The sequence below is a fragment of the Lampris incognitus genome, chromosome 16 (genome assembly GCF_029633865.1).
Source record: "Lampris incognitus isolate fLamInc1 chromosome 16, fLamInc1.hap2, whole genome shotgun sequence".
In the NCBI taxonomy this organism is placed as follows: domain Eukaryota; kingdom Metazoa; phylum Chordata; class Actinopteri; order Lampriformes; family Lampridae; genus Lampris; species Lampris incognitus.
This window is the reverse complement of record NC_079226.1, coordinates 22109142-22181230: the sequence shown is the minus strand read 5'-3', so window position 1 is coordinate 22181230 and position 72089 is coordinate 22109142. Positions and strand designations below refer to the sequence as shown.

General features: G+C 43.4%; 3 protein-coding genes across 3 annotated transcripts in view; 2 read left to right on the top strand and 1 right to left on the bottom strand.

Annotated features, from left to right (window-relative positions):
- Window positions 1-12335, bottom strand: part of itpka (inositol-trisphosphate 3-kinase A) — a 15234-nt gene extending 2899 nt beyond the window's left edge. Inside the window, exons 1-3 of the mRNA XM_056296449.1 lie at window positions 11712-12335; window positions 6322-6421; window positions 5416-5629 (exon numbers count right to left, since the gene is read on the bottom strand). Coding sequence (XP_056152424.1) covers window positions 5416-5629; window positions 6322-6421; window positions 11712-12113 — 716 coding nt within the window. The 5' untranslated portion in view covers window positions 12114-12335. The remainder of the gene's footprint in view (window positions 1-5415; window positions 5630-6321; window positions 6422-11711) is intronic.
- Window positions 12336-32889: 20554 nt separating this feature from the next.
- ivd (isovaleryl-CoA dehydrogenase) lies at window positions 32890-49240 on the top strand. Its single transcript, XM_056296027.1, has 12 exons — window positions 32890-33129; window positions 33955-34044; window positions 34233-34284; window positions 35130-35299; window positions 35470-35563; window positions 43241-43371; window positions 43576-43672; window positions 43880-43973; window positions 45710-45791; window positions 45992-46096; window positions 46453-46525; window positions 46715-49240. Exons 1-12 carry the CDS (start codon window positions 32998-33000, stop codon window positions 46846-46848), a joined length of 1254 nt encoding a protein of 417 aa, XP_056152002.1. The 5' UTR covers window positions 32890-32997; the 3' UTR covers window positions 46849-49240.
- A 3770-nt stretch (window positions 49241-53010) lies between these two features.
- On the top strand, window positions 53011-71787 carry bahd1 (bromo adjacent homology domain containing 1). The gene is made up of 7 exons (XM_056296028.1): window positions 53011-53110; window positions 65016-66805; window positions 68412-68821; window positions 69093-69252; window positions 69447-69526; window positions 69831-69922; window positions 70061-71787. The coding sequence occupies exons 2-7, from the start codon at window positions 65143-65145 to the stop codon at window positions 70251-70253; spliced, it is 2598 nt and encodes an 865-aa protein (XP_056152003.1). The 5' UTR covers window positions 53011-53110; window positions 65016-65142; the 3' UTR covers window positions 70254-71787.
- Window positions 71788-72089: the final 302 nt, after the last annotated feature.

Here is a 72089-nt window from a genome sequence, read left to right as displayed (position 1 = left end):
GCCACAGCGGCTCATCCATTTCCATCTCTTCCTGTCCTCTGCATCTTCCTCTGTCACATCAGCCACCTGCATGTCCATCCTCACCACATCCATAAACCCCCTCTTTGGTTTCCTCTTTTCCTCTTGCCTGGCAGCTCCATCTTCAGCATCCTTCTCCCAATATACCCAGCATCTCTCCATCACGCATGTCAAAACCATCTCAATCTTGCCTCTTCTTCTTCTGCTCCTCCTCTATTTGGCTGCTGCCGTTAGGGGTCGCTACAGCGGATCATTCGTTTCCACCTCTTCCTGTCCTCTGCATCTTCCTCTGTCACACCAGCTACCTGCATGTCCACCCTCACCACATCCATAAACCTCTTTGGCTTCCTCTTTTCCTCTTCCTTGGTAGCTCCATATTCAGCATCCTTCTCCCTATCAGCATCTCCTCCATGCATGTCAAAACCATCTCAATCTTGCCTCTCTTGCTTTGTCTCCCAACCGTTCAACATGAGTTGTCCCTCTAATATACTTGTTCCTAATCCTGTCCTTCTTTGTCCCTCCCAACGAAAACCTTAGCATCTTCAACTCTGCCACCTCCAGCTCTGCCTCCTGTCTTTTCGTCAGTGCCACCATCTCCAAGACATTATAACATAGCTGGTCTCACTACCATCTTGTAAACCTTCCCTTTAACTCTTTCTGGTACCTCTCTGTTACAAATCACTCCTGACACTCTTCTCCAACCACTCCACCCTGCCTGCAATCTCTTGTTCTCCTCTCTATCGCACTCCCCGTTACGTTGAACAACTGACCCCAAGTATGTAAACTCATCCACCTTCGTCACCTCTACTCCTTGCATCCTCACCATTCCACTGTCCTCCCTTTCGTTCATGCATATGTATTCAATCTTGCTCCTACCGACTTTCATTCCTCTTCTCTCTAGTGCATTTCTCCACCTCTCCAGGATCTCCTCAACCTGCTCCCTACTCTCACAATATCATCTGGGAACACCATAGTCCACAGAGACTCCTGCCTGATCTTATCTGTCAACCTGTCCATCACCATTGCAAACAAGAAAGGGCTCAGAGCCGATCCTTGATGTAATCCCACCTCCACCTTGAACCCATCCATCATTCCAACTGCACATCTCACCACTATGCTTTAGGCTGAATGGGTCAAATGGCCTCGTCTCCAACAAATACCAGCCAGTGCTACTGTTGATCTCAGTGTCATGTGGAGGCATTGAGTACAGAGGTGTAAAAACCATGTCCAGAAAGTAAATGTCCAAACTGTGTATTTGCTCCAACCGTGTTACTAAACCAGCTGATTTCATTAACTAGTTTTCCCTACCTAGTTGAGGAGTGGTGTTGACTAGAATCTGCTGGTGTAGTGCATGAGTAGAGCAAATACATGGTTTGGGCTTTGACTTTCTGGACCTGGTTTTTACACCTCTGATTGAGTAAATGATGGTGGTAGACCTGTACAGTGCACAAATTTATCCAGCTGTTAGTCACCAGTGACCCAGTCATGGTGTTGGTCACACATGACAGACCATCAGAATGTCGATAACCCAGAGTTTTGACCCAGCTTGATTAACCAAACAAATGTGTCATACAAACAACCAAGCACTTTTTATCTCATCTCATCTCATCTCATCATCAGCCACTTCACCAAGGTCGGGTCGCAGTGGCAGCAAGCTAAGTAGGGCACTCCAGACGTCCCTCTCCCCAGCAATGCCCTCCAGCTCCTCCTGTGGGATCCCAAGGCGTTCCCAGACCAGATTGGACATGTAGTCCCTCCAGCGAGTTCTGGGTCTACCCCGGGGTCTCCTCCCAGTTGGACATGACCGGAAAACCTCCAAAGGAAGGCACACAGGAGGCATCCTAATCAGATGCCCGAACCACCTCAACTGGCTCCTTTCGACGCAAAGGAGCAGCAGCTCTACTCTGAGCTCCCTCCGGATGTCCGAGCTCCTCACCCTATCTAAGGTTGAGTCCAGACACCCTACGGAGGAAACTCTTTTCAGCTGCTTGTATCCATGATCTCACCCTTTCGGTCACTACCCAAAGCTCATGACCACAGGTGAGGGTTGGAACGAAGATTGACTGGTAAATTGAGAGCTTTGCCTTCTGGCTCAGCTCCCTCTTCACCACAACGGTCTGGTACAACGTCCGCATTACTGCTGATGCTGCACCAATCCGCCTGTCAATCTCCCGCTCCATCCTACCCTCACTCATGAACAAGACCACGAAATGCTTGAACTCCTTCACTTGAGGCAACAGCTCATCCCCAACTCAGAGGGAGCCATCCACCACGTTCCAGTAGAGAACCATGGCCTCAGACTTGGAGGTGCTGATTCTCATCCTGGTCATTTCACACTCAGTTGCGAACTGCCCCAATGTGCACCGGAGGTCGCGTTCTGATGAAGCCAACAAAACCACATCATCTGTGAAGAGCAGCGATGCAATTCTGAGGTTCCCAAAACGGACTCACTCCTCACCTTGGCTGCGCCTTGAGATTCTGTCCATGAATATCACAAACAGAATTGGAGACTATGGACAACCTTGGCGGAGTCTGACACCCACCGAAAACAAGTTTGACTTTGTGCCGAAAATGCGGACACAGCTCTCACTTTGGTTATACAAGGACCCGATGGCTTGTAGCAACTGCCCTGGTACTCCATACTCCCACAGTACCCCCCACTGGATGGCTTGTAGCAACTGCCGTGGTACTCCATACTCCCACAGTACCCCCCACAGATTGCCCCAGGGTACATGGTCATAAGCCTTCTTCAAGTCCACAAAACAGACGTAGACTGGCTGGTCAAACTCCCATGCCTCTCTCAGCACTTCCAAGCACTTTTAACAGTGTTTTTCAACACGTCAAACAGTCCATGAGGTTTTTTTTAAAAAATCGGAAATCAAATCTAACAGAAAAACATGAACAAAGAGTTCTATTCTCTGTTCCAACAGATGGATTTGTACTCACTAAGATGAAGGTCAGAGAGGTGAGGTATGATAGTGTGCTATGATACAGAGTGAATGATCAATGGACACTGAGGTAACGTTCCTGAACCAGATAACATTAGCCCTACCAGTTAGTAACATTACTGCACTGTTTCACATGATGCTGGCAAACAGTTTATTCATGTTCAAATTTGGTTAAAAAAGAGCGATGAAGTGCAAACGCATGTGAATTTCGGTTTCACTATGCAAGTTTAACTTCCTCTGTTGTGAAGAGGGAAGTTGAGAAGAGACGCCAGAGGACACAATATCTTTGCGCTTGACTGTGTAAAAGCTTTAGTGTGTTACAGCAAATTTGAATGCGGTTTTGTGTGTCGATTTTTTGAAGAGGGAGTTTCCAGGGATACCCTGTGTGAGGCTGTATATGTGTTTATACAATATCCCTGTTTGCATTCACAGACACTGTGTGTGTGTGTGTGTGTGTGTGTGTGTGTGTGTGTGTGTGTGTGTGTGTGTGTGTGTGCGTGCGTGTGTGCCTGTGTCTGATACCCCATGTGTATGTTTGTATAAACCGGAAATTTAGGGTTCAGCCTTATGATTGTCAGTTTGTGTGTATTCCTGTGTGTATTCCTGTGTGCATTAGTCTATCCATCTATCTATCTATGTATCTATCTATGTATCTATCTATCTATCTATCTATCTATCTATCTATCTATCTATCTATCTATCTATCTATCTATCTACATCTGTGTGTGTGTGCGCGCACGTGTGTGTGCGTGTGCGTGCGCACGCGTCTGTTACCCCACGTGTAGGTTTGTATAAACCGGAAATATAGGGTTCAGCCTTGTGATTGTCTTTTTGTGTGTGTAATCCTGTGTGTGCATGCACATTAGTGTATATGAGTATGGATGTGTCTCAATTCATGCGTGTGAGGCAGTGAGGCACTCCACAGACTGTGGCAGGAAGCCAAGCTTACAGCCTGCAGTTACAGCAGGTGTTCCCTTCAAGAAAAGACATTCAAGGCTCAGGCAGTGCATGTCCACAGTACTGCATGCAATTGTCACCATCATCAAAGGACACTGTGAGATAACGCGACATTATCGATCCATGTCAACCTTCATCGCACTAAAAAAAAAGGTTCAAAGTTATCATTGTTTGAGGAGAGAAACAGCTTTTTTTGGTATAAAACCTCAATGCTTTCCTGCCTGATGCTGTCTTAAAAAGTTGATATCCAAGTACAATATTTTGTATATTTTTGTTTTTTTTTTCTATAACAAAGTTTTATTTTAGATTTTTACTGCAAACAACATGGAATCAGGAATAGCAATGCAAACCCATTTCACTTACCTCATTTGTACAACTTCATATTTGGCAGAACATTAAGAATAACACTGTGATAATACAATACCCGGCATCTTGCAATTCACAGGGGTTAAAGGGGTAAAGAACCATCACAGTGGTTCTGGTCTTGTCTGGCATTACTGTACATTTTTATGAAAAGAGAGCCCCCTAAAACAACACCCAAGAATGAACTACTACTACTTTCGGCTGCTCCCGTAAGGGGTCACCACAGTGGATCATCCATTTCCATTTCTTCCTGTCTTCTGCATCCTTCTCTGTTACACCAGCCACCTGTATGTCCTCCCTCACCACATCCATATACCTCCTCTTTGGCCTTCTTCTTTTCCTCTTCCCTGGCAATTCCATATTCAGCATCCTTCTCCCAGTATACCCAGCATCTCTCCTCCATGCATGTCCAAGCCATCTCAATCTTGCCTCTCTTGCTTCGTCTCCAAACCGTCCAACCTGAGCTGTCCCTCTAATATACTTGTTCCTAATCCTGTCCTTCTTCGTCACTCCCAATTAAAATCTTAGCATCTTCAACTCTGCCACCTCCAGCTCTGCCGCCTCTCTTTTTGTCAGTGCCACTGTCACACTTCCTTTATACATGCCCTGCACCACTCCTACATACTTCTTTGCAACTCCTGATTTCCTCATACAATACCACACCTCCTCTCTCGGCACCCTGTCATATGTTTTCTCTAAATCCACAAAGACACAATGTAACTCCTTCTGGCCTTCTCTATAGTTCTCCATCAAAATTCTCAAAGCAAGCATCGCATCTATGGTGCTCTTTCGTGGCATGAAACCATACTGCTGCTCACTAATCATCACCTCTCCTCTTAGCCTAGCTTCTATTACTCTTTCCCATATCTTCATGCTGTGGCTGATCAACTTCATACCTCTGTAGTTGCTACAGTTCTGCGCATTGCCCTTGTTCTTGAAAATCGGTACCAGTATGCTTCTTCTCCACTCCTCAGGCATCCTCTCACTTTCCAAGATTGTGTTAAACAATCTAGTTAAAAACTCCACTGCCACCCAAAAATGAACAGTTCTTGAAAATAGATGATCAGTATGATAACAGATATGTATAATGTCCTGGCAGACACTTTCTTTACAGTGCTCCAGTCTTTACCTTATGCCCATCTTGCAGTCCATGACATTGGGAAGGTCAAAGTTCACTAGCAGGTCTGTCATATGGAGGAAAGACTCTCCTTCTCTTTCCACGACGCCATGGTAACCTGGCACGAATGGTTGTAGGGCATCGCCCTTCAGCTTCTCAAAACACTGCATTTCATTTTCACAGAACTTTTTCAAAATGGTGCCCTCATCTGCCGCTTTGAAATTACCTGGAGTGACAGCAAAGAGATATATGTGTGAGAAACAGCTGTCCACAAACCAGAGGGAAAATATTGTATGTTGGCATACAAGACAGATGAGTGTAGCAAAATTAGTATGGTTGTTACTTCCATTGAATGTGCAACTTTCAGTCAGGGTTGGGCCCAAATTAATGAATGAAAGCCACTTTATTTGACATTGTATGCTTACAATGAAACGTGTTCTCTGCATTTAACCCATCCTATTGTATAGGAGCTGCAGTGCCCGGCAACCAACTCCAGTTCTTCTTTCCATTGCCTTGGTCAGGGGCACAGGCAAGAGTATTAAGCCTACCATGCATGTCTTTTTGATGATGGGAGGAAACTGGAGCACCCGGAGGAAACCCACGCAGACACGGAGAGAACATGCAAACTCCACACAGAAAGGACCTGGGACGGCCTGAGATTCAAATCCAGGACCTTCTTGCTGTGAGGCAACAGTGCTTACCACTGGGCCACAAGCATCCAGTTTGAAGCGAGGCATGGAAGGTCTATCAGCCCCCAGGGTGTGGTGTGTTACAGCTAACCCTAACCCTCTAAACTTACCTGTTGGTATAAGCAACAAATTGCTCCGTGGGGGAGAACTCATCAGAGGTTCACAAAAAAAGCAAAACCAGGGTTGGATTATTATATATGTGTGATTCCATGTGTAAAATAGGCCATACCTTTATGTCCAGCTAATTGAACCCAGTTCAGTCTCCTCCTTTGGGCAGCAACAAAGGGCCATTGGACAATGGTCTTTAATTTCCACCAGGGTTTGGTCTGCTGAGGGCAAGCATGTACAGAATAGAGAAGAGTAGAAACGAGACGTTTGTAAATCACCAGTAAAATAAAAATAAATCGTATATTTGCATGCATTCAAATGGGGTTTAATGAAGTTGAGATCTAACTCCAAACACCTCTGATGTATATTTCTGGATCCGTTTTTAGAAAAACAGTCTATCTTATTAGGAAAGCATGTGTAAAGAAAGGCACGGCTCTGGATTAACTGTTTTATCCTCTTCAGACAACAAAGAATAAATCTGTCTACAAATGCCACAACGGCATTTCTCAGCCTTAAAAATGATGACGTGCCCTGGATCTCCATTTTTTTTTCTAAACCTGTGATCTAGGTCAGTTAAATGCCATTTCTCTACAACCTCATATCTAGTACGATCAACATATCTGCTCAGCATCTTAGGTTAGCATAAGCGTTGGGGTCACAAGACTAATCCACAGTCAGCAGCTTCAGGCACCATAGTCCACAAAACACACTCAAACAAACTTATTAAACCCATACACATCTACAACACACACACACACACACACACACACACACACACACACAAAGTCCACACAGTGACAGCATGTGTGCTTCACAGAGACACACTTACTAGGAGATGATGTAGAAGTGTCTTTTTAATTTCCCCACCAGAGAAAATGACCGTATCGCAAAACCATCCTATTTTCAAATATAGCCTATTCCCAAGTGTTTGGCTTACGTCTTAGCACAGGAGTATAAGCGCTTCCACAGAAAGCCTGGCACTGATCTTGTTGGATCATTAAGGAAGAGGTCATTTTACTCTGCATGCTGTGATTGAAACAGGAAGTAGGTCTTGGTATGATAACACTCAGCTCGTGCTTGACCACACAGATTGCAGAACTGCAGCCAGCCAACTTTCTCTGCAAGTGATATGCTGCACTCACAGGTGCCACAGCCTATCTCCCCTGCAGTGTTTACCAGCAATATCTCGCCATGTAGGAGTTCGACTCCCACACAGCACACACATCATTTGTTCTATGTAATCATTAACTCTATTAGCGTATCGGTTAATATGGGCAGATAACAGTTCATTATTCATAAATATATTCCCCGTGTTATCAAAATTCTATTATTTAAATGTAATTTGAGCAAAGGAGGGTATAACGAGAGTACATGGGTGCGATGATTGATTTTGTTTCAATGTTTCAATTCAGATAGCGCACCCAACCTACCGCACATAATGCATATCTCGCTCTTCTACTATCTTGAAGGTGTGGTATATTTTGTACCACGGAGAGTCTGAGGAAATGGAATGCTGCATTTAAGAACCGACTTCATGTGTTGACATAACAACTACACAACTCCCTAGCACGTACTGTGTTCGAGCCATTATTTTACCTGTCACACATTGGCTTTATAACCCTGCGTATTTGTCCCTCATGACCAGCCTTGAAGACTAAAACCATAACAAGTGAAGAGTTTAGACTGATAACAAAGCAACAATGACCCATTCCAAGCTAGGTTTCTTTAACTCCATGTGCATGCGGTGCAAGCTCTCTTAAAATCAATCAGGTGGACTCACAAAAAAGCCAGGCACAAACCAACAACAGCTCAAACTGACACTGCAAATCTAGGCTGTTGTACACAAACTTTGCCAGTTTCCATTGACACAACAATTCCACTGAGTGAGAAAAGCGACAGAGTCAAAATATAACTCGGCCAAGATCTGATGGACCACCACTGTAAGTGATGCATTCTGCACATTGCACATCAGCGCAAACTGGTGATGGAATATAATCTCTGCAAAATAAGCAAGTTCATTTCATTACCATGATGAAATTTTATCCTGTCTTTTAGCTTGTTTTAAATCTCCTCTTTAGTGTAATTCTTTCATAAAGGTCCTTTATTGTGAATCACATGTATTCAACGAAATTTGACATGTACACTACCGTTCAAAAGTTTGGGATCACCCAAACAATTTTGTGTTTTCCATGAAAAGTCACACTTATTCACCACCATATGTTGTGAAATGAATAGAAAATAGAGTCAAGACATTGACAAGGTTAGAAATAATGATTTGTATTTGAAATAAGATTTTTTTTACATCAAACTTTGCTTTCGTCAAAGAATCCTCCATTTGCAGCAATTACAGCATTGCAGACCTTTGGCATTCTAGCTGTTAATTTGTTGAGGTAATCTGGAGAAATTGCACCCCACGCTTCCAGAAGCAGCTCCCACAAGTTGGATTGGTTGGATGGGCAGTTCTTTGAGCAGATTGAGTTTCTGGAGCATCACATTTGTGGGATCAATTAAACGCTCAAAATGGCCAGAAAAAGAGAACTTTCATCTGAAACTCGACAGTCTATTCTTGTTCTTAGAAATGAAGGCTATTCCAGTAGTACCGGTGTGTACTACTCCCTTCAGAGGACAGCACAAACAGGCTCTAACCAGAGTAGAAAAAGAAGTGGGAGGCCGCGTTGCACAACTGAGCAAGAAGATAAGTACATTAGAGTCTCTAGTTTGAGAAACAGACGCCTCACAGGTCCCCAACTGGCATCTTCATTAAATAGTACCTGTTAGAGCCTGTTTGTGCTGTCCTCTGAAGGGAGTAGTACACACCGGTGTAGGAAATCTTCAATTTCTTAGCAATTTCTCGCATGGAATAGCCTTCATTTCTAAGAACAAGAATAGACTGTCGAGTTTCAGATGAAAGTTCTCTTTTTCTGGCCATTTTGAGCGTTTAATTGACCCCACAAATGTGATGCTCCAGAAACTCAATCTGCTCAAAGAAGTGCCCATCCAACCAATCCAACTTGTGGGAGCTGCTTCTGGAAGCGTGGGGTGCAATTTCTCCAGATTACCTCAACAAATTAACAGCTAGAATGCCAAAGGTCTGCAATGCTGTAATTGCTGCAAATGGAGGATTCTTTGACGAAAGCAAAGTTTGATGTAAAAAAAATCTTATTTCAAATACAAATCATTATTTCTAACCTTGTCAATGTCTTGACTCTATTTTCTATTCATTTCACAACATATGGTGGTGAATAAGTGTGACTTTTCATGGAAAACACGAAATTGTTTGGGTGATCCCAAACTTTTGAACGGTAGTGTATGTATTCAAGTGTGAATTATCTCAGGTTAAGTGGTAGTGCACGAATGCTCTTTACTTCCTGCTGTGGTTATTAGCAAAATGTCAAATGCCAAGACTCAAATTGGCTGCTGACCACAAAATGTGATAGCACAATCAGATATAGACATGTTGTGTATGTGTTTGTGTGTGGGCTAAGGGCACTTATATTTAAACTTTCCAGATTTCACCGGATTTCCATTTAGACATGCTAAATCTAAACGACCGAAATAGTAAATGACAAGGTACACCTAAAAAGGGGCCATAGTTTCATATGGACCCCTGAGTTGTCTGTACTCATAGTGGTAAAACTTGTGAACACTGGTGGCTATTTTACAGTATGCACAAATAAATACACATATCCCTGTTTCTCTATCTGGTTCTCGTTTCTCTTACCATCTACCCCCCCCATCTCTCTCTCTCTCTCTCTCTCTCTCTCTCTCTCTCTCTCTCTCTCTCACTCACTCACTCACTCACTCACTCACTCACTCACACACACACACGCATGGCCTTAAAAGACCTGCAGACAATGTGTATTCTGTCTGTTTAATAGAAGGTGACAGGTTCATACCTTGTATGGAAAAAGGCAAGGAGAAGCAGCAGTATCATAAAGACACACACACCCAATGAATGTCTGAAACCGAGTCAAATCTGGCAACAGCCAGGACAAAAAGCAGATTATGCGGTCATGTTATGTGAACAAGAGTCCGAAACCACTGAGGTGGCCCACGCCGATCAGTCTCCACTTCCCTGAACGGCACATGGCCAGGCAATGTGACAGCCTTGAGGCCGAGCTCTTCTGCTCTGTTCTTTCTCAACTTAAACATGGCCATGGTGAAATTCGGCATGTTTCTTTTTTCTTTTTCCATTAGGAAGTCTGAGTAAAGGTAGTAGCAGCACATTTAGATACACACAGAATGACCATCAAAACATTTTCTTATAAAGTAAAAGACAATCTCAGACCAGCGAGAGACGTCAAAGACGAGGACAGTGGATAGGGAGAGGTAAACCTAGCACAAAGCTGCAAAATAATCAGCTTTTTTTTCTATTCTATTTTACAGTTATATAAATGTCCATATAAACACGTTTGGGCTAGCACTTGTCTGTCACAAGGAGACCTTTTTATGTTGCCAGCGTGTTGAAGGCAAACAAATGTCCGCCCAGCATGTTGAATCAAAGGCTGAGCCTTCAGCGAAATGATCTGTGTGCTGAAGGAGTGGCAGCAGCTTTAAAGGTCAAGTCTTTCATTTCCCCAAAAATTTCTCTACTCCAATCTCCAACTGCATTTGGCTGCAGTACAGCTGAGGAGTCTGAGAATGACTCCAAAAAAAAAAAAAAAAAAAGACTTGTATTTTATGAAACACTGAAGTCATAAATGTAAACAGCCTTTTTCCCCCTTTAAATGATCATGCAGCAATGTTTAGACCCCATAAATTCCCTACAGTAAACAGCCAACTTTCAACAAAACTCCACTACTAACCCCCCCCCCACCACTCCCCGTTTCCCCCAACATGAGGGTGGTGTGAAAGGGCTTTGACCACACATGGAGAAGATTAATGGGATTTCAACGTGGACAACCACATTTCCTCCAGATTAATCTATGTTCTCCGACAGGGCTCTCCAAAGCCTTGTCTGATGATCTCATACAATCTCCAGCCACAAGACGATAGGAACATGTGCCTCCAAATTATATTTCTGCAAAGCGTAATGGCCCTGGATGTGCAGATAATCTATTGATCCATGACCAGTGATCAGATACAAACACCTTCTTTGCAAAATTAGGCTAACTAATTTAAGCGTGCACAAGGTTACAGTGAAGGATACTGACCCCAAGACATGATATGCTTTTGGTGGGAAGAACTTAAAGCCATTATTCAAGGACGTGCAGAGTCCTGTAATGTCTGCATGTGAGCAAAGGTTTTTGGTTTTCTCTCTGTGTTGTGGTCTATCTTTGTTTGGAAGTTTTCTCTCTGTGCTGCGTCTCTGTTCATCTTCTCTTAAAAGTGTTGCGGACGGATGGGGCAAGAGAGTGCTCCCTATGAGGCGCTGTGCCTGTTTCATGTATTAACAAAGTTATTACTCCCTCCCTAATGGCAAGTGATGCACTGTGAACTGCATCCAGAGCTAAAGTCAGAAAGCACAACTTCCCAATTTTGCAAATGCATCCTTGCCCCCGGTTAACTCACCTCCCCGGTGTCCACTAGGTGCTCCAAAGTAATGATGCCCTTGCTTTTTGCCTCGTTGTCACTCAGCAGGTCGTCCTCAGATTCCACCAAAGACGAGCCCGTGGAGGAGATCGAGGAATTGGAGAGTTTCCTCCGCAGGGCTCCGTCCACCACATCGCCCCAGTCCTCCTGCTGCATCGCCCGCGGAGAGCCCTCTCCCTCCGGGGTGATCATCACCTGCGGCACCCGGCGCGCCTCCATCACAGCTGGGGAGGGAGCGACCTGCGTTGCTTTCTGGGCAAGTTCATCGCGTATGTCGGGCGGCTTGCTGGCTGTCTTCCGCTCGAAACGAGACCCCTCATTTATCCCTGCGCCGGAAAGCCCGGCCTCCTTGGAGCCCTTTCTCCGGCTCTCTTTCGGCATTCGGAGCGCCGTACGCAAGTCACATTCGGTTTCCCTGCGCTCCGTCAGATCTGCTCATCTCGCTCGAAAACTTCAGACGACACCTATCCTCGCATGTTAACACTCTGTCACCTGCAGCTGCAATAGATCCCCGATGTCATTTGTTCAAGTTTACACTGCGAAATACAAAAAAAATAATCAGACTTTTCTCTTAACGCTTCCCGCGTTGGTATGGGGAACCCCTCTGCTGTTGCACAGTGGTTTACCATAAGCTAATACACACGTACACAAACACGCGCGCGCATGCATGCACAAACACACTGGCGCGTTGGCAAGATTCAAACCTTCCGCATCACAATTCGCCTTTCTGGTTTCCTGACTGAGTAAACTGACAGGTTGACGTTTTGTTTTTTTCTCTTGAGTTTTACACTTTGGCGCTTCCTCTTTTTTTTTTCTTGCGCCGCCTCTCCGGTTTACCGGGCGCTCAGGGAGCCAGTATAACAGCAGACCTGCCGTCCATCGCTGTATTACACAGGCCTATGATAAAAGAACTACATGTCCAGAAACGACGCCGGAATATTTAATGAAAAACGTTTTGGCGCATTTTCCCCGCACAACTCTGTTGTGTGAAAATGACTAATGTTACAAGGATTCTGACGCAATAGGCTCCATCACAACAGATCTCTGCTCTGAAACACGCTGGTGAAAGAAAGCCTTTCTTATTGCTTGGGAACGAACTTGTTCAGTGGACCACGTCCATCGTGTGTTGTGATGGTAACGTGCTTATTACAGGAAATGCGTTGAAAAAATATTTAAACTTGCGTTCATTTTATTTTTAAAACACAGAAAGAACGTGCAACAGCAATCGCTTGAGTCCTGTTCTTCTCTTTCTTCCTATTTTTTTTTGGGGGGGGGTGAAACAAAGTGAATTTTACGCCAAGAAGAAAACTAAGAGAGCTAAACTCGTGAACTGCCCATACGGGGCTGCGCTGCAGTGGTCGTGGGTTTTTCGGGACCCACTGATCGTGCATCCAAAACTGATTCAGCGATACTAAAATTCAGAAAATTCACAGAAATTCACAACTTCTTCTTGATGGTTGATTGTCAAAACTCAATAGACCTTCAAAATAGAAATTATACCAAAAAAAGGGGCATGTTAGGAATTTCTTAGGACAAAAGGGTTGAACGCATCATTTAAACGTTTGTTGACAGAATGGACTGGAGAGAATTGTGGTTGTTTGTGGTGGCTGGCAAAGTGGACGGATGTAATGCGAATTTATTGAATTGTGTTTTAAGCCATGCAAGGTTTGCTGTCAAGCTAAGGAGTAATATAGCCCATTAAGAAAAGAGGAAAGCTGAGGTGTGGCATATTTTTAGGGGTGTAATGGAAAGAGTTGTTAATATGTTGTATGGAGAAGAAGGGTTTGTTGGTGGATTTGTAGAGGGGAGCACTTTTGTTGTGGTTGAGGAAAGATGGAGGGTAACGTTGGATTTTCGTTAAACAGTATACTGTGTGTGGCATATGTGTATTTTTTTGTTTGATTTCTTTGATTTGGTGGGGGGAAAGGGGGTGGTCTGTAGCCAGGAAGCCATGCCAAGGCCTACAGGTTACCTCACTATTTTGTTTTGTCGACCTGGGTTGTAATCTTTGATTCTGTAGAGCTCGATGGGTTTGTGAAATGTTTTATTTCCCTATTTGTTTGGTATGTGTGTATTGTATTTTTAATGTTTTTTCTATAGAATAAAAGAGGGGGGATAAAATGCCTTCCCCGAAGCGCCCCCTGCTGACGAACCACACGACTGACAACGAGGCTTTTCATTCACTTGATACTCTTCACACTAAATCTATAACATTCAAAAGACCCGTTAGATTACAGGAAAGACTTCTCAACCGGCGTCAAACGGCTGATGGGTTGTTTCATTCGGGATTTAAAGTCCCCCTCCAGTCTTGTTTTAAGACATATAAAATGCTCTGCTTGATATAATACTTTGTCTGATGTGTGTTCTTTCTGTAAAATAAGTCCAATTATCTTGCTTAAAATCCTGAAAGTCGCATCTAGCTACTTCTCCCTCATTAAAAATATTCAGAATTGTGAATATGGTAACCTGACTAATAAAGGGGACTTTTGGAAATTTCTCCAATTACAGAGCTGTGTACAGTCTATGGGTCACAATACAGGACAGGATGAAAATACATATATTACAGAGGTTCCTTAAACTTCCCAATATTGTACAATCATCCTCTGAATTTTATAAAACGGCAGCCAGTGCTCTGTATGGTGAAAGTGAGAGTGAGGATAATATGGCAAAGGGACCTGCACACTGAGCTTGATAAAGAGGTCTGGCAGAATATTGTCCAGAACGTGGGCTGGTCAGTAAAGGATGGTACGAGCAAATTTATACATTATAAAATAATTCATAGGTATTATTGGACTCCAGTCAGACTTAAAGAGCTTGGTCTAATTCAAAGCAATGAATGCTGGAAATGTAAAAGTTCTATGGGTACTTTTGTACACCTCATGTGGGACTGTCCGCTGGTTTCCCCATTTTGGACACGAGTGGTTGGGGCAATTGAGGAGTGGTTGGGCCAGCCCTTGCCAAGCTCGCCACGTCTCTGCCTTCTTGGAGACAAATCTGCTGTACCAGCTGGACTCACAAAGGCAACAGTCTGGGTTAGCCCTTGCAGGCTTCCTTAATGCAGCCAGGGTTATAGGAACTGGAAAAATACAAGCACACTGCGCTATAAGGACTGGATCAAACTCATGACGGCTACAGCCTCATACGAGTTGATGATAACTACAATGAGAGATTCTGTGTCTAAATTCACTGAAATGTGGGGTAGCTTTCTCAGATTTATTAGTGGTACGGATCATTAGATGGCAATATGTAAAAGAGAGCCTTGATGTATATTATATGGGGTGTTATGTGTTGTGGGGGGGGGTGTTGTGGCCCATCATGCTGTGCTGTTAAGCTTGCTTCTGTTTTTTTGTTTTGTCAGTATGTTTGGTGTGTTGGGGAAAAAATCAGAATCAGAATATTTTATTCATCCCCAAGGGGAAATATATCTTTTAATGAGGGGAAAAAAGAATTATGAATATGGAAATTATCCCCACCCTCATTTCAAATCTTCCCCACTCTTCTACAGCTCCTCGAAATGAGATGAGTGAAATGAGTTTCAGGGTAGAGCTCTGTTTGCGCGCGACTGTTTGCCTAATCCCGCTCCCGCGAGATTTGGATCCCGCGAGACCCGCGAGAACCCTGTCCCAATGCAGTCCGCTAATTCAAGGGCGTTGTCTTACCTCCTGACTGGCATCCTTCCCCGTGAGAACATTTTGAGAAAATAATCTCTAAAATGAATAATTTTCATGTATTTTTTCTTTAATATGAGGACGTACACACCAACAAAACTTGTACAAATTCGTCACACGTGACTCACAGGTCCCGACTGGGAGGTCTTATTAGGAAATAAGCAACAAATGGTACAATTAGAAAAACAAAATCGAGAAAACACCGCCAGTATTAGAAAAGGACTTGTCACATAAGGACAATGTAAACAAGTGCTCATGCTATGCCCACAGCACAGAGACCTAAGCTTTAAGCCATTTCAAAGGAAGGGAAACACACAATGTCAACCCGGTCATGGCCCCATAATGATGACATGTTTTAATAAACCTCATAAGGTAACAGTTTTCATTCTGTCTATCAATTGATTCCCAAATTCTGGTCACATCTTCTTTTACTTACTGAAGCTGGATTTAGAAAGGAACAGAAAGCATTATTAATCCTGCAAGGCCAGAACAAGATGAGTATACTCATGAGTGTGTTTATGAATATTTCACTATCTGTGTTATCGATGTTATGAGCTTTGGTTTTCCATCGCCCTTATTCTCACATTTGTCCCTGTTATTCTCTTTTCTCTTTCCCAACCTCTCCCCTTCAGTCCCCTCTACCTCTCTTTTCCCCTCTATGCATCTCGTCTCTCCCCAGTTGTCTTGGTAACAAATCGTCACGTTCTTAAAATAATGGCCTACGTCATATTTTCAAGTTTTTCAAAAAAACAGAATAAACTGACAAATTTTGTTTCAGTTTCAGTTTATTCTGTTTTTTGAAAAACTTGAAAATATGACTTAGGCCATTATTTTAAGAAGGTGACGAAATGCTAACAGTTTATCTTTGATCAGCTTTGTCTATATATCTTTCGCAGACACACTCACTCCTATCTGACACATCCCAAGACACCCATAACACCTCTCTCACTTGCTGGCTTCAAATCTGTAATAAAGTCAGTAATGATAAATGTCGTGTATGAAACACTAATAATGTTCTAAGCTGTTTAAGCAGATAACTGGAAAGTGCACACGGCAGACTTACGACAGTAACGTAGTATATTTATTATTACACTGTAACAACTTAGCTATCCGAGTAGAGCGGAGTACCAAGAGAATGCCCTGGTGGCGATTCTGCCTTATATACTATTGAGGAACAACCAATAGATGACCTCCACCTTATTCAGTACCAATCACATTGCTCTGTGTATATTCAAAACTAATAAAACCACACTGGTTAATATTCTGTGTTGGGAACACCACAGCTCCTCCCCTGTAAATTCAAACTTCATTTTTTTCTAGGATTCTAACATATCCTTTTTGCGCTTAAGCTCATAACCATGTACAGTATTTCTTCAACAGTAACCATACATTACATTACAGATTTCTTTTCTTTTTTTTATAACCAATCTGCATGTCAGTCACAAGTTCAGTCTATCAGGAGGACGTCTGTCTCTCACAGGACGAGTGTTCCTTTCCACAACTGGCGGTGGTGGTTCTACAGGTCGTTCTTCCACAACCTGTGGTTCAGGATGTTCTGACACATCAGTGTCTGCATTGAAATCATCCATCTCCCAAGAAGCTCTATCACAAGAGTCCATTTGAGTCTGATTTGGATTTCCCTTGACACCCAACATCTGGTTCACATGTCTTTTCACACAATTTCCATTTACTTCAACACTGTATGTGACAGGACCCAACACTTCACTTATAACTCCATTCAACCATTTCTCCCCTCCCCTGTAATTTTTTACCAACACATGTTGACCAACCTTAAAAGACCTAACATGGGGAAGATTTGGTTCAGACTCGGTCTGCAGTCTCTGAGAGAACTCTGTTTTGATAAGACACAACCTGGTTCGCACCTGTCTTCTCAGAAATAGCTCAGCTGGGGTCTTTCCTGTCTTAGTATGAGGTGTGTTTCTGTACCCAATCAGAAAATTTGCTACACAGCGCTCAAGCGTCATACCACCAATGGCTCTATTCTTTGCAAGGGATTTCTTAAGATTTTGGACCAATCTTTCAGCTAAACCATTACTTGCAGGATGGTATGCAGGTGACTTGATGTGTTTTACTCCATTTTTAGTCAAAAATGACTCAAACTCTTGCGATACGAACTGAGGTCCGTTATCAGTTACAACCTCTTTAGGCAACCCATAAGCTGCAAATAAATTTCTCATTGCTCCAATTGTCTTAGATGAAGTAGTAGTGGTCATGGGAACTATCTCTGGCCATCTAGCATAGGCATCCATCACTACTAAAAACATCTGCTTGTGGTCCTCAACAAAATCAAGATGTACTCTTTCCCATGGACTCGAAGACCATTTCCATGTATGTGTCGGTGCGGTAGCAGGCATACTACGCTGCTGCTGACAAATAGTACACTGATTCACTTCACGTTCAATACTGTCATCTAATGTAGGCCACCAGAATAAACTTCTGGCGAGGGACTTCATTTTAACTATTCCCCAGTGGTGCTCATGTAATAGCCTGTCTCTTAGTTTATCAGGCACTACCACACGGTAACCCCATAATAAACAATCATCCTCAATGCTAAGCTCTAATTTTCTCTGAAAATAAGGCTTCAGTGACTCATCCTGTACATGTTTAGGCCATCCAGTTAACACCAACTATTTAACCACTCTTAACACAGGATCTCTGTCTGTTTCTTTGGCTATTTCTCTAGCAGTAAGAGGTAAGTCTTCCAGGTAAGACACTCTGTAAATTGGGTTTGACACCACATCTACATCAAGCTTCACAGGTAATCTTGATAAAGCATCAGCATTGCTATGCTGCTCTGACTTCTTGTACTGGATTTCGTATGTATACGCTGCCAAAATTAGAGCCCACCTTTGTAATCTAGTGGTGGCCAGTGTTGGCACACCTGTTTTAGGCCCCAGAATTTTCAACAGTGGCTTGTGGTCTGTCAATAACAATAATTTCCTTCCATAAAGATACTCATGGAATTTCATAACTCCAAAAACAAGACCCAGTGCCTCTTTTTCCAGCTGAGAGTAATTCTGTTCTGTTTTAGTTAACATTCTGGATGCAAATGCGATAGGTCTCTCACTTCCATCTTTCATTTTGTGGCTGATTACAGCACCAACTCCATAAGGAGAAGCATCACATGCTAGTATGATATGTAACTCTGCATCAAAATGTACTAACAATTTATCTGACTGAAGAGATTTCTTTGCACTATCAAATGCACTTTGACATTTCTCTGACCATTCCCAGGTTGCATCTTTATGCAGCAATGCTGTCATTGGTTGAATCAGAGTAGATAGATTAGAGATAAACTTCCCATAGTAGTTTAACAGAGCTAAGAATGACCTGAGTTCAGTTACATTTTTCGAAACTGGAGCCCTCTGAATAGCATCTGTCTTTTCCTTCATTAGATGTATGCCCATGGCATCCATGACATGCCCTAAGTATGAAACGCTGTTCTGCATGAATGCACACTTCTCTCTTTTAACCCTGAGATTGTAAGTTTCAAGTCTGCTAAGCACCTCTTCCAAGTTAGTCCAGTGCCTTTCTGTATCTTTTCCAGTAATTAAGATGTCATCTAAATAACAGATGACCCCTTCCATGCCCTGAAGAACCTGATCCATAATCTTTTGAAAAATAGCAGGGGTGCTAGCAACACCGTCGGGTAACCTATTGTAGTGATACAACCCTCTGTGTGTGTTGATAGTTAGGTAATGTCTTGAATTGTCCTCTAACAGAACTTGCTGATAAGCCTGCGACAAGTCTAATTTGGTAAACTGCTGACCTCCTGCTAGTTTAGCAAATAAATCTTGGGTTTTGGGTAGTAGATACTGTTCCACATTCAACCATGGATTGATGGTGACCTTGTAGTCTCCACTTATTCTCACACTATCATCCTTTTTAGGCACACAAACTATTGGAGCTGCCCACTCACTGTAATTAATGGGTGAGATGACACCTTCAGCTTCCAATTTTGCCAGTTCTCTCTCTACGGCTTCTCTTATTGCATAAGGCACGTTTCTAGGCTTACAGAACTTGGGCACAGCATCTGGAACTACATGTAGTCTAGCTTCAATACCTTTTAACTTGCCTAGCTCAGGTTTGAACACTGATGCATGTCTGGCACAAAATCATCCACTGTATCAGGAGCCACTCTGTTGACTCTTGACCAGTCTAGCTTTAATTGACTTATCTAGTCTCTGTCCATTAATGCAGGACCTCTTCCTTTCACGACTAGTAGTTCTAGCTTTTCTGAGCGTTCCTTGCATTTCACCTTTGCTGTGAATTTTCCTATCAATGGCAATGATTCCTCACTGTAGGTTTTCAGCACACAATTTGCAGGACTAAGTTTCACATCTTTAGACCTGCGTTTAAGTAGAGTTTCAGATATCACTGACATGGCTGCGCCAGTGTCTACCTCCATTTTCACCCTTGTACCATTTATACTGACATACACATAGTAGAGTTTCACAATGTCACCTTTACCCGTGTCCATTGCAATAAGTTCGGCCCCTCCACTGTCCAATGTCTGACCAGTGTCAATGTTCTGTACAGCATCCACCATGCACCTTGTCGGCACACAGCAGTCGTCGCTGGCACTGCAGAGCTGAGGCTGGATAGGATCTCCATCTGCCCGAAGACTGTGAGCGTTGCTCTGGTCCACGTGCTGGGGAGCGTTGCAAACAAGTCTTCCCTGCTGCTTGATAGTGCTGGAATTTGCACATGTCTCGTGCTTGAGAGCGTGGCAACATTCCAAATGCCTGGTCCCTTTCGATGCCTTGCCATAGCTTCCTTCTTTAGGTGAACGGCATGCTTTTGCGATGTGTCCCTTTTTCTTGCACTGGTGACACTCTGCGTCCTTGAACCTGCGTTCATCCGGTCTGTGGCCTTTTCCATTGCAGCGATAGCAGGGCTTTCCGTTAACTGTAGACTTTACCGTAGCCTCTCTATGCTTTATGTTAGCCTTCTTTTCCACCACATTAGCTTTATAGCCTTTCTGTGCAAACTGTTGCGCACTGTTGCCTTTTGTTACCTCAAAAGAAAGCGCCATTTCAACTGCGAGCTGTAACGTTAAGTCGTTTGTGTGAGCCGCATTGAGCAGCTCACTGCTCTTAACTCCACAGACAAACCTATCACGCAGTGCTTCATCTAAAAATGTTCCAAATTTGCATGTGGCTGCTAACTTTCTCAAACTTGCAATGTACTCACTTATTGTTTCATTTTCCTTTTGGTTTCTTCTGTGAAACTTGCATCTCTCGGCAATAAAGTTGGTTTTCGGAATGTAGTGCTTTTCTAGCATTCCCACCAGTACTTCATATGTTTTACCCGATGGCTTATATGGCGCGCACAAATCCATCAGCAAGCTATGCGCCCTTTTTCCTACCACTGTAAGAAATACCACTTTGGTTTTCTCATCTCGAGTGTCCAATCCATTTGCTGCGAAGTACTGCTCAAACCGCTGGCGATAACTATCAAAACTTTCCTCACTTTCCTCGAAGTGGAAACCTTCTGGCTTACCAAATGCCATCTTCTGTTCGACGGTCCTTTCACTCACCGAACGTCTCTCTCTGGTTGTTTGTCATCCACCTTCGTCACCTCTAGTCCTTGCATTAGAGCAGTAGTTTTCAATGTATGGGCCGCGGTCCCGTAGGGGGCCGCTAGGGGACGCCAAGGGGGCCTCAGCAAATTGGAGGGAAAATGAGGGAAAATGCTAAAAAAAATTTTGAAAAATAAATTGAATTATTATGTATATTATGATCAAATATATTGTATAACAAAAAATGCTTATAATGGAAAACAGAAATATTCAGTATAATGGAAGGATTAAAATTTGAAGTATAAATGTCATTATTATTGCATTAACAAAAGTAAGGAAATATATTCAGGAGTTTTTTTTTCTTCGTCTTTTTAACATTTGCTGTAGTATTGTCAATGGGTTTTTAAAGACATCTTGCAAAAAGGGGGGCCCGGCCAGAAGCTAATGCTATTTGGGGGGCCTTGGCATGGAAAAGTTTGGGAACCCCTTGCTGTGTTGCTAAGGGACCACAGACACACGTCTGTTAGCATACGCTTCTTTACTTCAACAACCACGTCACACTCCTTCTCCCCTCTTAAAGTCACTTACATCCTATCTTGTCCTCTAGCTCCTCCTACTGTCCTCCAACTGCATCAACTCAAGACATCACACCCCTGCATTAGAGCAGTGGTTCTCAACCTTTTTGGGGTCCTGGACCCCCTGCGTATTTTTGATCTACCCTGAGGACCCCTCCACCTGATCTTGGGGGAGGGGGGTTGCGATTTGATAGAAACAGTAGAAACTGCATTTTAAATTGCATTATAGCATTTATTCACTCTTTGGGGCAAAAATAAGAGCTTTCAGTTGTAACTTAGATATAGTTAACAAAACAAAATTCTTATGCAGTAACTTTCAGATATATGTAACAAAACAGAATATATATTCAGTAACTTTCAGATATATTTAACAACAGAATTTTTATGCAGTAACTTTTAACAATGCAAACGGGAGCGAGATCTCTTATTCAAATACAATAAATTACACTTGTGAAACAGATGTAATTAGAGAAAAAAGTCCTGTTACCCTTTATAGTTTAGGTAGATAAAGGTCTCAGTCACATTTGAGTAAAATAATCCTATTTCTATAAATGTCATAGGATCTTTTTTTTAAGATATTTTATTTTCACTGACCCCTTGCAATTACACCACGGACCACTAGGGGTCCGCGGACCCCCCGGTTGAGAAAGACTGCATTAGAGGACTGCATTGGGACCCGCCCAATCGCGGGAGAGGGCGGGTTTAACCTTGGAGCGGGCGGTCATAAATAAACTGCAGGTCCCGCTATTTAGCTAGCGCTAACAAGAATGATGGACTCAACAAGTGAAGTTGAAAAGAAACTCAAAGTTGGTCATTACAACACACAAAAAAGCAAGGGAAATCTGATATTTGGAAAAATTTCTCAGCTGTGACAGACAAAGATGGAAAAGAATTGGACTTTGTTAGCTGCGACAAATGTGCAAAAGTGTTGGTGTATAACGGGCACAAGAGTGGCACCTCTGGGTTGAGGTGACGTACCTGCTCCATTCTCCCCGGTCAGAGATATAGATATAATCACGAAATGTGTATGACGCTTTACCTGTGCCCCCGTCCATATGGTTAGTGGTTGTGTCAGGAAGGGTATCCGATGTAACATTTTGCCAAATCATTATGAGGATCGACAAGACCGCCATCGATGCTGTGCCCTGGAAATGATCAAATCCACTGTGGCGATCCCTGCACTCTAAAAAATGCTGGGTTGTATTCTTAACCCAAACGCTGGATTTAGGCTGCTTGACCATATTTTGGGTTATTTTAACTCATTCTGGGTTGTTTTCTGTAACCCAGCTGGTGGGTAACAGAAAATAACCCAGAATTAGTGGTTGAAGATAGTGTCCCTCCTCCGCTCCTCCACCGAATGTGACGTAATCTACCCAGCGACTGAGTCACTTTAACTCAGTTGTTTCGTTGAACTAAACAACTTAAAAAAAATAGTCATTCTTCCGACCGTACTGGCCAGTAGTTTTCAAAATGCATCGGAAAACGGAGTGAAATAAACAAACTGGTTTCGGCGGATCAACAGAGTGGCCATACTAGCAGCAGCGGGGCAGTTGCGTTGTTTGTTGGTGCAGCGCTGTGATGGTACCGACACGAAGCGGAGGAGCTTGACAGACAGACAGGCAGAACACGTCGGTTTCACACTGCTTGCTTTTCGTTTTTAAATACAACATTTCGGCCCGAATTCCCTGCCCCCCCCCCCCCTGTCATGTACCGGTTTGGCATGTAAGGGCACCCGTATGTATGTGACGTCACCTGTTGATGTGGGGAGAAGCGCGAGGAATATTGTTCGGGCAGTCTTGCAATACGGTGGAATAAAGCAAGCCACGTTAGGCATTGTGTAATAACGGTGTGCCTAATAATTTATTATTAATGACACCTAAATAAGCATATAGGTGGGAATAACGGATCAGAACAATGGCGACGAGTGATGTACCGAGCCTAAGCTAAGTGATGAGCTAAAGTTCGTAATGTTTAGTTAGATCTGAAGTGTAGCTAACAGTTGTAGCTAGCTAGCGCGGCAGCATGGAAAAGACAGCATGCGTACCGGCGTTTGATTGCTACTCTGACCCGGCGACTTTGGGGCCGCGGTGGACAAGATGGCTAATGTCATTTGAACTGTTTGCTGATGGGAAAGGTCTGATCATCGATGATAACACCGAGGATGCAGTGAAGCAGCGCCGGAGAGCACTTCTTTTGCATCACGCAGGTCCAGACACACAGGACATCTTTTCAACTTTGGACGCCACCGGAGAGGTGACTGATTATGATGCCGCTGTTGCAGCTTTGAACAGATATTTCGTGCCTCAAGTAAATGCTACATTCGCCCGCCAGACATTTCAGAAAATCTCCCAGAATCAGGGGGAGATAGTACAACAATTCGCTACACGCTTGAGACGTGCGGCAAAAGACTGCGGTTTTGGTGGAGACACAGACGATCAGATTAGAGATGCAATTGTAAGCAAATGCACGTCAATTTATACTCGCCGTAGACTCCTTGAGGAGCGTGGTTTGGTGCTTGCTCGTGCTCTCGAGTTGGCGGCACAGTGTGAACAAATTGAAGAACAAATGGCGGAGATGTCTGTGAGGGAGGGGAAAGCAGAGGCGACTGTGAGTCGTGTCTCACAGAAAGGAGGGAAATATCAGAAAAGAGGACAAGGGAGACCGGGCGCGGATAGAGGAAAAACGGACAAAATGGAAAAAACGTGTTTTAGATGTGGACGTTCAGACCACTTTGGGAAAGACCTCAATTGTCCCGCGCGCGGCAAAACGTGTCACAAATGCAATGGTAGAGACCATTTCGCAAAGCAATGCAAAACAAAAGGTGCAACAGGAAAGGAAAACGTGCATAAAATAGAGATAGAAGAACATGATTATGCCTTTGTATTGAGTGATACAAACAAGTCAGATAGGCTCAACATAAATGTGGGAGGAGTTAGCTTGAAGATGCTTGTCGACTCCGGGGCTACTTGCAATGTGATAGACGAAAAGACCTGGGAGGGTTTAAAGTCAGATAAAATTAGGTGCCACTCATATGTCCCAAAGCCGGAAAGGAAACTATTTTCCTATTCATCTAACCAACCTCTACCCATTAAAGGGGCGTTCACATGCAAAGTAAAAATAGGAGAATGCTGTGAACAAGCAGAATTCATAGTAATCAGAGGTGATGGAGAACCACTACTAGGAAAAGAGTTGGCCATGAAACTAGGTGTACTGAAAATAGGTGCCAACATATCAGCCGTCAGAGACATGAACCAATCACTTCAGCAGCAGTACCCGACTGTATTTCAGGGGGTAGGGAAGCTGAAAACAAAACAGATAAAGCTACACATAGACCCAGAGGTGACACCAGTAGCACAGCCACTCAGGCGTATACCCTTCAACCTACGGGCGCCTGTGGAGGCCAAGATAAAAGAGCTCCTAGATCTAGACATAATAGAACCGGTCGATGGACCAACACCATGGTAAATCCAGTGGTCATCGTGCCCAAGGCAAACTCAGAAATAAGACTGTGTTTAGACATACGACAGGCAAACCTTGCCATCATCAGAGAGAGGTATCCAATACCCACTGTGGATGAGCTACTACAAGGGATGAATGGATCGGTGGTGTTTAGTAAACTGGACTTAAAGTGAGGCTACCACCAACTTGAAATGACCCCAGAATCACGCGGAATCACCACATTCGCCATCCACGACAGAGTCTACAGATACAAGAGACTCATCTTCGGCGTGTCTTCCGCCAGCGAACAGTACCAGCATGAAATCGCCGCTGCACTGGCTGGTATAGAAGGTGTGGAGAACATCTCAGATGATGTCATAGTCCACGCTAAGGATGAGGAGATACACAACGAGCGACTACACACAGTCATGAGGAGACTGGAGGAGTGCGGACTGACGCTAAACCCTGCCAAGTGTCAGTTCAACATGGATCGACTGATTTTCATGGGAATCCTGCTGTCTGAAAAAGGAATCGGTCCTACAGAGGAGAGAGTGAGAGCCGTGAGCGAGGCGAGAGAGCCGGAAAACGCATCGGAGGTGAGAAGCTTCCTCGGGCTCGTAAGTTACAGCAGCAGATTCATTCCACAGTTTGCAACAGTGTCAGAGCCGCTGCGACGCCTGACAAGAAAGGACACTATTGTATTTTTTAAATCACGTCAGGACACAGCGCTGTCGCTCGACACAACCTCTCCGTGACATTCTTTATTTAGACTGACACAACATCAAAGGCAGACCCGATCAAACAACCCAGAGCCCGCATGCATCACCAATCGATCCCAGCACAATAGAACAGCACCAAATCAAATGCAGCACTGTCGATGTGTGCATACATAACATTCCCCCCCCCCCCCGGCAGGATTTCAAACATGAAAGGTTGACACAAAGTCCTCTAGGTGGCCAGGGCGTAAACGTGTGCGAACAGGTCGCGGGGCGGCCTGTGGCTGGGCAGGCCGAGGTGGGGAGGGAGATGGCAGGGGAAGCTGAGGCCCAGAAATGTCTGGGGCCCGTGTAGGAGCTGCATGAAGCCCCGGGGCGTCTCGCCATGCTGAGGGAATGGCTATGGTTGTGTCACCAGCTGTGTGTGGCGGAGCTGACACCTTCCGTAGACGACTCGAGTGCCACCGAGTGCCATCGCTGAGAAGGTAAGTGGCTGGGCCCAGCTGACGGGTGACTTGGAGAGGAGAGGACCAGTATGAAGCCATTTTATTGTCCCTGTGGGGCCTGCGGACCCTGACCCAGTCTGACACATTGATGTCTGGCACCCTGGTTCGTTTTGACTGGTCAAACCGTTGCTTCATCCGCGTCTGCTGACGAGTGACTGAGGCTCTGACCCCAGAGGGAGGTGCCTGAGGTGTGGAGGGGCGGAGCCTGTCAAGGGGCATGCACAGTTCCCGGCCTAGCATGAGAGAGGCTGGGGAGACGCCTGTGGTCGAGTGCTGTGTGGCCCGATAGTGCAGCAGAGTGTGACGGATGGCCTGCGTGAAAGAGCACCCTTGGGCCATGTGTGCTCTGAGGCCGTTCTTCAGTGACTGGTGAAAACGTTCAACGCCGCCATTGGCCTGGGGGTGGTAGTACGCAGTGCGTATATGACGGATGCCCTTGCTTTCGAGATAAGCAGTGAAGTCAGCAGAGACCAGCTGAGGGCCGTTGTCAGTGGTGATGGCCTTTGGGAGGCCCCAGCGAGAGAAAAGAGAGTCCAGGAAGTCGATGATGATCTGTGAGGTCACAGTGCCGGAAGTGGTGAGTTCAGGCCATTTTGAGTGTAGATCGTAGGCGACCACCATGAAGCGTTGGTGGTGGGGAACTCCATGGATCTCACCACAAATGTCCAACTGCAGGTGTTCCCAGGGCTGAGGGGGCCAGGCGAGAGGTTGCAGGGGTGGGGGAGCCTGGTGGCCAGTCTTGCCACTCACAAGGCAGGCAGAACAGTCCTTCACCAGAGCCTCAATATCTCTGTCTATCCCCGGCCACCACACCAGGTCTCGGCAGCGCTGTTTCAGTTTCACAATGCCCAGGTGGCCTTCATGCGCCGTATTCAAAACACGTGCACGGAGAGCAGCTGGGACCACTGTGCAAAACCCACGTGCCACGCAGGTGTCGTTCCAGCAGGAGAGCTCCTGTCTGACTCGGGCGAACGCAGCCAGCTCCTCTGGGACCTTGTGAGGCCAGCCGTTCTGGATGTAGGTGCGGAGCTGGGAGAGGACAGGGTCCTGTTCGGAGGCTGCCCTCAGCTCCTGCAGAGAGACAGTGGCCTGGAGGGGTGTGTGTAGCATTTGGACAATGTCCTTTTCCACACAGTCAGTGTCCGTCTGTGGAGCTGGGGTGGAGACAGAGCGAGAGAGCAGGTCGGCGACAACATTGTCTCTGCCTGGGGTGAACTGCAGGCTGAAGTTGTACTGGCGGAGGCGGTCAGACCAGCGGTGCAGCCTCAGGGGTTTGTGGCCTGTCCCAGATGTGGACAGCAGCGCTGTCAGGGCCTGGTGATCTGTCCTGAGGGTGAAGGAGCGGCCATAGAGGTAGAGGTGCCACCTTTCACAAGCCCAGATACAGGCTAACGCCTCACGCTCACCCACGGAGTACCGCTGCTCGGTCAGGTTGAGGGCACGGGAGGCGAAGGCAATGGGCTTCTCCACACCGTTCTGGGTTTGAGACAGCACGGCCCCTATCGCTGTGGCTGATGCGTCACAGGTCACAAAGGTGGAGCTGGAGATGTTGAAGTGAGCCAACACTGGTGGTGAAGTCAGTTGAGTCTTGAGATCACGCACAGCGTCACTGCATGCCTTTGACCACACCCATGGCTCGTCCTTACGCAGCAGCTGGCGCAGGGGGGCTGTGGTCGCAGAGTACTGGGGAAGAAACCTCAGGTAGTAACTTGTCATACCCAGGAAGGAGGCGACCTGGGCGGCCGAGCTGGGCTCAGGGATGGCCTGAATGGCGTCCACGTTGGATTGTAGTGGAGTTGCACCGCTCGCTGACAGCCGGAACCCCACGAAGTCGATGGCTGGCACAGAGAGGACACATTTCTCAGCATTGAGAGTTAGCTTGTGCTTGGACAGGGCTGCGAAGACCATGTTAAGGCGCTTGTCGTGGATTTCACTGGTGGGCCCGTGTACCACTATATCGTCCAGATAAATGGCCACGCCCAGTATGCCAGCCAGCACGGAGACCATGATTTTCTGGAAGCAGCTAGGGGCGGAGCTGAGACCGAAAGGCATCCTGGTGTAGCGAAACACTCCTGCATGTGTCACAAAGGCTGTGAGGTTTCGGCTGCTGGGGTGGAGGGGCACCTGTAAGTACCCCTGTCTGAGGTCGAGCTTGGAGAACACCTCAGAGCCATAGAACTGAGCAGTGAGTTCTTCTGAGGTGGGCAGTGGATACTTATCAGGGACCACTGCCTTATTTACTGCACGTAGATCGACGCAGACACGCAGGCCCCCCGACTTCTTCTTAGCCACCACGAGGTTTGAGACCCAAGGTGACGCGTCCACCGGTTCAATGATGCCAGCTTCCAGCAGTTGTTGCAGCTCGGCGGAGACCCCATCACGGAGAGCCAACGGGATGCGGCGCAGTGGTTGGATGACAGATTTCACAGCAGGGTTGAGGAGAGGTTGATGGGTGAAGGCGGAGAGGCAGCCAAGCCCCATAAACAGCGATGGCCACTTCTGCTGCCAAGGTGTGGCGACAGTCAGGATTGCTGCCCCCCTTGTGTCTAAGAGGGAGAACCCCAGAGCGGAGAACAGGTCCAGGCCCATCAGGTTGGCCCCACGGCGTGCCACATGAAAAACTGCATTAGGCACCAGCTTGGTTCCATAGCGGACAGTCAGTTGGAGAGAGCCAACCAGATCGATTTTGGAGTCACCATACCCACAGAGGACAGCTGAGGGTGCGGACAGTGGCAGTGAACCGAAAAATTGACTGTAGGTATCAACATTCAGGAGAGACACACTTGCACCGGTGTCCAACAGCAGGGGAATGCACACATCATTAATGTTGACTGTGCATGATTTGAATGACACTGGCTCAGAGCTCACCTTGTGAATGACGGCGGTTGAAGACTGGGGGGTGTGGCCCTCTGACCCAGCCGGGGAAGATCGACAGACGTTGGCAAAGTGATTGTGCTTACCGCAGCTACGGCATGTCTGGCCACGGGCAGGGCAGTTCTGAGCCCTTGAAACATGAGACCGAGACCCACAGTTACCACAGGACTGTTGAGGGCGGGGCCGAGAACGCCGTCGTTGCAGTTGCAAGACGTCCCCAATGGAGTCGGCGCCCGCCTCGCTCTGGCTGGGTTGCGTCCCGAGGGGCAGCCGTGAGTAGAGGGAGGAGTCGTTGGCAGCTTGACTGGAGGTGGCCACTTGCTGTGTATTTAGCATAGCAGCACACTCAGCTGCTCCCTCAACCTGTAGTGCGATGGTAATTGCTCTGGACAGCAGCAGATCATCTTTTTCCAGCAGGAGAGTCTCACGCACCTTTGCGTTGTTGGTGTGTTCGATTAGCTGGTCGCGAACCATCTCGTCCTGAAGCGGGCCAAACTTGCATGAGCTAGCTAGCCCTCGCAAATTAGCTACGTACTGCCGCACAGACTCACCAGGCAGTTGGTGTCGCTGACGGAATATAAATCGCCGAAGGAGGGCACTCTGTGGAGCAGTGAAATGGGTGCTCATAAGTCCCACAGCTTCGGCAAAGCTTGTGACGTTCCCCAGAGTCCCGAGCACACGATGACCCTCTGCTCCCAAGCAGTGAAGCAACAGAGCCGTCTTCCTAGCCTGGCTCACGTCGTCGAGCCCTGAGGCGATGATGTAATTTTCAAAACTATGTAGCCAGCGAGTCCATGGTACCGGAGGCTCGCCAGGTAATGCCAGGAAGGGGGCAGGTGGTGGGAGAGAGATATCAGCCATCCTCGTCGCCAATATTGTATTTAGAAATCACGTCAGGACACAGCGCTGTCGCTCGACACAACCTCTCCGTGGCATTCTTTATTTAGACTGACACAGCATCAAAGGCAGACCCGATCAAACAACCCAGAGCCCGCAGGCATCACCAATCGATCCCAGCACAATAGAACAGCACCAAATCAAATGCAGCACTGTCGATGTGTGCATACATAACAATCACAGCAGCACACGCTGATCTGGAGGTAAGAGACAGAGATGCAGAACAGAAAGGACAATCAAAGATCTATGCAGACGAACGGCGTCACGCCAGGTACTCGGATGTCAATGTCGGTGACACGGTCCTGGTGAGACAAGAAAAGACTGATAAACTGACAACACTATTCAACACAACGCCACACAAGGTGGTGAGCAAATCAGGAAACCAAGTTGTCGTCGAATCTCCAACCGGAGCCAGATACACACGGAACACAACATTCGTGAAGCGATACACCAGTACTCAGGAGACACCTGCCGGAGCAGAAGCATCACAGGATGCCGAGGACTGCACATCAAACAGAGAGACACTGGGTGCTCAAAACGCAGAGCGGAGCAACACCAGCAATGACACCCCGGGGGCAGACAGGCCTCCAAGAGAGAGACGCTTGCCATCGAGGCTGGCAGATTATGATTTGACATAGACTGGAGAAATGTAAAAAAAAAAACTGTTGGGTCAAGTTCAGTGACGATTTTTGTTTGATGATGCAAATGTGAAATTAACATGTTAAAATGTTTTATATGTTTACAGACTGTTCATAAGTGAATATGTGTTAATGGAGAATTAATACATGGTTCTAATTAAGGTGAAAGCATACAGAATATGTGGTATTTGTTTTGGTTAGGAAAGTTTTGATACTGTTATTATATGGGTTCATATTTTTGAATTGAAAATAACCTGAAGTTTATTTCCCAGAAAAGGAGGGATGTCATGTACCCGTATGTATGTGACGTCACCTGTTGATGTGGGGAGAAGCGCGAGGAATATTGTTCGGGCAGTCTTGCAATACGGTGGAATAAAGCAAGCCACGTTAGGCATTGTGTAATAACGGTGTGCCTAATAATTTATTATTAATGACACCTAAATAAGCATATAGGTGGGAATAACGGATCAGAACACCCCCCACTGTAGCCACCCACACATTAGGAAAACGACAGGGAAGTAAGGGACCGTCAAAGAGAGAGCGCTGGATGAGATGGCGTAAACAGCTGTTTCTACACGTCCTGATTTTGAGTGATTGTGAATGCTCTGATTATCAAATGCAAATAAATAATGCTTTGTTTGTGATGACTGTTTTGTTAAACTTTGTTTAGCTTTAACAGCTAGCACCTTGTAATTGCAAGTGTGTTAAGCCACTCTGGTTTCTTAGCTCACCCTGCAGCTGGGTTGTTTTTACCCAGCCGCTGGGTAGTTTTTGGGATGAAACAACCCGGCCTTTGTGTCGCACTACATTTAAAAGCACTGTTTTTTCAATAAACAGTCTTTGTGCTTTGTGCAACCCAAATTGGTTTGTTTTAACCCAGGTGCTGGTTAACTATTGGACAGAGCACACGTTGGGTGAAAACAACCCAGCGGCTGGGGAAAAACAATGCAGGGTGATTATTATAGAGTATAGATTATGACTAATTGATGATTTAATTGATTATGACTAATGACTATTGCAAACTGTTCTCCTCTCTCACACGTCTTTTCTCTCTCTCTGAATGATGTATTCTTTCTCTTTTTTCTGTGTGTGAATGGTGTCATGCGAGTCTCCCTTGTGTGCACGTGCAGTCGGTCCTCCTCCCAGGTCTCCGTGGTGATGGTAGTCGCCACCTGGACAGTGTTGGCATTCCCCTCATCACATTTTCTTTTTATATATCTTATAAAGCCATATAATTTTTGTTATCCTGGGTTTTTTTTTAACATGGTGATGCTGGTCGCATGGCTTGGGTCCTGGGCTGTGCTTGGCATCCTGTGCATCATATTCCTCATACATTTTATAATTCCATTATAATTCTGTTATCCTCTTTCAATATTGTATTCTGTAAATTGTGTAAACACACCATCCATTGCACGTTGTCCGTCTTGGGAGAGAGATCCCTCCTCTGTTGCTCTCTCTGAGGTTTCTTCCTATTAAAAAAAACATATTAAAGGTTGTTTTTTGGGTTTCTTTTTTTTAAGGGAGTTGTTCCTTATCCGATGCGAGCGTCTAAGGACAGGGTGTTGTGTTGCTGTAAAGCCCCTTGAGGCAAACTTGTAATTTGTGGCATTGGGCTACACAAATAAAATTGACTTGACTTGACTCTATAGTGTTGTTGTTGAGCACTTGCTTTAAAACAATGTATATAGTGTCGTTGCTCTAACTTGGTATCTCAGATGTTATGTAGCTGTTGCTGTAGTGTGAACTATAGATGGGTATACTATATTTGTTAGCCCACCCACCCAATATCACCACCAGCCGTCACTGATCTTTATTCTATTCCATTTCATAAGCACCAAGTACTTCAATTTAGTGTAGTTCTTTGTATATTCCCTGAAGTTTTTTTGCTTTATATTCTCACTGTTGTGTTTGTTTTTGATATTATGTGCCTTTAGATTATGCGAGTTGTAATGTTATAATTTTTTGTTATAATTAAAGTATCTTTTATTGGTATATTTGTATTTATTGGGATATAACTTCTGCATACTCCCCGGATATTTAACTTTTTTAAATTGTATTGTATATTTATTGTATTTTTTACTCTCACTTTTTTATTGTTGTTCGTTTCTCTTGTTGCACAGTTTGAGTTGCCAAAAAATATTTCACTTCTTGTTGTACTTGTACATGAAGTATGTGACAAATCAACCTTTGATTGTTGAATCGAGGTATCCAAGTTTCCAGTTGACATTCCAGACCAGTGGGGGCGGTAATGTGCCCTTAAGGTGATCGACAACCGTCATTTAAAAGCACGTACAGACGAGGAAGAAGAGTTGCGACTGTTCGCTACTCCGCTGTTGTGTAATTATATTTTGCTGTCGGCGCTATTTACCAGTCTATGAGCTCCAGTGGTAACCTGTAGATAAACCAACATAATGTTTGTCGTCAGAAACGCGCTGCGTCTCGCCTCAAGAATCTCCACACCAGCGCTTGCCAGAAGAGGATGCGCCGGCGCTGCGATACCAGTGGACGACGTTGTGAACGGGCTGACCGAGGATCAGATACAGGTTAGCCACGCTGGCTAGCAAAGCCAGAAATAATTCACTTTTAAGTGACTGAGCGCTTGTCAGCCAACGAGTCCGTGTCCTCTTTAATACACGCTTTAGATTGTCACGAATGATCGGTGTACACAAGGCGCTGCACACGACGGTGAAGACATAACTGCTGCAGGGCTGGCTAATTTGCAAGTGCTTATTCAGTCAATTTAACGCCTTGCAACCTAACGACGTGCAAGCTGGACAGACAGGTTCCGTTTGATCCCAAGTTGTCATCGTACTCGACATTTACTATAGTGATTTATCCAATCGGACTCAAAGCCAGTCACTTTGACGCCAGATGACATTTTCTGAGGGTTTGCAATACCTGGAGACGTTAGCTGGCGTTGCTAAGCTTTGATGGGACCCTCGGTGTAGTTAATTTGTTGCACGGGTTTGTGATAAAAGATGACACAAGACAATTACTTGCGACGCGCTATGAATAGAAAAACATAAATGATGGACATTTTCTCGAGGCAAGGTGATAGGAGGTTAATGCGACCCCACAGAGTGGAAATATTGGGAGGAGTGGGAGGAGTTCCAGATAGTATTTTTAATTGGCTGAACGATAGTGACGTTTGTTGTAACGCTGTAATATATGGAAATAAATGATACGTCTGAATTAGAAATTTCGAGTGATTGCCGATATTTTAATTAATAGTAATACAGCATACGTTTGCAGTTAATAAACTGTCCCCTTTGTTATCAGGAAAAGCTGTTTATGTTTGATTTTTCAGCTGAAGAAAGAATGAATTGATATTGAAACGAGTCCAATGAAAATATGGTTTATTTCCACAGCTGAGGCAGACGGTTCGGAGGTTTTGTGCAGAAAAGCTTGCTCCTTATGCAGATGAGATCGACAAGCAAAATGAATTCCCTGGAATGCGGGTAAGTTAAAATGTTACTATGATACCTTTATTATACCTAGCTAGTAGTGGGATATAAAATTAGCATATCTTTATCACATGTCAGCATTAGATGAGACGTGCTTTGGGATACTTGTTCCATGTGTAATTTTACCATCAAGCCAAGTGGAACAAACATGTTTATTAACAATTTTGTGGATCTTTTCCCAGGATTTCTGGAAAGACATGGGGGAGATGGGACTTCTGGGGATTACTGCTCCAGGTATGAAAAGGACAGTTTGTTGATCTGTAATTTATGACCCCAACGGTATCCTAGAGAGAATTGATGAAACCAAAAAATAAAAAAAAGGCTGCTTGATCATTTACAAAATGTACAAAACGTCTTTTTAGTGTCTCTTTTCAGAGTAGTGTAGACATTTTTTGGGGCCTTTGCATATTCAAATCATTTTTAGAGACCCAATTCAGAACTGCAGTCTTGGATTCTACTCCTCTTAGACGTTCATCAAGAAATTCATAATGATGATTCGTGAAAGCATTGTATGACTGAATTTATTTATCATTTCAGCCATTATATCTTTAGTTATCTTCTTTAGAGAAGCCTACATTAATAGAATCTCTCACCGATTTTTTTACCCTATTCCTATGCCTACCCACAATTAGTCCACTGACAATTGAGGAGGTTGGCTGTTGTATTACTGTGCATTTTTAAAGAGTAAAGTGACAATGTAACCTTACTTCACAAATGTAATGCACACCCAATTTTTGAATCCACTGAGCTCAGGGCGGCAGTAGCTCAGGAGATAGAGCAAGTCATCTGATAACTGGAGGGTTGCCAGTTCCTCACCCCTCTGGCAAAAATATCTTGCAAGACACTTAACCCCAAACTGGTCCTGATGAGCTGGTTGTTACCTTGCACGGTTGACACTGCCATTGGTGTATAAGTGTGTGTGTTTTCATGGGTGAATGTGAGTCATTAATTAATTGTAAAGTACTTTGAGTGGCTGTTGCAGCTCGACAAGCGCTATATAAATGCAGTCCATTTAACATAGCTCTGAATTCTCTTCAATGTAGTCTTTAAAGATAGTTGACTCACTCTGTGTCTTTTAGTGGAATATGGTGGCACAGGATTGGGCTACCTAGAACATGTCATTGTGATGGAGGAAATGTCGCGGGTTTCTGCAGCCATTGCCCTTAGTTACGGAGCTCACTCCAACCTCTGTGTCAATCAGATGGTGCGCCATGCCTCTCAGAAACAGAAGGAGAAGTATATGCCTAAGGTCAGTGCCAAATATGTTTTGTATAATGCACATTTTAAAAAGTGGTATCAAAGTTCAGAATTCTTGATTTTTTAAATTTTTTTGTTACACCATGCTTGGTTTGCGGGGAGATGCAAATGAGAAGGATGAAGAGCAACTTAATTCTCACTATATTTTTTTTCTGTTATTAGTTGATGACCGGGGAGCATGTGGGAGCCCTGGCTATGAGCGAACCAAATGCTGGCTCTGATGTTGTGGCCATGAAACTGAGAGCTAAGAAAGAAGGTGAGATATCAAAGAATATCATTTGTTGAACTATATCATGTACAGAAATAATCTAATACACATTTGTGCATGTATACAGAGCTTTATTTTTGGTCCAACATATATTTTGCTTCCTCTTATTGTCACCAAATAGGCTGCATTTCTGGAGCTGCTTGTCAAAATAATCAGATTTCATTTTGGATTATTGTATAAATGTTCTACTGGTTGTCTGGTCAAAGGACCCAGACCTATGCCATAAAAAGCAATCACTCAGATTTTCGGGCACCAAGAAAAAAAATGTAGAATTGTTTGTACGTTTTTCCATGTCAGTTGATGTCCCGGCAGTTACTCTTTACTTTCTGGGGGGTAGGAATGAACTCGCTGTTCTCTTGCAGTGATCATGTGCACTGAATTACTGCAAAGTGAGCTAGTTGCTTCTCCTCTGCCATCTGCATTGTTTCACCAGATAGAAGATTATTGACTGAGGAGTCATTGAATTGCTTTTACATAAATATCACTGGCAGATTACTTCTTTCCTGACACACATTTTTGGCCCATGTGGTTCAGCTCCAATAGGGAATCGCAGTCATATGGCATGGCTGGACTTTAGCTGAGCAGTTGCACAAGGTAGCAGAAATATAAAGACTTGAAATGTAACTATTTAATTGGAACCAGTACATGGGAAGTAGCAAGAATTAAAAGTTAATCACTGACAGGACGTGGCAATGTAAGCTATTCTTGATTGATTCAACTATTCTTGTTAGCCGATAGCTGAAGTCAAAATATGTACATAGGAGGAACTGTTGTTTTTGCTTTGTTAGGGCTCAAGGTTGTTTCATAGATTTAGACAATGATGTTAATTAGGATGTAGGAATACTTTGCAAGACAGTAAGTTCTCAATACAAATATGTGATGATTCAGATTGGTGAGATGAAAAATGAATCACGATGTGCTTTTTTAACAATGGGGGGCGCTGTCTACTTTTGATGTTGCTTGTTCGATGTCCTACGTCGTCATCACATCAGTAGCTGTGTCAAGGCGCAAAGACATGGCGGCCGCAGGTATAGACATACATCCATAGACATCCGTTGGCTGCTTCGGCCCATTGCTGTGATTCGTCAGTGTTTTATCATATTAGACCAGGCAAGACTGACCTGTAAACAAATACAAATAAACAGGGGAGCTGCGGTTTTTTTCTGGATTAAAAAGCACTGTAATGTTTACATTTCTCAATGAGATTTCAATGAGTTGTTTTTGACATACAGCAAATGCTATGTCTATGGGTGCAGGTGGGACATTGTGAATGTCCAGAGATCTCAGCTTCTGCCTGAAAATGTAGACAAGTTGATATTCCTCAAAAAAACAAAAAAAAATTCCAAGCTAGGAACACAGGCCAAGCCTTGGTTTGTTTATTTGAAGTGATTATCTTTATTTATATTATTCATTTATTTATTTGATTTGGGGTTTGTTTTAAAATTCAGTGTAGTATTTATTTTTTTCGTTATTTAAGACAAACGATAGTTTCAGTTTCACTTTTACGATGAAAGGGAAATTATGCAGTTTTGCATAGTTTATACTCTACCTCAGAGATATTAGAATGATTTAATTTAATAAAGAAAAGAGAATATTTGTGGATTTTCATCTGAGAATTAAAGAAATCTTTTTGGGTTGTTTGTCTTCAATCTCATTTTGTAAAAAAAAAAATTGTGAGAAATCGTATCGTGAACCCAGTATCGTAAATCGTATTGAATCGTGAGTTGAGTGTATCGTTACATCCCTAATGTTGATATTAAAAGCAAGCTGTAGGTGAAGATTTTAGCTGCCACAGATTACATAGTAAGAAATGAAAAGCCATAACCTCAGTGAGTGCCCCCCCACCTTCCTCCATATCTCCCTGTTAAAGGAAGGACATTGAAAATACAGTGATGTTCTAGGGCTGAGTCCCTTATCAGCTGTCCAAAAAGGAACCTAAAGTCACTCTATATAAATACTGATGTTCAGACTCATTGTTTTGAATGCTGGTGATAATGTGGTAAGGCTGCAGAATAAATTAATAATTGTTGTCTATTTAGAAGTTTAGTATTATTCTGAACAAGCAGATGGGGTTTCAGATCAAGAGCTCCTAATAACATCCCCTCAATTTTAAGATAAGATGTACTTTTATTAATCAGCATGGCTCTTCTGCATTTAAACCATCCCAACACACACTGGAAGCAGTGGGCAGCTGTGTGGCTAGGAGCAGTGGGCGCCCGCCGTGCAGCACCCGGGGACCAACTCCTGGTCTTGTTCGGTTAGGGGCACTGACAATATAACCTAACGTGCATGTCTTTGATGGTGGGAGGAAGCCGGAGGAAACCCATGCAGACACAGAATATGCAAATTCCACATAGAAAGGACTTGGGACGGCCTGGAGTTTGAACCCAGGAACCTTGCTGTGAGGCAAAAGTGCTAACCACTGGGCCACCGTGCCGCCCATTTTTAAGATGAGTGCTGTGGCCAGTGATAGCCTTTCACCATTTAGGAGCAATGCATAGCTCTGCACAGCTGTAGGGAGCAGGCGGCAAGCAGTAAAGACAAATATCAGCAGACTGATTGATTTGACATTTCATCTGACCAAACTTGGCATAAAATGCATGGAACCCCTGAAGACAAAGTACATGTTCTCAATCCAATCACAAAAATATTGCATTAGTCAGATCATTTTCTCTTATTATCTTTGCCAGGCAGTAGCCTGGAGGAGATTGTTTGTGTGTGTGTGTGTGTGTGTGTGTGTGTGTGTGTGTGTGTGTGTGTGTGTGTGTGTGTGTGTGTGTGTGTGTGTGTGTGTGTGTGTGTGTGTGTGTGTGTGTGTGTGTGTGTGTGGGGCTAATCTCGCAAACTACTGGACCTACTTCTACTTTCGGCTGCTCCAGCGGATCATCCATTTCCATCTCTTCCTGTCCTCTGCATCTTCCTCTGTTAGGCCAGTCACCTGCATGTCCTCCCTCACCACATCCATAAACCTCCGCTTTGGCCTTCCTCTTTTCCTCTTGACTGGAAGCTCCATATTGAGCGTCCTTCTGCCATCCTTCTCCTCTTGCTTTGTCTCCAAACTGTCCAACCTGAGCTGTCCCTCAAATATACTCATTCCTAATCCTATCCTTCTTCATCACCCCCAATAAAAACCTTAGCATCTTCAACACTGCCACCTCCAGCTCAGCTTCCTGTCTTTTTGTCAGTACCATTGTCTCCAAACCATACAACATAGCTGGTCTCACTACCATCTTGTAAACCTTCTCTTTCGCTTTTGCTGATACCCTTCTGTTGCAAATCACTCCTGACACTCTTCTCCACCCACTCCACCATTCCTGCACTCTCTTCACCTCCTTCTGCACTCCCCATTACTTTGAACAGTTGACCCCAAGTATTTAAACTCATCCACCTTCGTCACCACTACTTGCATCCTCACTATTCCACTGTCCTCCCTCTTGTATTCAATCTTGCTCCTACCGACTTTCATTCCTCTTCTCTCCAGTGCATACCGTCACTTCTCCAGGATCTCCTCAACCTGCTCCCTACTCTCACTAAAGTACACAATGTCATCCACGAACATCAAAGTCGACGGAGACTCCTACCTGATCTTGTCCGTCAACCTGTCCATCACCATTGCAAACAAGAAAGGGCTTGGGGTCCGCGGTGGTGTAGCGGTCTAAGCATCGGCTTTGTGTCGATGCAATTGCCCACTGGGGACCGGTGTTCACGCCCCGGTCTCGTCAGATCCGACTATGGCTGGACTCGATGAAGAAGCAATAATTGGCAATGCTGTCTTCGGAAGGGGGGCGGAGTCGGCTTGTGTTCGTCACATGAATGCGTCTCTGTGTGTGTCGGAAAAAGCAGTGGTTCGGCCTGGATTCGCCTTGTCACGAAAGTGGCGAGGTGTCTCCTTCGAGACTGCCGGCCGGAGAGATGCAGTTGGCAAGCGCATGCAGTACGAGGGTGGGTGTTTGAACTAAAATAGAGATCGATTGGCCACTAAATTGGGAGAAAAAAGGGAAAAATCAGAAATAATTTTAGAGAAAAAACAAGAAAGGGCTCAGAGCCGATCCTTGATGTAATCCCACCTCCACCTTGAACCCATCCGTCATTCCAACCGCACGCCTCACCACTGTCATCCTGCACCAGTCTTAAATACGTCAATGCCACTCCCGACTCCCTCATACAATACCACACCTCCTCTCTCGGCACCCTGTCATATGCTTTCTCTAAATCCACAAAGACACAATGTAGCTCCTGACCTTCTCCATCAACATTCTCAAAGCAAACATCATATCTGTAGTGCTCTTTCGTGGCATGAAACCATACTACTGCTCGCTGATTGTCCCCTCTTCTCTTAACCTTGCTTCCACTGCTGTTTCCCATATGGCCATGCTTTGGCTGATCAACTTTTTACCTCTGTAGTTGCTACACCTCTGCACATCACCCTTATTCTTGAAAATCAGTACCAATATGCTTCTTCTCCACTCCTCAAGCATCCTCTCGCTTTCCAAGGTTGTGTTAAACAATCTAGTTAAAAAATCCACTGCCATCTCTCCTAAACATCGCCATGCCTCCACAGGTATGTCATCTGGACCAACCGGCTTTTTCCTCTTCATAACTGCCCTCACTTACTCCTTGCTAATCAATCACACTTCATGATTCAATATTCCCACATCATCCAACTCTCTTGCTCTTTCTCTCTCGCTCTCTCTCTCATTTTCTTCATTTATCAGCCCCTCAAAGTACTCCTTTCACCTTCTCAACACATTGTCCTCCCTTGTCAGCATATTTCCATCTCCATCCTTGATCGCCCTAACCTGTTGCACATCCTTCCTAGCTCAGTCCCTCTGTCTAGCCAATTGGTACAAGGCCTTTTCTCTTTCCTTATGTCCAACCTCTCATACAACTCACCATACGCCTTTTCCTTTGCTTTCGCCACCTCTCTCTTCACTTTACGCTGCATCTCCTTGTACTCCTGTCTACTTTCTTCATCTCTGTGACTATCTCACAGATTCTTTGCCAACCTCTTTCTCTGTATACTTTGCTGTACTTCCTCATTCCACCACAAAGTCTCCTTTTCTTCCTTCCCCTGTCCTGATGACACACCAAGTACCTTCCTAGCTGTCCCCCTCACTATTTCTACAGAGGTTGCCCAGCCATCCGGCAACTCTTCACTACCACCCAGTGCCTGTCTGAACTCCTCCCTGAACTCCACACAACAGCCTTCTTCTTTAACTTCCACCGTTTGATCCTTGGCTCTGCCTTCACTCTGTTCCTCTTCTTGGTCTCCAAAGTCATCCTACAGACCACCATCCGATGCTGCCTAGCTACGTTCTCTCTTGTCACCACCTTGCAGTCTCCAATCCCTTTCAGATCGCGCTTCCTACATAAGATATTGTCCACCTGTGTAAACTTTCCTCCACTCTTATACATCACCCTGTGTTCCTCCCTCTTCTTGAAATATGTATTCACCACAGTCATGTCTGTCCTTTTTGCAAAATCCACCACCATCTGTCCTTCCACATTCCCCTCCTTGACACCATACCTGCCCATCACCTCTGTTCCCTTTACCAACATGCCCATTGGAGTCCACTCCAATCACCACTCTCTCCTCCTTGGGTGCAATCTCCACCACTTCATCCAACTCATTCCAGAAATCTTCTCTCTTTTCCATCTCACACCCAGCTTGGGGGGCATATGTGCTGGTAACATTCATCAACACACCTTTGATTTCAAGCTTCATACTCATCACTATGTCTGACGCCATCTTCACCTCCAACACACTCTTGATATACTCTTCCTTCAGGATTACCCCTACCCTGTTTCTCCTCCCATTCGCACTATGCTAGAAGAGTTTGAACCCACCTACAATGCTCCTGACCTTACTCCCCTTCCACCTGGTCTCTTGCACACACAGTATATCTACCTTTCTTCTTTCCATCATATCAGCCAGCTCTCTCCCTGTACCGCTCTCTCGCTTTCCCTTTACCTTTTTCCCCCCCTTACCGTTACTTTTTTTTATTCACCTTCATTCATTTTATATCATGAAAACCGTGACGGTTAAACACATTTGAAGTATTTTAATAAGGTCTTTAAAATTATGATAGCCTGATCTCTGTCATTAGACTTGGTCACTTTCGTGCGAGGGTCCGCCAAGGAGGCTGCACATCCACGGACTGACAGACAATGTTTTTATGAGGAAGGTTTTTTTTTTTTAGCTTGAGTGCTGCGTATTAAAAACTTTTTTTCCCCACATTTCCTGTTCAGTCGACTTGGGCACTGCGCAAAAGTCCTATAATGGCAGGAAAAACACTGTTTTTTCTGTCTGTGTACACAGGGGTGCAACGAGGGGGGGGAGGGGGTGCAGAGGGCGCAATGCACACAGGCGCCGCATCAGCAGGGGCGCCAAAAGACCATATGCAAAAAAAATTATAATTAAAAAATATAACTTGTAACTATATATTCTAATCCAAAATTCTCATCTAAGTAATAATATTTATAAATATTAAAAAACAAATGGGCCTCTAACCAGAAGTTGTTTACTGTAGTGTTTTGCCGCCCCCGCTGATGCGGCACTTGTGTGCATTGCACCCTCTGCACCCCCACCCCACCCCCCCCCACCCCCGTTGCGCCCCTGTGTGTACGGAGAAAGGGAGATACGTATGCCTGGCATAGATTTGCACTCTTACTGAATGCACTCTAGTTTGGAAATGCAATACTTTGGTTATAAAGCAACTCACCTGAAAACCAGTACAAACACCAAAGAAACTTTGCCTTCAGGTTTTTAATGCACTTAAAAGTAATACGGGCAGTTTATTCAGTCACCTCAACTTGCTTCACAAAATCCAATAAAATTAGTCAAGACTGGAGCAGCAGTCTGTCCCTGCACAAATGCCTATAACATGGAACAGTGGAAGTCCCCTTATGTCACGCTTCCCCAGGTGCCATGAAATGACAGAGACCATCACATGGGCTTACTAGTCAGCAAAATATATGATCCAATTAACACCATTGGCAACAAAGGCTTTCAAAAGATGAGCAACACACTGACCAAAAGATATCCAGTCCCCTCATGCAATTATTTTGATAGCTTAACTGCCAGCTATGTATGCTGAGCATCTCAAAGAAATTAAATCAAATTGCTGAGCTGTTGAATATTTTGCAGCCATCACTTGTTTTTGAAGGACCAAAGGAAAAAGGGGAAAATGCATTGTTGTTCAACTGAGCAGTCATTTTCCAAGTGCAATGAAAAAAAAATGTTCCAAAAATTGAGACTAATGATTAAACATCATTACACATTGTCATATATAGTATATATAAGTCATCTGTCCATATTGTTGTATTAAGTTTTTATAAACATTATGCCGCCCTGAAGTGTAATATGCCTAGTTTGGTCAATGTCAAAAGCTCGTATAGTATAAATGGATAATGCCATGATGCAAAAACTTGTTGAGTCTACTGCAGGTGTCTTTAGCTAAACAAAACAGTTGTACTGATTTAATAAGTTCAGTGATATAGCTAGCAGTCATACCCTGTCTCTTTTTACTTGTAAGCAAATTATGGCATTAAATTATGGAGATTTTGCCTTTAATCCACTGTTTGTGAAGCCCTTATTCAACTGTTTAATACTGTTTGGGACTTGGCATTCATGGGAATTTTCATTTTGTCCCTGTTGTGCTTCAGGTGACTTCTACATTCTGAATGGTAACAAATTCTGGATTACCAATGGGCCAGATGCTGATCTGCTCATTGTTTATGCCAAGACGAATCCAGAGGCCCATCAAAGAGGCATCACAGCTTTCATTATTGAAAGGGTAAAAACTTTAATCCATCCCAGAAGATGAAGTGATTAAGAACCTCCTGCCTCAGGAGTCACAGATGCTTCTGTGGGCTGGCTTGTTTTAGATGCAGTTATGGTCTGTTTCTTGACTTGAGCTCACCTGTGCGTTTTCCCTGTGATTTTAATCTCTGAATAAATTCAACAAGAAGTTTAAAAATGAGGTGTATTTGTACTGTAGGGCATGCCAGGATTTTCTACAGCACAGAAGCTGGACAAGCTTGGCATGAGGGGATCCAACACCTGTGAATTGATATTTGAAGACTGCAAGGTCCCAGGTGTGTGTTTGTATGCATATGAGCCCATGCAATCTGCAATATGTACACTTGTGTATGAGAGGCGGTTGTACAAAGAAAACTTTTATTTAATTTTTTTATTCATCAACATGTGTCTCCATGTGATAACTTATATTCCCTCAGTTATGTTGTTGGTATTAACATTTACTACATTTGATTTTAATGTGAAATGTTTCTTGTTTGTTGTAGCGGAGAATATCCTTGGTCCTCTGAACAAAGGTGTGTATGTGATGATGAGTGGACTGGACCTGGAGAGACTGGTACTTTCATCAGGACCTATTGGGTAAGGTCATACTAAAACTATGCAGAGGCTGGCTTTGAACTATCTGATGTGTTATGTTTGTCTGGATATTTTCAAGTCACTAAATCTAGCGCAACTATTTTTTCCTTTGAATGTTTGTCACACATAAAGATATTGTTTAGAAAATACTGCTATTCCAAGGCAGCCTAAATCCAGCCTCTTTGATTGATTATTTTTGTTCATACTTGCTCCTATAGAGCATCTGCAGTCAGAATCTTGATTTCCACAGCTTTGATTTTGTATTTCTGCAATATCTTAAAACAATAAACACGATGAAGTGTTCACAATTTGCTAGCTGTTACTCTGCAGCGGTTTTAGATCTACTACTCTTACTCGAAAATCAAAACGTCTCAAAGACGTCTTTTACTTAGTAGCATACAGATAACACGACTTGAAAATGTTGTGCAATGCATGCATGAAAGTCAATTTTTACACAGTTGCGATGGCAACTAGAGTCACAGTGGTTAAGTTTAGGGTTAAGGGTGGATAATGGTTAGTGAGGCTGATGCTAGGGTGAGTCGGGTAGCAGAGGAAAGGATACGTGGGCTGGGACATATTGGTTGCATGCTGTGTGTGCCATGTCTCACAAAGTTGCATTTCACCGTAGATGCTGGCGGGTGAGTCATGAAAGCCATGACTGTCAGCCAGTCATTGAATTAACACTAATATGCCCATGGCAACAGACTGAGCATTTCACCGAGAAGTTGAGGCTGCTTGGAAATAAGGATTCTAAATATTTATTTATGCTTTTTTGAGAAAAAAAATATCACATATATTGACTTTGTAGACATCAGGGGTGCTTTAGAAATGAATTTGTGATGACTGTAGGTGCTCTTTAAATTATGCCTTTTATTTTTGATTTTATGTCATTTAAATGTGGCTACAATTTATACGGACAGGGGTGTCCGGGTAGCGTGACGGTCTATTCCGTTCCCTACCAACACGGGGCTCATCGGTTCGAATCCCCATGTTACCTCCGGCTTGGTCGGGCATCCCTACAGACTCAATTGGCTGTGTCTGCGGGTGGGAAGCCGGATGTGGGTGTGTCCTGGTTGCTGCACTAGCACCTCCTCTGGTCAGTCGGGGCGCCTGTTCGGGGGGCAGGGGGAACTGGGGGGAATAGCATGATCCTCCCACACACTACATACCCCTGGTGAAACTCCTCACTGTCAGGTGAAAAGAAGCGGCTGGTGACTCCACATGTATTAGAGGAGGCATGTGGTAGTCTGCAGCCCTCCCCGGATCGGCAGAGGGTGTGGAGCAGCGACCGGGACGGCTCAGAAGAGTGGGGTAATTGGCCAAGTACAATTGGGGAAGGAGAAAAAAAGCGGGAAATAGAAAACAAAAAAAACAATTATACAGACAGGAGTCTCAACCCCTTAATTATGTGTAGTAGAACTGACCAGTGAGTCAGTAATTTTGTTACTGTGAAATTAAAGAAAATGCCTCATTTTTCTAGAGCATGAACTAGTCGCTGATGTATTCCTTACATATAAAACAACCAACATTTGGCAAGAAGATGGTCAATTTGGTGGAACTTACCTGTGTTTCATTTTCCATGTACCTTTGTACAGCTTTGAGTTTTACATTTTCAAAGTGTTGTTAACTTCTTGATAATGCTCAGTGTTGCTAACTGATCTTAAACTATTGTTAACCATTGAACTATCGACATTTAAACCGCACAGCAGCGCTCACTAACATGTGAATCCCTTCCTCAGCATCATGCAGGCGGTCGTGGACTTTGCTGTTCCCTACCTACATGTCAGAGAAGCTTTTGGACAGAAGATTGGACATTTTCAGGTTGAACTTCAGTCCCCACTATATAAATTGCAGCCAAGTAGGGTTATTTGTCAAGTCCAATACATTTATGTTTATGTTATAGGTAATAGTACAGGTGCAGGGATAAGAGAGACGCAGTGCTTCAAAGTTTTAATTTGGTTTGAGAAAATTCTCCCTTTTTCTAATGTGGTTGCTCCTGCATGTGTTAATCATTTTCACAGCTGATGCAAGGAAAGATGGCCGACATGTACACCAGGTTAAGCTCCTGTCGGCAATACGTCTACAATGTTGCCAGAGCATGTGACAAAGGACATTTTAGTGCCATGGTAAAAGGACTTCTCAACCATCAGTATTTATTGTCAAATCTTATGTAATCTTGTAAATTAGTAATTGGATCTAATTTTAAACTCATCGACTAACCCACTTTCTTTATGAGTCACCCTGCTTGGGATTTAATCTTTGTCATATATCTCAACTTCTGTCCTTTTATTTATTTATTTATTAAAGTCTGTATAATCCAGAAAAGTTGATAAATAACAACTCTATTTCTCTGAGACAAATAGAGTTACATATGTGTGCAGGGGCCTCTTCTGCCTTACAGAGACAAAATCCCATGCTGTGATTTATTTTTTCACTTTTTGCCATGCTCCACAGTAACTATTGATTTGTGTTGTCATTGCAGGACTGTGCTGGAGTGATCCTTTATTGTGCTGAGAATGCCACTCAGGTTGCTCTGGATGGCATTCAGTGTCTGGGTAAGTGCCAAGCTGACTGTCACAAGTTGCGTCAGTGTAAAAGAGGCACCTTTGTGGATGTTATATTGCACACATTAACGTTTTTATATTGTGCATGATCATTTGATTGTAAACTCTGACTACTGAAACCACTGGATGTTTATGCGCTAGCTCATTATCTCAACCACCACTACGTTACTTTGTCAACAGGTGGGAATGGCTACATCAATGACTACCCCATGGGCCGTTTCCTGCGAGATGCCAAACTGTATGAAATTGGTGCGGGTACAAGTGAGGTACGCAGGCTCATTATTGGACGAGCCTTCAACAGTATGTACAAGTAGACGAACTAAAGCATGGATTTTTGGGTACTCACTACAAACTGACTGACGTGATTGTAATGGATAAACACACACACACACCGAGAGCCTTAAATGATGCTGTATTAGCCATAATGTTGCCGAGTTCTTCAACATTTCATTGTGATTGTCACCTGTTATTGAGTTAGGGGTCAGACTGAGTATGTTTTGAATGCCACAACCTTTTCCATGAAATAAGCCTTTCGGTAATTGAACATGACTGAAAGGTGAATCTATTTGCAATTGATTTGGATTGCTCCAATTTACTGTCTTGTCAGCTTAATGATTAACGGGTAATATTTTCATTTTCATTACTTTCTATTCAGCCAGTAAAACACGACTTACAGTTTACTGCTGTAATATAAAGTGAAAAGATAGAACAGAAAATAAGTGTATTCAAAGAATGTATGTGTATTCATACAGTCATATCTAATGCCTCACGCTCCAACAGCAAAAATATGAAGGGACAACATGCAGAAACCATTTTCATCCTAGTGTTTGTCAACGTCTGACCTTCAACAGTTGGCCTGCATTTTTATCTCAAGCTGTGCAAATGTTAAGCATCCTTAATTACATGATTTGGATATATATTTCGCAAATTAACTCTAGTTTTAATTGTCAATCACTGAAGTTCCATCTGCTATCCGTCTGATACTGGAAAATTGACTGTAAAAGAGCTACACAAACAGATTTGCAATCAAAACCATGATGACCGGCAATAATGTTGGCCAAGCGGGAATGTCAGACATCGAAGAACTAATTAATTCTTTTAACACGCTGTACCATTGTTTTAGAACAAGACACAATGAAATGATGGAGGCCACCTTATGCATTAATGACAATACAGTAGAGGTATGATAAGGGTTTGTCTGTTTTGGAGGGGTTCTTGCTGTTTTTGGCAGAGATGAGTAAATTGCAAATACTGTCCTTGTTTTCTTTCTCTTGTTGCCGACAGAGACCTTTGTTGAACCATTGCCTGGTACTTACTATTTTGAGGTTTTATACGATAAAATATATGTTGATGGTCACTTGATGTTGTGATGTTAATATGTGAGAGCAGTCGATGACTTCAAAAAGGGTTTCAGTAAGTAGCCACATTTCAGTCCAAATATCTTTATGCGTGCTCAATAATCCAGGTAAGAAAATCAAAGAAAGTTGAATCAGTTCATCTGGATGCAACGTTTATTGACAGATATGTTTTCATCACACATCTAAGTGACCTAAACTGACTGCAGGTATCCCCACCCTTATAAACAATACAGTGGCATAATGACCAAAAACAACAATCAGTTTTGTATGCAAATCGCTGTGAGCATTAACTAGCGTTTCAGTGGCCATGTGTACTTTTCACAGAGGATTTGAGAATGGTTGCAGTCACAGCATTGTAAGATGATGATCACGACCGAAATGAAGGGGGAACTAAGAGTACATCTGTCACCATGTTACAATGCTATGATTGCAACTTATTCCCAAATCCTCTGTGAATAGTACACATGGCCATTGAAACTCTAGTTAATTGTTCATCGGTTTAATTATCCATGGAAATTAACATATGAAACCGATCTTTGTTTAGCGTCGTTATGCCACTGTATTGTTTTTTGTTTTTGTTTCTTTTTTCCCCCCGGATTTTTTCCCTCTTTTTCTCCCCAATTGTATCCGGCCAATTACCCCACTCTTCCAAGCTGTCCCAGTCACTGCTCCACCCCCCTCTGCTGATCCGAGGAGGGCTGCAGACTACCATATGCCTGCCCTGATACATATGGAGTCACCAGCCGCTTCTTTTCACCTGACAGTGAGGAGTTTCACCACATCCCCACCTAAGGGTGGGGATACCTGCAGTCAGTTGAGACTGAAGAGGTCACTTATTAGGTGAGTGATGAAACGTTTCTCTCAATAAATGCTGTGGCCAGATGAACTGATTGAACTTTCTTTGACATTTCAGTCCACTTATAATTGTGCGACATGCATAAATAGCCCTCATGATCAACACACAAACAGCCTTGAGATCAATATTCCTGTTTCCTGTTACGGAGCTTTGGTCTGTTTTTAGCGGGGGATCCTGGATATATCAAGATTGCAGTTTGCTATGCACATATTAGAATAATAAAAACACAATTTACTTTGTCCTCATTGTACGGTAAATGTGAGTGTGTTTTTCTGTACATAACTGATAGATGAATATAGTTTTTTTTGGTGTTGATCTTTGTTCAAAATTTCATGAGTGACTACAGTAGGAAGTGGAAGGTTTGGGATTAGCAAAGCAAGGCCGCTAATATCAGTGACTAATTTGAAAAACTGGTTTGTTCGTTTTTGAGAGCAAAACCATAAAGCTGTTGTAAAACAAATAAAACTGCCTCAGAGGGAAGGAGGAACTTAACATTTGCTTGTCTCTTGGGAGTTTGATTCCTAGCTCTTTATCAACTGTGATTATTTTGTTTCAACTGAATAAAACTGGATTTTGCACCTGGACTTGAATATTTGTTAATTTTACATAGTCATGGTGTTATTGCTTTAATAGCATCACCATCTCATATCCTTAAATTAATTTGTAATAACTATATTTATTTGACTCCAGCAACATAACAACTAAGAATTTGAGTCGATGTGGGGTTTTTTCAGCCCCCCCCTTTTTCTCCCCAATTGTATCCGGCCAATTACCCCACTCTTCCAAGCCGTCCTGGTTGCTGCTCCACCCCCTCTGCCGATCTGGGGAGAGCTGCAGACTACCGCATGCCTCCTTCGATACATGTGGAGTCGCCAGCTGCTTCTTCTCACCTGACAGTGACGAGTTTCGCCAACGTAGCGTGTGGGAGGATCACGCTATCCCCCCCCCCTCACCCCCACCCAAACAGGCACCCCACCAGAGGAGGCGCTATTGCAGCGACCAGGACACATACCCACATCTGGCTTCCCACTTGCAGACATGGCCAATTGTGTCTATAGGGATGCCGGACCAAGCCGGAGGTAACACTGGGATTCGAACCGGTGTTTTTTTTTTTTATAGTATTTAATCTGATAATTGACGTTCAACATACTTACCAAAATGACATGTTGAACATCAGCTCCTCATGAAGAAAACGGCTCCAGATTTGTGATATTCATGTCCAACATATCCAGTGACAAAACACATGACAGACTACGCGGCCGATTTAATGTCATGGAAACACAATATGTTCACGCATACACTATGCTGTGTGCTGCTGGGGAAATATATTACAGGACATCACTTGGTCAAATGGGAACAACAGTGGAAAGTAGTATTGTATTATCTGAGTACTAAAGTACATTATGAATGAGCTACTGCAGCCGTTGGTCATCACTTACAATGCTACAGTTGCACATGCATGTTGTTTAACAGCAGCACTGGAGAGACTCAGGCAAATGGTGGACAATTAACATCAAAACATATATTTCCACATAACAATATGACCTCAAATAGGACAGATGTCAAAGTCCTTATACAGCTCTGTAAGAGCTAAAACTTCTCAAATTCTGCAGCCTGTTTTCACAAGTGTCAGGTTTGCTGATCGTCAGCATCCTGCACAAAGCTCACAGCGCTTCAGTTTGCACAGCATCTTTTCAATGTGTGCCTCATCAACAACTAAATTCCTCTCCATCCTAGTGTAAATGTCCCACATCAACAAAGCAAAACTAAAACTATGGTTATGCATTGTAAAATACCGAGAACAGAACGTGGAAATTTACTTTTTTCATTGTTCCTTGAAAGTTTACCGGAAGCACAGATTGTTTAAGCCACTGACAAAGTGCTACACTAAAGTCAAATAAAAATTGATTCATTACCAACTCATTTAGTGTATTTATCTCAGTAAGAGCAGGGATGCTACCAGGAAATTATATCTTAGCTTAAAATGAGTGCATTATTCATTACCCACTTGTCATGATTGGTGAACTTGTATCGTTCATGAATTATAATTCCTAATTCATCTTTCCAGAGTAATCATCGTCCAGTTTGTTCTCTCCCTCTGCAGTTCACTCATTTCAAACTCTTCTATTGAAAATTTCCAATAGCTCTCTCAGTCATCTGCAAGAGTAAAAGAGCTCATCATTACCAGAGAGCGGCAACTGTCACCTGTTAACAAGACTGATCTTCAGTTCTTTGCCTCCAAGTCACCTTCTACTGTTTTACTTTTCTCAGCTGCTTTGACTTACAGATGGGGGGTCTGGGCAGCTGTTTGGCTGGACTTTGATTGCCCCTTGATATGTCATGTTCAGCTGTCTGTGATAAAACACTTGCTACATGGCCGATGACACACACACACAAACACACACTACTATTTGCTGATGCATACACTATATAATTTGCTCCTTCCCTGAACCCTGATGCTAACCATGACACTCAAAACGGCATCTTGAGGTCTATGTGTGCAACCCAATGTACTGAAGACAATGCCAGATCTCACTGCAGGGTCAATATCAGCAAATAACACGCGATTCCCATATTTTGCGTAGGCAAACCAGACAGCACTGTTCTTTAAAGTCCCAGAAACTGCCTGTGCTAAATGGATGTTGAATGATATATTGACTGTTTGATGCAGAATGGTTTTCTTTGAAAGCCTCTATTTTCCTACAGCTATAAGCTATTCTACAGGCTATGTCTCTTCTTTGTGGACAGAGTCACATATTTTGAAAAATCTCAGAGAGGACTTTAGTTGTTAGTAAACACTGTTAACAGTAGTTGATTGGAATAGTAATCTATATGAGAGTAAACTTTTAGGGTTGGATTTTTTTCCTCCTTTGGGGGGGGTGATTTCTGACAGGTTTAAGCATTAATATAGTCTCCTACACAGTGAATGCACTTCAACGTGGATCTCTATTGTAAGTTTAGGTGAAACAAATTGAATTTATATTCTAATGTCATACATGGAAATGCTACTATCAACACCCATAAAGATCAAACTTATTAGGGAAAAATCTGCCCTTAAACCTTATGGAATGGGTGTCTGTTCATTAACCACGATGAACTGTGACACCCATGTGCAAAATGAAGCAAAGAGAGGAAACTGGGCATATATTTACATTAATCAAGTGAAGCTCGTTCCTTCAACCCCATTTCATTGCCTTTGGAGACCTCCGCTGACCCGAGGAAACCCAAACAAACCATTTCTACCAGTTGCTCACCATCATGATAGCCTGAGTAGACCTACAGATGGCCCACATTGATATTCATAACTGACAGCAACTGGTAGTGCAAAAGCAACCTCAGGCTTAGTTTATACACAGCCAGCCAAATGTTAATGTATGCAAACATGTATTGGAACACCTGCGTTTTGCATTTATGTCGCCTGCGTGACATTCATTTCTGCAGAAGAGTAGATGGAGAAGGGAAACGGCGTTAAACCCGTGACACTCATTTTACATTATGTAAAATTTTACATAGTGTAAAATGAGGTTGCGGTGGCCTACAGCGTGCCGTAGTGCGAATTGATGAGTACACTTAGATACTATAGTATATACTATAGTCATATGGACGAAGGCTACATCGCGGCCAATGTCAACTTGATAAAACTGGTATTGAAAGACACGCCGTGAGAACCCCGCGTGTCACCGCGGGGGGTGGGGGGGAGAGCAGTGACATGCGGACGGGGCGTCGATGGCCCTTTAAGAAACTCCATGTTTTCGCAACATGATGCGTCAACATAAAAAGCGGATGATGTTGTTATGTAAAAAAACAAAACGCTGAAGTGATTCGTAGTTAGTTTGAGCGCCGGTGAACGACATTACTTACTGGGTCCAGTTCAGTGACTTGTGTATATTCAGCTGTTACCGACGAGTAGTTTTTTTAATTTCTTTTCTTTTTTTCTTTTTTTTTCTTTTTTTAAACGCGTGGCGGACAGTTGCGCAGTTTCGAGAAAAAGCTTCGGCGGATCAACGCAACTCAACAGAGTCGCCCGACTGTGTTTTGCCCCCCTTCACGATACACCTGACCCATCTCTCTTTTCTTCCCCTCTCTGGAAATGCGCTGCCCCCTTTCACGCCGAACTTTTCTCGATGCCTTTTTCGGGGTCTACAGAGCCGGGGGTTAAACCGGCCCCCACCTCTGTCATACACAGGTAGACAATTAAGAAACCTCAAAGTGTGATCGAACGAGGTCCACCCACTGGGCTGAGACCCCTTCGGACCGGAATGAGAAAGGATCGGCGGTAACGTTTCACTCAGTTTTGAACAGTTTTTTGTTTCTGCTTTTAACTTCTGTTAGTGGACGCGATCGACTTCCCTCGCCTGCATCGTAAGTACACAGCTCGGCTACGGCTGGCGTTTCGTACCCGCAGATAATGGAGCAAATGTAGTTTTATGCCGATAGTTGTTGGCGAGTTTGCTGGTTTCAGAGAGTACATCAGACTACAGGGATTATATTAGGCCTGTATTAGAGCTCATACTGGGGATATCAATGCGTGTTACTCGACAAGAGGCTGCTGAAAACAATGTATCATGTGAAAAGGAATGATGGAATTGGGACGTTTATGAAGGAGGCAACGGCGTCTCTGTTATTAGGCATCAGAGTTTGGAGAGGTTGTTATCACTTTGACATGGAAGATGGTATGAGGTCCATGACTTGCAACTTTGCCGCAGTATGGTTTGCGTGGTGCTTTTTCATTAGTGTAGTTAAGAAACATGCGTGGCAGTAGAGCTACAGGTTTTGATTAAGCCTCTTCAGTTTTGTTTGATTGATTGATTTTTGAACATGTACAAAAACAATGGCTAAGAAACAAAACTAAAAATCAAAATTATCTATAGTATAGGGTGCACACACACACACACACACATTTATTCTTTGTTCTGTAACACAACATAACATCTTGATGTCAGAGCATAGCAGTATCTTTCAAAAGAAGTATGTCACCAGACTTGAAGTGTAACCCTTATATAAATCCTGGACATAATCCCATTATTTCTGAAGAAGTATCCCGCTGTGCCCACAGGATGGAGGTAATAGGGATGAAGAAACTGAGAACAGATGTTCTCAGATCAACATTTAACATGATGTCCCTGGGCTGTCATATCATTGATCCAGTCAGGTTGAAGTAAGCAGTAGGGCAGGGTTGGGTTAGGGTTGGACCAGTGTCAGCATATCAGGTATTGATCTGAGAACATCTCTCACTTGCAAAAATGAGGACATGCATGGAGGAACGTCTCAGCCGTGTCACGCCTACACCTTTGCCTCCTCATTCTTTCGGCTGTCTCTGTAATATAGGCCAACTTCTCAACAATACTCCCCACTCAGGCAACGAGAATGTGTGGTTTGATGACACAATATAATGGAATATCGCATTTGCGAAGTTGCCGCAAGTCCCTTTCTCCTTAGTTACTGTTGCTTTGTCCGACAAGCCTTCGAGCTGAATCTAGGTACCATCCGCCTTCTGCAAAGTATCACAAAGGGTAGCTGATCACGAGAGAGTGGGATGGGGTGAATCTGTATTACACGTTCCCCAACATCACCTTTTTACCATTTTCCTTTGCCTGAACTACTAACATCACATTAGTGTACACTAGTGTGAGTGTTTGCCTAAAACCTGCTCCCCTCTAAATATTGGAGGATTTAGTGCAGTTGTTGAGCCCTTATTGGTGGATTGTTGCATCAGTCATGTTGAAAATGGTGAAGTGACTAGAAATTCACTGCTTCATCCACACATCTGCGATATTACCATCAGAGCAGTTTGCAAATTTTATTTTCCAGCACGGTTTTCTAAAATTGACATTTCTGGGTATTGTACAATATCCTATTCTGCTCAGTTGGGAGTGATAAGAAGAAGTGATAACTGAGGTTGTATTTGTTTGCATGTGTCATTCTACACCAGCCCCTCACACTGCCACTTAAAGCTGAAATCTGCAACTTTTCTTTCTCAGTAAATCATCATTTCATCCATCTGGATCACAGAGTCAGGTTACATAACACTAACTGGCCTACTTATAATGGATGGAGATGCTCTCCAATCTCCATATAATGCTATGGAAATTTTTTGGCCAGGTCATACCAACCGGTGCAGCATTAAACATGCACACGTTGGAGACAAAGCCAAGGAGAGAGAAAAAAGTTGAAACGTGATGCTGATACGGCGATGTTTCTGTTGGACAAACAATTAGGATTACTCTAGAATAGTGTTACGATATATTTTTGACAACGTATGTAATACATTAGACTGCCTGCGTTAGCGTTGGTCTGAGGATGCCGATTTTACAAGGGTGCAGACTACTAACCGGTGAGCTGATAGCACATGCGCAACATAAACTGCCACACCTTGTTTGTAGTCCAAGTAAATCAATAGCAACAGGTCTATTTCTCTCTGCCCCCTACATTGAAACACTGGGGCATTGTTCTTTTGTAATATTGATTATCTGTCCAGCTGAATCGCCACATCATAATCACGTTTCCAATGTATACCAAGAAAAGTCACGGATTGCAGCTTTAAACACTTTTTTTATAGTTGTCCGTTGTCAATATATAGATTTTAATTTCTTTCTTTTAAGAAAGGCACAAAAAGGAAATGTAGAAGAAGAAACCATTACCCACGTTTAGATCATATTAAGCATTCATATTAGAATAGAACTTGACATGCATTCAGCATCTCAGATCTTCTATTGCCTGAACTTGAAGAACAAAAACATGCTGTAAAGCAGATATGTATTGTACGATGTGCATATTCTTTTGAATGCCCATGCTTGTGATTGACAGCTTTTAATAACAAAATGACATGACTTTGGAATTTGTCTGTGCACATTTCATTCTATGAAAAGCCTTGCTCTGATATCGCAGTCTTCAGATGTTAAAATATTTTAGTTGTAATGACCAGTGAATCCCGAGAGGCTCAGGATTAGCAAGGATCTACTCTAGTCCATTTCTCTAAAACCCATTAGCACCAACCATTGTTTCTCTCTCTCTCTCTCTCTCTCTCTTTCTCTCTCTCTCTCTCTCTCTCTCTCTCTCTCTCTCTCTCTCTCTCTCTCTCTCTCTCTCCTTCCCCTCCCTGCCACTCTGCTTTCACTTTCTCTTGCCCCCCTTTACTCTTTTTCACTCATCTTGGCACAATGCCGGAGACACAGCTGCAAAAATCGCAGATCTGTTTCATGGAAACACGGCCGGAGAGGAGGTAAAGTTGGTGGGAAGGAGGGAGTGAAAGAATAGAGACCCAAAGGCCGGTGTCAGCTGTTGGCTGACCCACAGCTGCAGAAGATGTGAAGTTAGGAGTCTGGGGATTGGGGCTGTTATCACACACATGGATTGTTTACATGGGAGCAGGGGGATTAAATCCTGTTTGGCTGAGACCGAACAGAACAGAAGTGCTCTCTGTGACGGCCAAACGTCGGGCTTCTATGCAGGAAAGCACATGGCACCAAGTGTCCTTCAGTCTGGCAGATGCTAAAAGCATGACTGAGGCCCTGGCAGGCAGGCAAGCGGGCAGGCACCACCTCCGCCCGCAGCTGTGTTGGAAATATAGCGACAGGCCTCTCCCATCAGAGAGTCATTGTTCACGATGATAATGACAATCTCTCCCTGTCGCTCTATTGCTCTTTATCACTCTCTCTCCCTTCTCTGTGCCGTCTCCATTCATCACTCTCAAGCTTCTCCCTCCGCCTGTCTGTGTTGCTCACGCGTTCTGTTCCCTCTCTTAATTTTTCTTTCACCTCATTCTCCCTTGCTCGCTATGAAAGGCAGTGTCGGATGTCTGTATTTCAGAGGACCTGTCAGGCAAAGGAACCAGGAGGTTGAAAGTGAAAAATTGCCCCTGTGATTTCTGCACAGTTTTACTTCTTTCTACTCAGAGATGTGAGATGTAAGACACCCTCTCTCTCTCTGCCTGCCTTTGCCTGGCCTGTGCTTTTGCACTTTCTTTGAATTTAAGTCATCTTCATCTCTTTCTTGTTCTTGTTCTCTTTTTTTTTTTCCCCTCCCTCATTGTCAGTCTGAATTATTGGAGTCTTACTCTGCCTCTTTGAAGGGGAACAGTATAGGCAGATAATGACACTTTCTGCCCTGTGTCTTGACAGATCTTAGGTGCTCATCTGTCACCTCTAGATCTGCAGGCTACAGTGCTCATCTGTCACCTCTAGATCTGCAGGCTACACTCTAAAGTTGAAAAATAACATTAGTTTACTACCTGTTTCTCATGCACCAATCTTGCCTTTTGATGCTTTTTTTTTCATCAGCATGCACTTGTTCGTTGCAGTTACTTCCTGTTTGGATCCTTTGTTTGCTTCAATGAGTGTATCTTTTATCTACAGCTACATTGACTGACCCATCACTTTGCATCTCACAACAGTACATAGAGACCCCTCTGTATTGAGTGAATATTGGGGCTGTTATATCCCCTTTTTTCCATAATCCTTGCCGTTTTCTCAAGACTAAAAAGTCATTCAGATAGGCTCTCTTGTTGCCTCCATTTACATCTCCCCTCAGAATAAGAAATCATGGCTTTCACATGGTCAGCGTCTTTTGTGTAAAGAGTCATTAATTCAAATAATTTCTACTAGTAGTTCTTTGTACTTATCAGGCTTGGCAGCAGAAAATCTATATGAAGCCTAATTGCCATTGTGTTACAAAATAGTTACACTTGAATAGTGTCCAGAACAACCACACAGAATGGGTCGACATAGACTGATACTAATATAATCATACTCAACAATTTACTTGGATTTACTCAGTGGTGGGCTGTAAGGGCCATCAGGGCCCTCTCTGCTGCCCCTGCCAAAATCAAAATCATAATTTGTTTTTCATAGTTAAATTGAAGTGTGCCTGAAGTGTGTCTGAATTCAATTACTTGTTTTCTCTTGGGGTTGAGCAGGGATTTCCTATGTCATCTAAATGCATCACAGCTCCTTGGACCAGCACTAGTTGTATTGCTAGCCTTTTGCTGAAGCCCGAACCTGCAAACTGATTACAACTTTGAGTGACCAAATCGTCAGCCAATCAAAATTTGATGTGCAGTAATGGAACACCCCAGGGGCCTGTGACGTATTGATGCTGGCCCCAGTGTCATCATCAACTTGCAGCTTGAGCCTTTGGTGGTTTGTGAGCGAACTAAGTGCAATGGCGCCACATTCACAGCTTCTGTCGATCTTGCTGCTGCTCTACTGTGTGTTTTTTGCGACTCTGGGAGGATTATCTGCATTTTTTTCCACATTCTCACAAGTCTATCAAGTGGGGTGGAACATCAACTCCAGGTTGGTGTGCACATTTTTCTTACCAAATTGAAGGAGGTGCACTGATAATATTGTGGCTATACTTTATTGAATTTGTTGAAGTTGTGCGAGTGACTGGTGAACACTACATCAACTGTGGAAACTTATTTGTTGCCATGTGGTGTGCTTGTGCAATCTGGTTGCTGAATAACATATAGGAAGATCTGATGGTGATGCTGCAATAGCTGCTACAGTGCACAGTGGTGTGTGTTGTGGTTGTTGAAGATCAGCTGTCTTGTTGGTGTTGATCCTGTAGTGCATATAGTGCGGGATAGTGTATTTTGTATGTGGCTGTGATGGCTGTATCGGCACCCATATGAGAAATTTGTATGTGTGTGTGTGTGTGGGGGGGTGCAATTCATTACTGAGGGCCCTGATTGAAACCCCACGGTACGCTACTGGATTTACTTAGGATTGATAACAGTGCTGTGACGATCTGTAAAATGCATGCACCTATAACACACTTGCGTATTAAAGATACATAAGTTATCATTCTTTTGATCGGGTTGAAGTGTGTTAAATATTAGCTGTTGCATGAGCGTTTGCATGTGTCCAACTTTCATCATTAAAGAAATGTCCCCCAAGTCTGCAACAGTGGCTGCGTTTCATCTGCATCTAAATAGTGTAATGTCATAAAATGACATGAATTCATATCTTTTCAGTGCATATTCATGTATGGTATAACTTATCAACTACAGTACTCTCATAACGATGCTTTGATTCAGACTTTAGGTATGTGTTTTTATAAATGTGTCAAAATATAGTTACAGTGGTTTCTATCAGAAAAAGAAATTGAATTTGGAGCAAAAGTGTATGTTTAGAGTTGTGTTGCTTTTTTTTTACGGAGGTGGTGGTGGGTGGGTGGGGGGATGACTTTGAGAGAGTGTTGTGCCAGAGACCTCCATCTGAGGAGACTTAAATGATGAATAGGGTTTGCTGCTGAACTGGACAGCTGTTGTTATGGGGAAACAATAGGAAAAATGAAATCATAATAACAGTATGACACCTTATTGATCCCCATAAGGAAATTCCACCCCCACCTTCCTTCCCTTCCCCTATATACTAGGAGGTCAGAACCGGGGTCCAAACAGGAGGAGCCTCACTGGAGCTTGATATATTTTAACTATATTGCTTGAAGTGAAAGGACTTCAGCAGGGCATATTCTAGCCAACACCAGGGCTTTAATATGTCTTCCAGTAGAGGGACAGTCTCTCTGTATTCACTACACCACACTGCTTGCTGCCTGTAAGGCACTCATCAGAACGGCGCCTCCATCCCCCTCTGTGGAGGGGACTAGATTCATTTATGGAAGTCGCATCAACTGTTGGGGCGCTGGATTTGTTTTCTGTTTTTTGTTTTTTCTCAAATACAAAGAAACGTACAGATTCTAAATCAGTGCAATTATACGGTCTGATTACTATTAATAGACTTAGGCTATTAATAGGTTAAACTGCAGTCTCTTTGTGACAATATTTCCTTTTCCTGTTTCTATGGCTGTCATGATGTGGCATGGTCATATCACCACGTGTAAGCCTATCTGTGGCAGCAGCTATTCATCCTCTTTAGAAAAAAAACCTTAATACCCTGATGAGAGAGAGAGAGAAGAGATGGTGTTGTGTATTTTACTGTGGTAGTACTTCCTTTTGAGCCCATTGTCCTGTTGTGTATCGGTGTGTATTGCAGAGTAGGCCTCATTGAGTCACACATTCAGCTTGTTTCCAGCTGTTAATTACACACTGTAAAGCTGATATTGATGAGGTCAATTAGCATTTATCCCAGTTAAGCCTCATTTTTGACTAAATGCCAAATTGATAACATAATGTCTTTCAAAATATTTTGTTGTTTAACCATGAGCTTGATGAAGCACAATGTTAAAGCCGCCCACTTAAATCGACTGATCTAACTGTTGCCTACTCCAACACCACCCATCAAATCTTAAGAGCAGCTTAGCATGGTTTGAAAATGTTTGTTTGCAGTCAAGAGAATCTCTCCTCGGTGATGTGTGGGCTTTTTTTGGGTATGATTTTGCAAACTGTGGATTAATGAATGAAACACATATTAACCAATACGCACACACAATGTTATATTGTTAGAGGAGGGGCAAACGCTAAATAGGCCCTGATAAGTTGGCTGCATGCTTCTCATTTGTGCTATTATCACATTTGGGCAATTGGGGGGAAAATAACCACCCATCACCCCCTTCTCCCCTATTAAGATTCGCCACTAAGTGGATCACTAGGTTATCGATTGGTGGCACGTGGGCGCCGACTAAACTTCTGCCTTTTTTCTTTCTTTTTTTTTAAACAAATGGTACCGGATTGGGGAAGTTTTTTGCTAAACTGCGGTGGGTGAGGTTTTCTGTCTGGGCTCTGGAGCCCGATGTATTGCGCTCGGTGTCCCGGTGCAACGACAGCCTGGCCAATGCGAATGCAGCGCATGAATATCATCTCGAGCATGCCGCTTCGGAAGTAGGTCACCGCTCACCGTTCCGCCGTGTCTCGAGCCGCGCGAGGCTATTCGGCGACCCGTCTCCCATACCGATGCGCAGACGAAACATACGAAGATTGGCAATCAAGAGACGGTAGAGGTTTTTTTTCTTTCTCTCTCTCTTCTTATTCTTTATTTATTTCATTTATCGAGGACGGGACGCGACGTGGTGTGTGTGTTCAAATCCAACGGCTGTAATTCCAGTCACCGTTGCAGATTATAGGCTCGGGGATATCGTAGCGCACAACGAGATCCTAGTGATATTCATTATTGACTAGGAGCCCCGAATATCAGCTTTATCGAGCAATGTTAATAGCCGACTGGTCGTCTGACCATCGTCCCGGTGAGTGTGTTTTTACTTCTGATATCGTAACCTACAACCCACACTGAAGACCGCATGCTGTCAAATCAGCCCGTCTGTCCACAACCACGGGCAACTCCAGGAACAGATAGGCTGCATGTATGTAATCGGATTACGGTGTTCGTTAGGATACCGATAACTGCACTTTATTCGGGTCGTTAGAGTTGCTGGGTGTGCTTGCAATTGGTTGTTGTTAGATCTGAAAGGGGGGGTTGGTTTATAGGAGTGTTGAACTGATATTTTGTCCAGGGAAGGCGGACTTGGTGATACGCCCTGTATCTGTGATGCACACAGCACTATTTCTATATGGGCTTCTCCCTCGTGACAACTATATAATAAAGATCGCTTCACACAAAAACCTCGTTGGGGATTGGTTTTTTTTTTTTGTCTGTAAAAATAGCCCAGAACACGTGCTGGCTGTAAAGCACATTGGGGTTCCAATCTCATTTTTGAACTTTCCATCGCCCCAAGTGCACTAGTTAACTGATAAACATGCAGCCCCATATGAAATAACCGATGAATTGATATGTTAGCCTCTTTATTAACCAAAAGTTGAATAACGTGTTCAAAGCCATTCTTGTTTCAGCTTTTCAGTCTTACTTTCATTTTAGGGGCTCGATGTGTGTTCTTTAGCTGACCTCAAATGAAAATAATGAGGAAATGGGAAGGAAGTATTTACTAAAAGCCTTTGCACCCGAGTGACTGCTGCTCAAAGGAAAAATCAACTGGGTTTTTGAAACAGCTTGACCAAATGAAATGTAATGTCACTCGCTGTGCAGGCTTAAGATAACATTTAGACATAGGCTGTTTATACACCCCTCATGCAAACCCATCTCCACTGTTACAGGCACTTTACAACAAGGACGGTATACTATGCTTTCACAATGTGTACTTTAGCATGAACCACACATCTATGGTTTCAAAGGGCCCCCAAAAAATGCCTTTAAAAAGTGATAATCTTTTAAGCTTTTCATGTGCGTTTATGTAAATTATTGTTTACTAGTTGTTTTTTTGCATTATTTCATTTATTTGTTTTATTCTGAGGAATTTTGAATACCTATTTTTGAACCCTAAAGCAAATGTGGGAAGTTTCCAAGAATGTCATCACCTTTAAAGTTTTCTGAAGGCACTGTAACGTACTTTGTGTGTGTGTGTGTGTGTGTGTGTGTGTGTGTGTGTGTGTGTGTGTGTGTGTGTGTGTGTGTGTGTGTGTGTGTGTGTGTGTGTGTGTGTGTGTGTGTGTGTATTTCAGCATATGTGGGCAAGGTACTGCTGCCATAATCAAAGCCGAGTTTGCACAAGTCTTATAAGCAAGTTAGCATTTTTATGTCAAATTTCTCGAGGTGAAAACACCAACCGTGTATGTTTCCCCCTCAAATGTATCACCACAGTATTGATATAGAGCTGTCTTACAAATTTAGTAATTGTTCCAGTCAATGTCACCTTGCTCAGGGAGACAGATGTTTTTTTTCTTCCTGTGTAAACTGATGATCTCCAATGAGTTTCCCTGTCTTTGTTAATTTAAGTCCTGTCCAAATTAAGCAACCTGATTTGATTTCCATAGACAGAAACTCTGTGTGAGTCTCCTTCTGTTTTCTTATTATATTTAAATTGAATTCCGCCTCTCAAGGATTGCATTTCACGGTTCACTAAGTCAGTTGGGAACAAGGGCAAACAAATCAAAGGGATGGTTGGAAAAATATCCCAGTAGAAAGTGCTGTCCACTCCAGGATAAACCTAGTTGAGCATTGTTAGACAGTAATTCAGCTGTTGTCAAGCATGTCCTGAGCAATTTTTAGACTAGGCAGAAAATGTTTCATGGACCGCTGCTTCCTCAGAAGTAAAGGATCACTGCCGCTTTTTAAGAAGCTTGGAAGGAGTATTAAAAAAATGGATTTAAGAGTCCTTTAACAAGCATTTCAGGCATTTTTAATTTGATATTTTCTTATTAATACCCTAAGGATGTAATTCTCTTCTCACCTGATTTAGATTCATGGTGAGCCGGCAGTGTGCGGCACCCTTGGAGAAGGTTAGGGTTAAGTATTTTGCTCAAGGCTACATTGACAGGCGTGGATACGCGGGTGATCAACGCTGGGCTCTCTGGTTGTGGAACAACCTTGCTAAACACTCAGCCGTCATGGCTCAGAACTGGTAGAATATCCATCCGCCTGCCTGAAACTTGTGCAAGGAAACTTGTGAACACTGTCTCCTATCTCCTCACATTTATGTTATCTTATTTAGAAACGTACAAAGCTGTGGCCTCATGAACCATCTTGAGAATGACATGATAGCATACCCAAGGATGATCGGTCTCATACCACATGGTGATTAGGTTAAGTAGTATAAATAGTGCATTGAGACAATGAGTCAGGTATTATGCAGTGCAAAATTTGTTTTAGCAGAGGTAGTCATCTGTATTTTTGAGTCATAAGGCATCATTAATCTCATCTCTACCAGTTTTTGCTTGGTTCTGGACGGTTGAGGAAATGAGGTGTTTTATGACTGTTACAGTTATCCTTTGGGCAGGGCAAGTGATGGTCTGTTGACCTTACAAAAGACCATTGCAAGTGTGTGAAAAGGTGCCAAGAGCTGGCTCACAAATATCGGACGCTTTTAGATTCGTTCTCAAGTTGCACTTTCTCCATTGCAAAAAGACTCATTATCTTCTGGTGATCAGTTTATCACATGTAAGTTCAAGTTTATAGCACAGTAGTGCTGTTACTGATTTGGGTGTGAAAGCCAAATGGCTTCTTTTTCTTTTTTTTTTTGGCTGAAATGTCCCTTCATCTTACAGAGCCCCATCTGGACAGTCAAATATCCTAATTGCGCATAATCGTAGGGCTCTACAGGAAAGATGGTCTGTCTATCTCTTTATGCTGCACTCGAGTGGGATTGCATTAAGGTTACTGCTGGTTAAATCCTCAATTACCATAAAGTTTACCACGAGTGACAGCAGTTTTTGGTTGTAAATGAGCATATAGATTCACATGTGCAAACACCAAAGACAGCATCTGTTTTACCTCGTTGCATCATAGAAGTTCTTGAAGTTTCTATGCCATACATTTTAAACAGGTCTCAGAAGTATTTACACACACTATCATTTAGAAAAGTTTTTTTTTTTACGCTTTTTTCTGCCATCACATTTGCTGGAATAAGGATCACTTCAGGGATCATTTGATCATAGCATAACCTTTCTTTGTGCTTCTGTCTTGTCTACAATGTTGTTAATTCACTCCCACTGTACGATTTGAAAGTTTATAGGCCAATTTGAACTTGAACTACCCTTTTAGGGTGAAACGGTTTCTTCAAGTTTTTATATGTCGAACACAGTCACCAAGGGTTTGGCTAACTACATTGTTTATGTAGGATCAACTTCAAGCTGCGGTCATATCTGATATTTAATCTGGGAAGCATCTCATTTTCAACAAAAGATCCAAATTACCACTAAAAGCATTGATCACGTCGCAAAAAATGCTAAGTGTTGCATTTTTTGCTCTGTTCTTCTGTTTAGCTTTGAGTGGGTGATAGTGTGTGCAATGTTGGGGCTGTAATGGTTTACATGAGTCATTAATCGGCTCCAACATGGGCTCAGGCTGCTGAAAAATTGCCCCCACTGATATAAGAAATGAAAAGGCAATGAAAATTCATCATCCTGTTGTAATCCAAAACAAACAAATGTTTGTGCAGTTAGAGCACAATTAGTTCATATATCATAATCTAAATATCCTAGTAAGAGCTATTTCAAACCACTTCAGATATTGGAACCGAGTCAAGGAATAGACCCAGGGGCAAACCTCATTGCCTAATCCGCAAGTTTTATTCCCCACTGTGTTGCCTTACAAACCAAGAGAAAATGTTGTACTAATACTTGTCATCCATTTTTCAGTTTCTCTACTGGCAGACATGCATAGATTAAGAAGGATAGTCTTGGCAGTCATCTCTCTAGGGACATGGGAACTATGAGTAGTCTTGGTTTGTTAAATAGGGCGTTACAAGGTCCTGTGCGCCACATTAAGTTGCTCCCATCTAATGTGTCTGCAAGAGCAAAATCCAAGTGTAGCTTGCTGTTTAAGGTATATGAGTAAGTGTGCAATCTTTCTTTCCCCAGGAGGTGTATGAGTCCAGGTGATGATCCATGATGATATGCATCAAAGGGCCGCTCTGAGCTTGACGCACACCTTGGCCTTGGCAACCTGTGGGAAGGGGTGGTGAATCTGCCCCCCTACGGTGTGACCATGGTCCGAGCTCAGCAGAGCCACCCAGTGAAACGAGGGAAGCCTCGGAAAGAGAGGGAATGCAGTGGAGCTGGAGTGAGGGGGAAAAGCAAGCCGAGAGGGAAGAAAATGAAAAAGGAGAGGAAAAGATCATATAGAACTAGAATAAAAACAATGACAGCAGGTGATGGAGATGCACTGGACTGTTGTGTCCTTCTCACCCGTCTGGAGCAGAAAGAGGCAACAGGGAAAAAAAAGGATACGCCAAGGGGTGGGAAGCGAAACGGTCCAAAAGTGAAACGGAAGCATTGTTTCAGCTCCATACAAAGAAGGACCAAATCTTATGAACCCAGACAAAAGAAAACTTCAGTAGTCAATCAACAAGCACCAGAACCAAAAATCAACCAAGCAGACGCCTTACTCGCATTTCCAACCCCCATCATTGAGCCTCGCAAGCGGAGAATGGCCTCTCTCAATGCAGAGGCTGTCAACAGCTTGCTGCTCTACAGAGACTATTCGCTCTCATCCAGTGTCCACAAGAAACAACGTCCTATCGAGAGTCTAGCTAAAGATAGCCTCACTAAAGCCACAGCTGTTTGCATAGATAAACCTAACAAGCAGGAGACCAAAAAGATTCCCAGAGGAGAGAAACAAGATCCAAGTGAAAGATGCAAAAAACAGAAGAGATCAAAGGTGAAGGCCGATAACATCGACTGGTTGACTTTGCTCACCCCAACGCCTAGACGTCAGGCTGGTCTTACCGCAGCAACGCTGCTGAAACTCACCAGTGCCCTGTATGTGAACAAACGTACAAGAAAGACTGACTCTAAACCACAGAGTGAGAGCAGGACAACCGCAGTGCAGAATAATCTCACCCGTGAACCTGACTGTGACAGTGGGACACCACAGACCAAAATATCAACACATCCCAAACTCGAAGGGCATCTACATCATGGAAAACAGGGTACAGAGAATCCAGTCCATACAGCCCAGTTGGGATCTAATGCACAGAGATGCTGTAGTCTGTGTAAAACGGGGACTTTGGATCCCGAGGGAAAGTGGACTGGGACTTCAGGGGAGCAGGTGTGTCATAAACATAGACGCCGCTGCAACTCTGTCACAGGGTTATCCCTGAAGCCTGTCAAAGAGGAGCAGGTGGAGACTGAGGTGTCTCCCTGCTGCTGTTCAAAGGAGAGGTGTGTGGAGTACTTCCACCGGCTGGCCCTCTTCCTGGGAGAGAAAAATTTTGAGGAACCGGAGGACGGTTCACTGTCAAACGTGTTCCACCACTACCACCATCACCACCACCACCACCACCACCATCTCCAGTCCCCACACTCTATAGCCCACCCAGCAGCCATACCCATCAGCCCCCATGCTTATACCTGTTTTCCTGGCTACTACCTACACTATCGTCATCCAGACACCTCCCCCACTTCCATACCCTCCATTGGTCTATGTCCCAAGGGAGGCAAGAGACCCAAGCTGCTCCCAAGTACAAATCCCCCACTGTCGGGGATCTCCCATCCAGTGTACTGCTGCACCTCAGTAGAAGCATGCTATGGAGAACCTTGCAGGATCAATGGCTTCTCATCCTACTCTGGTTTAATACCAACCATCCCCAGAAGAGGGTGCTCTTTTGGTAACACAGACCACACCAAATGTAACTACAGAATCAAAAGAGGTGAGCATGCAAGAGCTGAACATAAACCTGATGTTGTCCATGTATGGGTTTAATTCTAACCTTTTGTCTTCATCCATATAGTATGTTGGGACCGGAATCACCTGAATGGCAAACTATGATAAATATACACCAATTTGTTTTGGTGACATTGATGCACAGTCATAGACCTATTGTCCGCTTAGAATGATAGCCCAATCAAATACAAGGGCACGGGTAGTAGAAAAGCAAAAGCACTTGAGCTATTGTGCAAAGGCATGGCGAGAGAAAATGCACAAGTGGACTCTTTATATTGCTTTGTATATATTGAATGCGCAATAATATGTGTACTCAGCATCTTGTTATATTAGACAAAATGGACAAAAGGACTCTTTTTATTGCTTTGTATGTATTGAATGCTCAATAATAATTATGTGCACTCAGCAACTTGCTATGCACTGTATATTTTTCTCACCGCTGTAAAGTGAAGTTTAGTGAGTGACCTGTACTGAAATGGTCAGCCAATGAATTGATGGGTGTCAATAGGCCTTCATTTTTTTGTGGTTTGAATATAAAATCTACTTAGGTTAAAATATGCAGAGAAGTGTTAGTATTGTAATACAGTGTGCAGAAACCACTTGGGAAATGACAAATTGCACGTCAGATGGTGACAAGGTTTGTAAACAGTTTTATCTGATCATTGGGAAGTTTTCAGAGTTGATGGTAATCCAGAGTTCTAAAGAGGGTTAATAGGATTTAAAAGATCCCCTAATAAATTTGGAACTTGAATGTTCATAGATATAATATGTTTATTTTCCCAAATGGGAAGGATGAGATCATTTTAACCGTTTGGCTGCTTAAATGAGTCCAATGTGTTAAGAATGCCCCTTAGAATGCTTTTGTTTCATCATTTGAATACAACTAGCCTGACAGTGAATTCTCCCTCAGCTGAACCTTAATGAATCCATTATCTGAGCTGTGAAGGCACAGCTACTGGAAGGCCAGCTGTTGTTCTATACTACAATATGCTCATGTTAGAGAAATCTGGTTAAAATCAGAGGTGATGTAGTAAATATATGGATATACGTATCTGCTGCAATATATGGCACAAGTAAAAACGGTGTGTTGTGTGTGTGTGTGTGTGTGTGTGTGTGTGTGTGTGTGTGTGTGTGTGTGTGTGTGTGTGTGTGTGTGTGTGTACATGTCTATTTGTTTAGAAGACCTAATCGACCTCATTAAACAGCAGTGATTTTAGCATAACTGTCTTCCTGGATCTCTTGCTCTGTGTCTCTCTTCCCCTTTTTCTCTCTCATTTAGCAGCATAGGACTAATATCCATACAAATTTGTCTGACACTGTCTGTGTCAGCATTGCACAGAGACCTACCATTTGTGTATGAATGTGTGCAAATGCACGTGTATATGTGTGCCTGCCCTGCTTCCTGTGCGGGGGCAAGGTTCTGCTTAGGCAGCAGAACTATTAACAAATGAGTGTCATTCATGTGTTTATTATATAACCTTGTTAGATAGATGGATAAATACTTTTGTCATTTTACAAAGATCTTTAAAACCTTCCATGTATGTGCGTTTCTCCTTACTACTAAAACCATTCTTTCTCTGTTCTTCCCTCAGAGGACTACTCATCAGCCCTCAATAACCACCACAGCCCCTCCTCCATTCCCATCTCCCCTAATCCCCGAACCCTCACAGGCTGCCCTGTGCCCACTGTGCCTCCAGCTGGCCAATCGGTGCCCCATGTTCAGACCCCTCTCTCAGACCCCAGCCAACCACAGCCTCCGCTGCAGGTGGCGAAGGAGTGTCCGCAGACCGCAAAAGCACCCAGTGGGTCAAGGTCTGGTGTACGCGGCACCGGCGGCGTCAGCTCTGCTGTCCGCCCGCTCAACAGGGACAAGAAACAGAAGCTTGGCTCTGCCAACATCAGAGGTCGAGTGGTTGCCAAGCAGCCAAAGAACGACCGCCAAAAAGCCACCAACGGTTGGCGGGCCGTCGGCCTGCCCTTTCAAAAGGAGGTTTACACTGTGGTATGTTGAAGTGCATTCAGTGTCTTTCTAAGACAGCAGTGCTATTATTTCAGAATTTAGTCATCAAAACAAAAACATCTACTGAATTATCACAACCGTATTATTGTCACATCATTTTTATTTCTGTCCAAAAATCTGATTTTTATAATGTTTTCAATTCAGGCACAGCCGTCAGTCAGTCATTTAAAGCAGAGTGGCCCTAACAGCCTTCTTTATTTGATGCTTTCTTGGTACTAGAAAACTTAGTATTTCCTGTTCCCTGTGTTCCCAGGGAGAGGAGGCTCTGGTAACAAGGACGTGTTTTGAGGGGGTACAGAGGGATGGCGAGGTGATCTGGGTCAGAGACACTGTCCTTCTGAGATCTGGGCCCAGGAAGAAGTCTCTGCCTTATGTCGCCAAGATTTCTGCCCTTTGGGAGGACCCTGAAACAGGTAAGAGGCACACCTTTAGATGCACACAGAGATCTCCTATTGATATAAATACATGTGAAGCCAAATTAATGCTGCTGTAGCAGCCAAAGAGCCGGTCTGACTTGTCACAGTAGTGCTGTCATGAGGTGCTGAGGTTAATTTTGATAAGTAATTGGCTCTTTGTGTGTTTTCGTTTGTTTTTTTTTTCTCTCCAGGAGAGATGATGATGAGTTTGTTTTGGTACTACCGCCCTGAACACACACAGGCGGGACGCAACCCCAGCCTGCATTGTGAGGTGAGAGGCGACCACAAGTAGTTTGTCATTTCACAGCCACACAAACAAACAATAAATAACACACAGTGGCAATGAGATAATTGTGGCAGTCATCTGACCCTAAGGAGGCAATGAAATAACGCCCTGTTTGGTATTCAGTCTCTGTATACTGAGGAGAACCAGAATTGTTAGTTTACATTGTTTTTGGCAGGTATGGTCTTTTTTTAGACGCATAGTTTCTAGCATTGTTGTCTGCAGTAAATGACCTCGTGGTCCAGTCAGTATAAGCGTTTGTTCACCACTCCCCACCCCTCTATTTCCTTAGAATGAGATCTTTGCATCTCGCCATCAGGATGTGAACAGTGTGGCCTGCATTGAAGACAGGTGCTATGTCCTAACATTAGCACAGTACTGTCGGTAAGATGGAGACCTCAGAGGACGAATGAACACTAAATTTTGAATGTATAGAACATCAAGTGGCTTTCAAATATTTTTCCTTTTACTGCATGTTTTCCTGCAAGTCATTTAGTTGAAATGGTTTCATGGTCATTTCAGATTTTGTGCCTTGGTAAAGTGCCGTATGGAGGGTGTACGTGAAAGCGCCACCTCTGTTCTCGTGCCACCCGCTGTCGGCCATGTCATGCCCACCCATCACTGCGTCCCCGACGACGTTGACCCCGAGCTGGTGTTTGTCTGTCGACACGTGTATGACTTCCGCTATGGGCGTCTACTCAAGAACCTGCAGTAGCAGCCAGCAGGTCATGACACACACAGTGGAGAATATGAAATAACGCTACTGTGGTGCACTGGGTTTCATCATCCAGACCCGTTACAAGCTACCTACCTACCACCTCTCCCAGAGAGCAATTGGGAGTGCTGTCAAAGGAGATCATAGTGCTGTGGCAGTTTGGGAGGGAAAGTTTTGGAGATGAGCTAATTTTACTGAGGACCATCATCTGCGCTGAGAAGCCACACATTCAGGAATAATGAGAAAAGGATTAATTGATACAGTATATCGGATTTATTACAGTAATTTAAACTGTCATTGTCATGCATGATATATCAGAGATGTTATGGCAATGTAAGTGGTCATTGTCACATTTGATATATCAACGATATTAGAGCAGTGTAAATGGTCATTATCACAGGGTACATGACTTCTGATATTATACCACCTACTCGAGGGAGCTGTAGAGAATCCGGACCACACTCTTTAGAAATGTTATTGTGGCTCACAGATTTGTGAGATCCAATGGATGTGAAGGGAGAAATGGCACTGATTGATGTCACATAGCGACAGAGTAGTGATGTATGCAAGTAATGTCCCAACCGCTCTGATTGGCTTGATATGTACAGAATATCTCAATTAAACACATCATCTGAAGATATTTGCAGTATAGTCAGTCTGCTGCGGTGGTTAATCGAAAGAACTGAGACACAACAGCCGATGAAAAGACAGGAGAGAGGTTTCTGTACAGAGTACAAAATAATAATCAAATTTGTCCTGCTGTCTATCTGAAGGATCAATTAGGAGCATGCAGCTCTCAAAGACTGCAGTGAAATAGAAGTTTCACAAAGGAGCTCTGAAATGTATATTGTAGGCTTCGTGTGAGCTGTTTTTGAATCCCTACTTTTTTTTTCTTTTTTTTTGTATTATTCTTTAAGCTGCATAACATATTTCTAAGGATTATTTTTGTTTTATCTGTTGTGAGTCACTGGAAGGGTATCATAGATCATTTGTCATATTTTTATCTTTGAAATTCATCTGAATGATAATTCTCACACTGTAAGACCGACCTTCACTCCACTGCTGTAGCCAGAATTACACTTATGCAGGAGTAATTTTTGCTATGCTAATGTTTAAGGAACACGTTGTCTTCATATAGTGATTTGCCAGATGTATGACTTCATTTCTGCGTCAGCTGACTGTATATTTGCATTTATATACCTGGGTGAGTGTCTGTACATGGCAGATGGCATTAGTTAGTCATATAACTTCTTGTTTCTTCATGGATGAAATGACATGTATTCAGCAAAGCATTCTGTGATGATTCATTCCTGTATTCAATAGATATGTATTTATTACTGTATTGAAAACACATAATTTATTTTTGAAAAATATTTTTAAAGCAGTGTTTAGAATTTTAGATTAATTACTCTCATTCCTGATTAGGAAATAGGTTGAGTTTTTTTCTACTTCCCTGCTGCACTGTCTTTCAGATAACGTTACTGAAATGTGTGAGTTGTTTGCGATAGTATTTGCAAATCAATTCTCATACTTTCCTGTGGCTGATTCAATTTGTTGTGCCCATTGAAGCAATTATTTGCTGTCTTGAATATTTTAAACCCTTCCAAGAGGCTTTAGATACATGCACAAAATATTTCAAAGGATTCCAAATGCAATTTGAACAAGTTTGCTAATGAATGACCAGAGATGCAAGTCTGCAAAACAAAGATGTCCCTTGTCTTAGTACACCCTAGCTCCCTCTCCCTCACTTTCGCTTAATGTTCCCTTCAGTCATTTCACCTTTCAAGATGCTAAAGGTGGAGCCCCTTCCCCTTTTAACAATTTCAAGTTGCTAAG

Coding starts and splice junctions, on each gene's coding strand:
- ivd (XM_056296027.1), top strand. CDS start 32,998: ATGTTTGTCGTCAGAAACGCGCTGCGTCTCGCCTCAAGAATCTCCACA. Junction 34,285..35,129: donor TCTGGGGATTACTGCTCCAG/GTATGAAAAGGA, acceptor TGTGTCTTTTAG/TGGAATATGGTGGCACAGGA. Junction 35,564..43,240: donor ACTGAGAGCTAAGAAAGAAG/GTGAGATATCAA, acceptor GTTGTGCTTCAG/GTGACTTCTACATTCTGAAT.
- bahd1 (XM_056296028.1), top strand. CDS start 65,143: ATGGTCCGAGCTCAGCAGAGCCACCCAGTGAAACGAGGGAAGCCTCGG. Junction 66,806..68,411: donor TAACTACAGAATCAAAAGAG/GTGAGCATGCAA, acceptor TTCTTCCCTCAG/AGGACTACTCATCAGCCCTC. Junction 69,253..69,446: donor TTGGGAGGACCCTGAAACAG/GTAAGAGGCACA, acceptor TTTTCTCTCCAG/GAGAGATGATGATGAGTTTG.